General features: G+C 34.9%; 8 protein-coding genes and 1 pseudogene across 16 annotated transcripts in view; 4 read left to right on the top strand and 5 right to left on the bottom strand.

The window, feature by feature from the left end:
• The first annotated feature begins 2,824 nt into the window (after window positions 1–2,824).
• On the top strand, window positions 2,825–4,554 carry LOC110609873 (transcription factor MYB93). The gene is made up of 3 exons (XM_021749698.2): window positions 2,825–3,234; window positions 3,313–3,442; window positions 3,525–4,554. The coding sequence occupies exons 1-3, from the start codon at window positions 3,102–3,104 to the stop codon at window positions 4,291–4,293; spliced, it is 1,032 nt and encodes a 343-aa protein (XP_021605390.1). The 5' UTR covers window positions 2,825–3,101; the 3' UTR covers window positions 4,294–4,554.
• Window positions 4,555–10,105: 5,551 nt separating this feature from the next.
• Window positions 10,106–15,154, top strand: LOC110602831 (cryptochrome-1). Of its 2 annotated transcripts, none has more exons than XM_021740409.2 (5): window positions 10,106–10,257; window positions 10,415–10,843; window positions 11,350–11,568; window positions 12,169–12,875; window positions 13,659–15,154. In XM_021740409.2, the coding sequence occupies exons 2-5, from the start codon at window positions 10,534–10,536 to the stop codon at window positions 14,454–14,456; spliced, it is 2,034 nt and encodes a 677-aa protein (XP_021596101.1). In that variant the 5' UTR covers window positions 10,106–10,257; window positions 10,415–10,533; the 3' UTR covers window positions 14,457–15,154. The 2 variants fall into 2 exon arrangements, with proteins under 2 accessions (XP_021596101.1, XP_021596106.1); XM_021740414.2 differs by having other exon boundaries at window positions 10,109–10,843; window positions 13,659–14,452; window positions 14,783–15,154.
• A 389-nt stretch (window positions 15,155–15,543) lies between these two features.
• LOC110602840 (nodulin-26) lies at window positions 15,544–17,119 on the bottom strand. Its single transcript, XM_021740425.2, has 5 exons — window positions 16,905–17,119; window positions 16,597–16,815; window positions 16,313–16,519; window positions 16,149–16,210; window positions 15,544–16,055 (listed from the first exon to the last, which is right to left on the bottom strand). The coding sequence occupies exons 1-5, from the start codon at window positions 17,049–17,051 to the stop codon at window positions 15,839–15,841; spliced, it is 852 nt and encodes a 283-aa protein (XP_021596117.1). The 5' UTR covers window positions 17,052–17,119; the 3' UTR covers window positions 15,544–15,838.
• A 4,073-nt stretch (window positions 17,120–21,192) lies between these two features.
• Window positions 21,193–25,158, top strand: LOC110609811 (probable protein phosphatase 2C 9). 4 transcript variants are annotated; one of them, XM_021749631.2, is made up of 6 exons: window positions 21,193–21,557; window positions 21,698–21,836; window positions 22,437–22,676; window positions 22,789–23,065; window positions 24,381–24,535; window positions 24,679–25,158. In XM_021749631.2, exons 2-6 carry the CDS (start codon window positions 21,798–21,800, stop codon window positions 24,817–24,819), a joined length of 852 nt encoding a protein of 283 aa, XP_021605323.1. In that variant the 5' UTR covers window positions 21,193–21,557; window positions 21,698–21,797; the 3' UTR covers window positions 24,820–25,158. The 4 variants fall into 4 exon arrangements, with proteins under 4 accessions (XP_021605323.1, XP_043810357.1, XP_043810359.1 ...); XM_043954422.1 differs by lacking the exon at window positions 21,698–21,836 and having other exon boundaries at window positions 21,195–21,557; XM_043954424.1 differs by lacking the exon at window positions 21,193–21,557 and having other exon boundaries at window positions 21,699–21,836; window positions 22,444–22,676.
• Window positions 25,159–26,165: 1,007 nt separating this feature from the next.
• Window positions 26,166–30,185, bottom strand: LOC110609337 (probable protein phosphatase 2C 10). Of its 3 annotated transcripts, none has more exons than XM_021748848.2 (7): window positions 29,871–30,055; window positions 29,675–29,769; window positions 29,438–29,539; window positions 28,540–28,779; window positions 28,153–28,429; window positions 26,812–26,966; window positions 26,166–26,663 (listed from the first exon to the last, which is right to left on the bottom strand). In XM_021748848.2, the coding sequence occupies exons 3-7, from the start codon at window positions 29,474–29,476 to the stop codon at window positions 26,523–26,525; spliced, it is 852 nt and encodes a 283-aa protein (XP_021604540.1). In that variant the 5' UTR covers window positions 29,477–29,539; window positions 29,675–29,769; window positions 29,871–30,055; the 3' UTR covers window positions 26,166–26,522. The 3 variants fall into 3 exon arrangements, with proteins under 3 accessions (XP_021604540.1, XP_021604541.1, XP_021604539.1); XM_021748849.2 differs by having other exon boundaries at window positions 29,895–30,055; XM_021748847.2 differs by having other exon boundaries at window positions 29,675–30,185.
• A 1,880-nt stretch (window positions 30,186–32,065) lies between these two features.
• On the top strand, window positions 32,066–34,156 carry LOC110609153 (annotated as a pseudogene).
• Window positions 34,157–34,491: 335 nt separating this feature from the next.
• LOC110609154 (14-3-3 protein 7) lies at window positions 34,492–43,855 on the bottom strand. Its single transcript, XM_021748522.2, has 7 exons — window positions 43,667–43,855; window positions 36,613–36,919; window positions 36,081–36,168; window positions 35,872–35,981; window positions 35,558–35,706; window positions 35,290–35,324; window positions 34,492–34,847 (listed from the first exon to the last, which is right to left on the bottom strand). The coding sequence occupies exons 1-7, from the start codon at window positions 43,731–43,733 to the stop codon at window positions 34,842–34,844; spliced, it is 762 nt and encodes a 253-aa protein (XP_021604214.1). The 5' UTR covers window positions 43,734–43,855; the 3' UTR covers window positions 34,492–34,841.
• Window positions 43,856–59,267: 15,412 nt separating this feature from the next.
• Window positions 59,268–62,004, bottom strand: LOC110609814 (5'-adenylylsulfate reductase-like 4). The gene is made up of 4 exons (XM_021749634.2): window positions 61,277–62,004; window positions 60,442–60,629; window positions 60,232–60,356; window positions 59,268–59,923 (listed from the first exon to the last, which is right to left on the bottom strand). Exons 1-4 carry the CDS (start codon window positions 61,484–61,486, stop codon window positions 59,469–59,471), a joined length of 978 nt encoding a protein of 325 aa, XP_021605326.1. The 5' UTR covers window positions 61,487–62,004; the 3' UTR covers window positions 59,268–59,468.
• A 1,766-nt stretch (window positions 62,005–63,770) lies between these two features.
• Window positions 63,771–64,782, bottom strand: part of LOC110609812 (probable pectin methyltransferase QUA2) — a 6,495-nt gene continuing 5,483 nt past the window's right edge. For all 3 annotated transcript variants that reach the window (XM_021749632.2, XM_043954235.1, XM_021749633.2), the window contains exon 9: window positions 63,771–64,338. In XM_021749632.2, the coding sequence (XP_021605324.1) occupies window positions 64,180–64,338 (159 nt within the window). In that variant the 3' untranslated portion in view covers window positions 63,771–64,179. The remainder of the gene's footprint in view (window positions 64,339–64,782) is intronic.

Here is a 64,782-nt window from a genome sequence, read left to right as displayed (position 1 = left end):
TTAGGGCTCCGAGAAACAGAAATTATTTAGGATATTGAGTGTCAAACAAATAATTTTAAAAAAATAAAAAATATATATATTTAAACAAATGTTTGAATATTAAAAATATTTCTAATATTGTTTTATGATAATTCAAAATATTATTCTTGTGTAATTTGAAAATTATATTATGTAACTTGAAAATAAGTACTATTTTTTAAGAGAGTTAATGCTAATGATGGAGTAAGGATTTGAGTTGGTCTCTTTTTGTTATTTTATACTGCATCCAGATTAGCAGAGCAAGAGGATCGTTTTTTTTTTTTTTTCCTTTAATTTTTCCCGCAATATGCAAATCCACTGTGCATCATGTCGATATAATAAACGTTGAATTTGAAATATCATTGCCAAGAAATTGCACAAACGTACGAAACTGAAGATTCATCAAAAGAGAAGGATCACTGAGAAAAATTTTGCTCCGATTTAAAAACAACAAATAAATAAATGGAGAACTTGAATTTAAATAAATGAAAAATTTTGTGTTCCTCCTTGAATTTATTTATTTGGTTCTAATCTGAAACTCACAATTTATCCTCTATTTTACTCTTTTTTTTTTTTCTTTTTCTACGGAACATCGAGCAAAATTAATAGAATTTTCAGTCATATCTCTTCATTTCACTTGCAAATATGTGCGGATTTATAAGCTCATACCCACAAAAAATAAAAAAAATTTCCTGAAATCAATTAGTTGCAGCAAGATCCTGCCTATCTGATGATATTATGATTAGAAAGAATTGAAACTGGTTATATCTTGAGGCAAAATTAAAGTCAACCTAAGTTGTTTTTTTTTTTTTTTAATTAGAAAAAACCAAGGTTTTTCTTGCAATTGATTTAAGCTTTTATAGTCTTGATTAGGTAACCAACGAGAATTGCTAAACACAAGTTACTGAAGGATCAGGTAATAACGGTCCCCACTTTTATCTTCTCTACAAGTTGAGAGTGTGAGACAAGCTTAACCTAGAAGCTACCTTCCTTAACAAATAATTTAATCCTGAATACAAGGTTACTGTTTTCTGCTTCTGCCTGGGTTCCATGTCACCTCCTTTAAGCTTCCATATGTTTGTTATGGCTTTTTAGCTTCTGTTGATGGAGAATCAGTGAATCAACCATGTTATCTTCTCCTGGCAGCCGATAGTTCAGAGGAAGAGATCTTCACAAGTAGGGCTTCCCCACCAAATCGGATCCGGGTCAAGTGTTGATTACTAGGCTTGGATTTTGCTTTAGTTTATATATGTCACCCTAGTGTCTATTGTATGTCTGTTCTAGTGTAGACTGGTTCTTTCTACATAATGTAATATTTTCTATTTTTTGAAAAAAAAAAAATACAAACTAATGTGGGAAAATGATCCCCTGACACAGGCAAGAGATTTTTCTATGAGATATGTGAAGTTGTGCATGGAGATAGAGAGACATATACGTGGCCATGGCGGCCAATGAAGTAGATGGCTTTTTCAGGTATTGGTTAGAAACCCATTTAAGCAAGCAAAATCAGTTGTTTAGCTGACTCTTGAATTTGGAAACAGAAGGTTCCATCATCTGACATCACATCCCCCTCTGTTCAAAAATAGACATGGTCGGCCGACAAGGAAACTTGGTTCAAGGATCAAACTCTTGTCTTTCTTTTTTTTTTTTATGATCCGTTTACTAACTAATATGAGGTGGCAAAATGGGATTTTACAGTTTGTAATTAGTTAATCGGAAGAATATAGAAGATTTTATTTAGTAATTGAGATAATGTTCTCACTCTGGCTGGTGGAAGTTGATGTTGACACTGGATTAAGTTGACAAATTAGGTATTGGTTTTAGGTTGGAAAGGAGGTTGCTTCCTAAGAGAAGCATAATTTTTCCACATATTTCAACACTGTAGTTTAAGCCATTCGCTATATAAGGTTCATCAGCTGGCCACCATTGTCCGGCTTAATTAAAAATAGAGAGCAATTATGTAAAGGGTAACCCATTTTCCTATTGTGGTTGGTCAAATTTTGTTTAATGATTAAAAATATATCATTTACATAGTAATTATTTATATATACAGTTCTTTTTATACTGTATAATTTATTTTATTTAAAAGTTAATTTAATGTATAAATTCCCTTTACGATAAAATCGATATTATCTTCTCTCTAATTAGCTGCACTTTACCTTCAAGCTCTAATAAATCGTATTCACATAATTCCGCAGTATATGGAAACTGTATCAAAAAATTATTATATCAAAATCTGATTATCAAAAAATTCTCCTTATTAACCCATTTAGTGACTGATAAGCGGAAATAAATAATAATCCATAATTTTAATTTGGATTCCTTATTAGGTTATTTATGAAATCAAATTTGAAGCCATGCAAATAGTGACGAATGACCCTCACTTGCGTGCATGGAATGTGCGTTGCTTTGACCAATTGCGACCTTCCACGTTTTATATTATCTGATTCCTGATTCCTTGTTTTAGCCCTTATTAGTTGAATAAATTATTAACTACCACCTTTGATTAAAGGAAAAAAAAAAAAAAAACTACCACCTATTCAATCTTACATATTAATTTATATAACATGATAAGCGAATAATATTTATATATATATATAATTAGTAGTGGTAGCATATTTATTATGTCTTGTTTTATAAAGTGGGATGAATTGAAAAATTTTAATAATTCACATTGCTTTTATAAAAAATGTTAGAATATAAAAAAATTAACTCTGTTTGTCTTATGATATAAAATATATATGAGATTATATATTGACAATCTTTATCCCATTTAAGATTTTTTTAATTCATGAAGTAATTTTGATAATAAATTTACGCATAGTTTGACTAATTTATGATCTTTTAAAGTCACATAAAATCACATTTCTGTGCATATTCAAAAATACATGTGATATTACAATCTAAATTCGGGGTAGATGGGAAGATCTGTCCAAAATCCTTACAGTCAACCAAAACAACCATTTCATATTTTATTTTGTTTGAATTAAGTCCGTGTATAAATCGGAAGGAATCATTCTGCTTGGAGAAGAGGGAAGCAAAACAAATTAAGAGAAAACAGCGCATTATAGAGGAAAGTAAAGATGGGAAGGTCTCCTGGTTGTGATGAGAGTGGCCTCAAGAAAGGACCCTGGACCCCTGAAGAAGATCAAAAACTTGTTGACTATATCCAAAAACATGGCCATGGAAGTTGGCGAGCTCTCCCAAAGCTTGCAGGTTTCAAATCATAACACCTCTGATCTTTCATTGAGTTGGTGTTTGTGTTCATTAATTCCTTGGTTGCTCTTATTTCAGGTCTTAACAGATGTGGCAAGAGCTGTAGGCTAAGGTGGACAAATTACCTGAGGCCTGATATCAAGAGAGGAAAATTTTCTCAAGAAGAAGAGCAAACAATTCTGAATCTTCACTCCGTTCTTGGAAACAAGTAAGCCCACTCTTCTTTTTCCCATCAATATCAACTGTTTCGATTATCACAGTAATTTAACATTTTTTTCCCTGAATTACAGATGGTCTGCTATTGCCAGTCACCTCCCAGGCCGCACAGATAATGAAATCAAGAATTTTTGGAACACCCATTTGAAGAAGAAGCTGATACAGATGGGTTTCGATCCTATGACACACCAACCAAGAACTGACCTACTTGCGAGCTTGCCTCATCTTATGGCCTTATTGGACCTAAAAGACCTAATGAACCATCGTCTATTAGACGATCATTCCATGAGATTACAGGCAGAAGCTGTTCAATTAACTAAGCTTCAATATTTGCAGTATCTTCTCCAATCAGAAAATTCAATCGCCTCTAACTCTTATGGCCAAAATGGTATTGCAGACGTGGAGATTCTCAATTTGTTAAATCAAATTCCTGCTATCAAAGAAACCCCATTCCTAAATTCATCACAGTTTGAGAATCCAGCCTCATCATATTTCTTTGGACTGGCTACCTCTCAACCACTCCACTATTCAAATCAATTACCTCAAATGTCTGACCCACAAGTCCTTTTCAACAATCAACCATCTTTGAATAGTGAGATTGGGCAAGCTGCAACTTTAACTACAATGGTCAGCCAAGGAGATAACAATAATAATATTGACCCATCTGATTCTTTATGGGTACTTCCGTCTCCTACTTCTTCAATTCCTCCAACTTTACCAGAGACTTCAATGAGCAATCCAGGGGATGCTTTCAGCGCTGCTTCTAGCTCTGGTGGAGGAACTTATTCCCATTGGCCTGAAATCTTTCTTGACGATGATTCTATCATGCATGAAATTTCCTAGCTACTGATTAATATCTGAGAGGTTTTTGGAGTTGATCCTTGTGTTTGATTTTTTTATGCTTGGAATAACTATAGAATTTCTACACACACACACATACATACATGTATGCTTAACACACATGCATATATATGCATGTGCATGCGTGTGCATTTATGTCTTATACACAAGAAGATATACATATATATACATATCATTGTACATAGTCATCATGGAACTAGCTGCTTGAAATTCTTGTTCCATTCAATATAAGGATTGTTGCGATCCCATTGTATATATAATTAGGATTGGGAGGGGAATGGGAAGCTTCTTTGCTTTTTGTTATCACGTCGAAACTATATCGTTTTATTTGCTTTCTTATTTATAGTTTATATATTAATCATCCGATCGAATTGCTAAGAAGAAGAATATATATAAGGTGGTTGGTAGGAAATGTTGGATTCTTTCAGGAGCAGGAGCAGGAGCAGAGATAATAAAATTATGAGGCCCCAACTGGCTCAGGCAGTTGATGATTCAGGACTTGAAAATAGAAGAGAACTCTGGCATTATTTATATATCTCCATATCAATCAATAACAAAATAGGGGTACAAGTCCAATCAATGAGCTGCCTGTGGCCAATGATTTACAGTCTTGAGGCGATGTCAAGTTACGGAGAACATTAGTAATTATTTTTTATATCAAATTTCAAAAGAGAAAGAAAGATAGAAAAACACAGTTAGGTTTTTATTGAAGAGTTTTATTATCATAAAATTTTATGACATTTAAGTTTTTTTTATGTATTTAATTATAAACATGATATAACAAATCTTTATAATGTATTTTATAGGAAAAAAATGACAGTTTTTGTAAAGGTGCATTATGAAAAAAATTATTCTATATAATTATTATATTTATAATTACTGTTATAAGTTTATAATAATGATAATAAAATCTAAGCCTATGTTTGGTTATAAGTTTATAATATACTTTTTTTTATTTTCCTCCAAAATAGAGAGAAAATAATCAAGAAAAAATAAAATTTATTTTCTTCTCCTTCTCTATTTTCCTTTGAAAAATATCACATTAAAATTATTTTAACTTCTTTATTTTTTTTTGTTACTGTTTTTCCCTTACCCAAACAAAATAAATATAATACAGTATAATTAATTATTATAATAAAATCATTATATATGACATTTCTATTATAAAATTTTTTGGTGTTGGAGTTGTCCACAAGCAAAACGTCATAGAGTATATGTCCCCCGGTTTCTTTCCTAATGGTTTTTAAATCTCTGAATAATAAATGAAGGCAGGCCAATTATGTTTAGGTTTTGGTTTTTTTTTTTATGAGAAGGTTAAGATTTATCATTAAAAAGCCATGGCCTAAGAGTAATACATAAAAGACTCTAGCACCTAGATTGAAAATAACTAAATATACTGTCAAATTTTAGAAAATTAAAAAATTTGATATGAATTTTGATTCAGTAGAAAATTAAATTTAGGTAAAACAGTTATTACATAAAAAAATTCTAACAACAATAAGTTTAAAATTTCTAAAATATATATTGAAATACAATGAGAAGAAAGGCCACAATCGATTTTTAAAAAGCACCAAAAAATTATAAATTCCATAAAAATGAATACAACTCTAATCTCCATTAAATAAACTGGTATCACAAATATAAAGAAGATCTAAAAGCGTCGTGCTAAATTATTAAGGGTCATTCATAGATTGAAGAAAATACCAACAAAAGTGAACAAATTGTGTTCTTCAGCGATCTAAATAACATCTTCCAATACTTTGTTCATTGAACTATCATCATCGACAAGCGACAAACTTAAAATAAAAAAAAAAAAAAAAGAATAGTTATTGGACTCCAACCACTTTCATGCAGAAAAAAAAAAAAAACAACCTAACAATTGATGAACCTTATTTTGCAAGTCTATTTGATTCTCTTTTAACCTTTGGAGATTTTTTGGTAAATGCACTGTATCTCTTGAGCTTGTTATTTTATCATGTATATGTTGATTTCTTGTAGCTCAATGACCTTTTGTAAACATGATAGTAAGGTCGCCAAAGACTCCCTTAGTTAATTGTGAATATTAATTGTCAATGAAATTATTTCCTTGGAGAATAACTAAAAAAGGGTTTTCCAAGGACTATAATCAAATGAAAATAGGTGAGGTAGATAAGAAGAATAACCCATAAGAGGTGAAATTTCGTCAGTTTCCAATTTAGTTACTTGACGAGTAGTTAGAGGCTTGATCCCTTTTCCATCAAGGGATTGACTGTCACGCCTTCAATTAATTATTTTCCCTTTTAAAATGAAACAAAAATATCTATCAAATGGCAAATAGCACAATGGACTTGTTTCTTTTTTAGCAAGAATAAACTACATATATTAATTGATGGCTTATTATATGCCAAGGAATTAAGTAATTAAATGGGGTTTCAGAATTTATTTAGTTTAATAAAGATTTTATTCAATAATTTGGAATCATCTCACTCTCACAAACACCCAGTGCGAGAGAGAAAAACAATATCATGAAGTCTGAGACCACAACATGTCAGAGACAGGCAAATCTGCAACAGGCAGGTCATCTACTCCGGCCGCCGCAGAAATCATTTCGGCCCACACTTTCAGCCTCGAAATCTAAATTTAAATAATTGTGAGCAAGGAGATATGTGAGAATACAGAAGAAAAGCCAAAAATGGTTAAAAGGAAGTGCAGCCAAAAAGGACATCTGTTCGTGTATGTGTGAAGTGGAGGTATAATTAAAAAGGTGGTGAGGGGGTAGGGCAGGAGAAGGCGAAAAGCCAGAGTGTAGTCCTGGCAAAGTTGAATGATATGAGAAAGAGGAAGGGACCATTGCCCTTCATAATGACAATAGGCAGTGGCAGTGGGTACTTGAGTTGCAAACAAATGACTCCGACCACACACCACATGTCATGTAGTCCTCTTCTGTTCAACTTTGCCTGGATCATCCTGTCTATATATGCCCCTTGCTTTTCTTCTTCCTCTTCTCTCTCTTATGTGCATGCATTGATTTTTTATATTTGAATTGTCAATCATTAACCAGTAACCACGGTGGTGGCCGCGTATGTTTATTCATCTGGTTTATCACCTTCCAACTGGGCATTCTGTAAATTTACGTGACTTAAATTTTTTAACTAATAGTTATGGACTAAATAAGAAAGCAATTAGAAACACTTAATGGCCACTATTATTCACTAAAGAAAATCAATCACTAGTTTATACACCTGTTCAAAATCACCATAATTTTAGATTTACATAGAAAGGCAGAAAACAAATTAATAATGCAGAAAGCAAGAAAGTTTCCTTCTTTGATTAGGCACTCAATATGATTAATGAAACATAACGAAAACGTAGGCATAGCTGTAATGATCAGACAACAAAACATAAGGATGATACTTTGGTTTCCTTCTCAGAGAACAAAGTTAATAATTTTGTGGTGTGTAGACCAGTGTACTATAAGGTATGGGCAACTTATTGTTTTTTCTGAAAGGCTTCCTTCTTTCTTGCATGGTTGCAGTAGTTGAGCGAGCGTGGACTTCAAACTGTTGGGCACTAGAAAAATCTGAATGGCTACGCCACTCACCCATCGTAATCCTACATTCTTAAATCCAGCTTGTTGGTTATCTAGTGTGCATTGTGTATGGAAATATCCCACAGGGGCCATACTCCTTATCTTCAGTTTTAATTGCACGATCGGATCCAACCATTCAGATTTTATTCATCTACTCATTCTTTTTTTTTTTAATAGGCAGATTTTTTTCTTTTTAACTTCAAAAATTTTTAAAAGATTTTGATGTACGTATAGCGCCTCTATTTGAAGGTGAGGTGTCAAAGAATAATAAGGGTTTAGTAGTATGAGTATTTTCGATCTAAATTCACTTCCTTCTCATAGTAAATTTTTGTTTAAATTAAATTTATATGAATTCATAATATAAATATATAGAATTTCATGTGTATTTAATTATATATTTATACTTTGATTTTATAATTTAGTTAAATTTTGTGTTGGCTAAGTGAATTAAGAGAGAGTAGAGTAGAGCAAAGGAAGAAAGTAAGCGTGAAAAGAAGAGAGAATGATGATGAGAAAGAAATGGAAGGATGATGGGTGGTTTAATAATTTCTTCAGAAAATTCAAAGCACAAGCTTTATTTTTGTTTATTTTATTTTTTTTGTGGGGGGTGGGGGACAGATTATTAGCCAGATTGAAGGAGAATTGGAATATGCAAGGACAACAGACGCCCTGGAATTGACAGTGGGAGGGTGAATTTGTGCATTGATCCCAAATCCAATCCATCTCTGCTTGCAAGGTTTCTGTTTTGCAACCGAATTAAGTGTCCAAAATTGAATAAAAGATTTTAGGGTTTCCTTCATAAATTGATTTTTTTTTTTTTAAACTGTTAGCATGATTTATAAGAAACTCTTATATTGTGGGTTTTTTTTTATATTTTAATTTTTTTTCTTTTAAAATGAGATTATCAAAATTCAAATTGTGATTTTTCTATACTAGAAAAACAAATATTCTATTAGCGTCAAATGACTTGAGAGGTATTTGATATAGTATATAAAAATTAATTAACTTATAAATATTTACTATTTATAAATTATTTAAAATTTATAAATATTTAAAATTTTAAATAATTATATATTTAATTAAAATATTTACAACCGGCTGATAAACTGTAGAAATACCGTTAAGTATTAGCTTATAAATATATTTATTAATAAAAATACTAAAATAATATTAAAAAATTAAATAAAGATAATATAATAAATATTTGATTAAATTTGTTTTTAAGTGCACTAAAATAAAAAATTGATCCCAATTTATTTTTAAGTTTGTAACATGAATTATGTAGGCTAAAAAATATTATAAATAATACATACATTTATTTTTAAAATTTATAATTTCTGTGAATATTATCGATTAATGGAAAGATTCAAATTCAAGACTTTAAAAGTGTTGGAAGATTAATTAAATTATTGATAAATATTTTTATTTTTTAAATATAAATTATTTTTTATAAATAAATAGAATTTTTATTGTTAGGTTTTGAAAAAAAGAATATTTAGTGATATTAAAGGAAATGCTTAAGACCCGAAGCCCAGATTGAAATAGCAAATGGCACAGAAAGACAGAGGGGCCACTTGTAAAATCACTTTTAAACAGTGACCTATAATTGGAATCTGAACTTTATGGCGAGCTCCTAAAATAAAAAAGGTGCAAAGGCCCACTTCAACAGAAAAGGCCAATTCCAACTAGTCAGCAATGCCTATCTTTCCCATGCTTGCTGTCCCCTTCCAATTACTAAGCTTCCAAATACATTTGTCAAGTTGAGATAATAATATCTTCAATATTATTTCCCAAATCATGGAAAAAAAAATAAAATTAAACCAAAAATTAAGAGCATCAAGAACAAAGCAAAATTACATGACATAAATATTGAGCCCCAAGTGCTCCTAAATAAAACAAGAACATAATTTGACAGTGATTTATATGTCTTTTCCCCATGTGGGTACTCCACTCATATAATTTTTGGCCTCTAAATAACTATGAAATTGAAAATAATCCCACAATAATTCATTTTGGAAATAATTGCATCTTTCATTTTAGAAAAAAATTTTCCACCCTGTCAAGGAGAGAGGATTAGAGAAGGAACTAGAGAGGTGCGTGGGATTTGTTTCCTTGCACAGGATAATAGAAAAATAAAAGTTGTGGCTGCAAATTGCCTATCAATTCTGTTGTGTCCCCACTTCCATTAGCCAATCCTATTCACCCAGTCTCTAAACCCATCTCTCTCCCTCAATCCTTGCTCAAAGGCAGATGCCTTTTTGGTTGCAAAATAAACCAAAAAAGACCAAGCCCAAATTCATTTCACTGAAAAAGTATTTCCACCATTACATTTGGAGGAAAATAATTATCAGTGCTACATAATAGTGATTAAACAAAAGGTAATTGCAAAACCCATCACCAACCCTTCAAAATCAAAATAATGTTTTTTTAGTGGTTTACTGTTTATGGGTCTAAATTCTCTCTCATAGATTTAATGGGTATGAAGCAGAAGTAGAAAAGATAATATTGTTAATTAAATTCTCTGGTGACCTTCAGGACACAGAAAAAGAGGAAAAATAAAAGAAAGAGACAGACAGATATGGTATATAGCTGATATAAAAAGAGAGAGTGTGTGTGTGTGTGAGGAAGCTTGGTTGGTGTTTATTTGTGGGGAGATGTCTGGTGGGTGTAGCATAGTCTGGTTCAGGAGAGATCTGAGGGTAGAGGATAATCCAGCACTTGCAGCTGGTGTAAGAGCTGGTGCTGTTGTTGCAGTGTTTATATGGGCACCTGAAGAAGAAGGCCATTATTACCCTGGTAGGGTCTCAAGGTGGTGGCTCAAGCAAAGTTTGGCTCATTTAGGCTCTTCTTTGAGGAGCCTTGGAACTACCCTTGTCACCAAGAGATCTACTGATAGTGTTTCTGCTCTGCTTGAGGTTGTCAAATCTACTGGTGCTACCCAGCTCTTCTTCAACCACTTATATGGTTAGTTTATACATCTTCTTCTTTTGGGTTTTTTGTCTGTTATTCCAGCTTCCTGCATGTTAGAATCGGATTCTATTTAATTATTATTTGTTGCATGGGATTTTTTTATGAAATGAATACACTTTCGCTTGATCCAGGATTGCTTCTTTATGAGATATATTGTCTAAGGGAATAACAATTTTTAAGGGCTTGTGTGTAATTCTTTCCACTTGGATTGATCAGTTTCTATTTGTGATCTTTAAACAGCAGCTTGAGGCGGTCTGGGGTTGAGGTTGGGAGCTCAGAGAAAGTGAATAACAGTTTTTAGAAAAGCATTATTTTTAAATGTTGTCCAACAGCAATAATAAATAAAGCAGAATTAGTTCAGAAAATGGGAATTTGTTTGATTTTGTTTTATTGAAACTGAGTTGTTCTGCAGGGGATTCTTGAAATTCCTATTTTATATTTTAGGAAGAAACTACACAATCTTGAACTTCAATATTGAATGGCAGTTTACTGTTTTTCAGACCCCTTGTCACTGGTTAGGGATCACCGGGCAAAGGAGCTTTTGACTGCTCAAGGAGTAGCTGTGAGATCCTTTAATGCAGATTTGCTTTATGAACCGTGGGAAGTTAATGATGCACAGGGAAGCCCTTTCACGACTTTTGGTGAATTCTGGGAAAGATGCCTTAGCATGCCTTACGATCCAGAGGCTCCACTTCTCCCACCCAAAAGGATTATTTCAGGTCTGTTTTCTTTCAAGTCTGTTTTGAACATTTCCTGTTAGAAGATTTCCCCTGTTTTTTTGTGTGAATCAACTTAATACCTTAATAGAATAACAAAGCATCAGAACGAGGAGAATTTGAGGGGTCAAAAATCACAATCATGCATGATATCTATTATTGGTGCTATGTTCTATAAAGGGAACAATTCGATTTCATTTGCTTTTCATGAAGAAGAAAGAAAGAGAGTTATGGTTCCCATTCTTTCTAATAGTGATTGCAATTGCTGAATAAATAGGAGAAGCTTTGCAGCCCTTTGTGGATTTAATAAGAAAACTAGTGTTAAAAGACGTGTCATAACTATGATGCTTCTAAAAATTAGCATTTTCCCAACGCATTCAATGTTGAGGTAGGCATTCACTCTTCAGCATTTGCTACACTAGTTGCATCTTCATTTGATCTTCTATTATATACAATCTTAGCAGAGCTCCTTCAGATAGCATGGAGCAAATGACCATAGTTGTGCTTTTTCTTTTAGTTATTGTTTTTTAGTTTACCTAATTACTTTACTGAATGACTGATTTCATCTCCAATGTGCTTCCAATTGCTGCCTGACCTCTACAGGTGATATATCAAGATGTCCGTCTAACTTATTGATATTTGAAGATGAATCAGAGAAGGGAAGCAATGCGCTGCTTGCTCGAGCATGGTCACCTGGGTGGAGCAATGCTGATAAGGCTTTGATGACATTCATCAATGGACCACTAATTGAGTACTCTAAGAATCGTAGGAAGGCTGACAGTGCTACAACCTCCTTTCTCTCTCCCCATTTGCATTTTGGGGAGGTTAGTGTCAGAAAGGTTTTTCACCTTGTTCGCATGAAGCAGGTTCTTTGGGCAAATGATGGGAACAAGGCTGGTGAAGAGAGTGTAAACTTGTTTCTTAAGTCAATTGGTTTGAGGGAATATTCAAGATACCTGAGTTTTAACCATCCTTACAGTCATGAACGTCCTCTTCTTGGGCACCTTAAATTTTTCCCTTGGGTTGTAGATGAAGGCTATTTTAAAGCTTGGAGACAAGGAAGAACTGGTTACCCATTAGTTGATGCAGGAATGAGAGAGTTGTGGGCCACTGGCTGGCTGCATGATCGAATAAGATTAGTAGTTTCTAGTTTCTTTGTGAAGGTTCTACAGCTTCCTTGGAGGTGGGGAATGAAGTATTTCTGGGATACCCTCTTGGATGCTGATTTAGAAAGTGATGCACTTGGTTGGCAGTACATATCTGGTACTCTTCCTGATGGTCGAGAGTTTGATCGCATAGATAATCCGCAGGTACTGACTCTTACTATTTTAATGTGGTGCATAGCCACTGCCTCGCCCACACACATATTTCTTATTCATGCTGATGTGAATCATTTAGAATTTAATTATATTCTGCTTCCTGGCACTGATTATAAAAAGTATTCAGGCAAAGATTTTCTTCATGGCCTATTTTAAAAATATTTTGAAATAAACTAGCAGCAGTGCATGATTTGGCACTCCCCTCCGCCAAATAATCTAATAGTTGGCTGGAAGCCAAAGGGCGACAGCGATCACCAGTGGGTGGATAGTTATCCCCTCCATATTTTGTAGGGGAAGTTTCACTATAGGTGGAGGACAAGATTGAATATCTGGAATGGTATCTTTGGAAGTAAAATTCAGCCTAGCTATCTAATATACATTAAACTTTTGTTGTCAAGGGTTCTGATTGATTTGATATATAAATTTAGTTGGTCAGTTTGTACTTTCCAGTTTTCGATTGTTGAGATTCATTGATTGTTTGCATTCTTGGGCATAATCTCACATCCATTGTATTTGAAGCTTCATAAAATATAAAAGTGAAGACTATATGTAAATCCTGTGTTAATTGTTTCTCTTTTCTTTTCTTTTGTTCCTTTTCTGGTACTAATCCCTCTTTTCATATCTTTTCTACCTCCAAAACACAAGGAAAATTCTGCTCAAGTTTATGATTCCCATCATGGTATTTATATTATACTTCATGCATGTCACCTATTCAACCTTTTTTGGGTAGACCTCCTGAGAAAAATTTTTCATTTGATTACTATTTTTTGACAGTTTGAGGGTTACAAATTTGATCCAAATGGAGAATATGTACGAAGGTGGCTTCCAGAACTTGCCAGACTACCTACTGAATGGATACACCATCCATGGAATGCACCTGAATCTGTACTCCAAGCTGCCGGAATTGAGCTCGGATCAAATTATCCTCTCCCAGTAGTATGGATAGATGCTGCTAAAGTTAGGTTGCAAGAAGCGCTTTCAGAAATGTGGCAGCAAGAAGCGGCTTCAAGAGCTGCCATTGAGAATGGAACAGAGGAAGGGCTTGGAGACTCATCTGAATCAGCCTTAATTGCATTCCCTCAAGATATACTAATGGAAGAAAGACATGAACCTGTAAGAAATAACCTTCCTTCCACAATCCGGCGTTATGAGGATCAGATGGTCCCAAGCATCACTACTTCCTTGCTAAGAGTTGAAGAGGAAGAAACTTCTTCAGATCTTCGGAATGTAACAGAAGATACCAGAGCAGAGGTGCCAAGAAATGTAAATATCAATCAAGAACAAAGAAGAGACAACTTAAACCTGGGGGCTGCACAAACTATCCGCGAAAACAATTTGGCACATTTTAGTGTTGTCAGAAGTCTAGGTATTGAAGATTCAACAGAAGAATCTTCAAGTAGTAGTAGGAGAGAGAGAGATGGAGGCATAGTTCCAGTGTGGTCCCCTCCATCTGCTAGTTACTCAGAGCAGTTTGCTGGTGATGAAAATGGAATTGGAACAAGTCCTTATTTGCAGAGGCATCCACAGTCCCACCAGATACTGAATTGGAGGCGGCTGTCTCAGACTGGGTAAGAAGTAGAAAAGACTGGAAAGACTAAAAATGTCCAACTCCTTACTGTGATTGTCATGATTGCAGTTCATACTTTGTCCTACAGTCGGTGTTATAGTTGTCTGCAAGTTCTTTTTGCTTGATGATTGAAGGTTCAAGGTCTGAAGAAATTATACTTGACCCAGGAATTCTTACAACCTTAGATCTCACAGCCGGACTCGTAAAGAATCGCTGTCAAGTCCATGAAACAAAATATGGGGACTAATAAGTGAATCAGAGTGGAGTTGTGATAATTTCAGGATGAGTAGTATTAACTATTCCTGACTCCGAATCTTTCTCTTGTCAACAGGTAAAAAAAACATATATTCATGGCGAGACATGGTGCTAAGAGGTGAAGAATGCAATGGTGCTTATCCTGCGAGTTAGTGGGTTGATAAAACAAAATACCACTTGTATCATTACCAATCTATGTTCTTGTCACCTATTTAATCTGATCAATGGATGACCTTCGATGTGTGCCATGGTCCAAAAAGATTCAGGCAGACCATCTACCGTCCATTTTCTGTACTACTTGTACCATAATACATAGTTCTGCTGTATAGTGTTTATAAGCAAGGGATGAGAGTGATCGTCGGGATTTGTAGTTCTCTAATAAACCGAGGTTTGTGCTTTTCTATTTAGTTGATTAGGCAGATGATTTACTGTTATTCATTCTTGATTCTCTTGCAAGTTCTTTTACAGTTTTCTTTCTTAACCGGCGTAATGTCTTAACCGGGAGTTGATTGCTGCGTCTTTTTATATTACAAACTATAGAAAATTCTTTTCAGTTATAAATATACTGTAGAACCTGAAAATTGTTAGATGGACCTGGTACATTATGGATCAAGCCAATTTCTATTTTTATTTAAAATATTTCATATTTAATAAATATCATCCTACTAGCAAGATGCATATGTAAGAAATTTATTACAAAATATAGCTCAAATTAAGTGTGTTGAGTAAAAAATAAAATACATAAATGGCTCGGTACTCATTTCATTTAGTGTGCTTGTTTGGGGTGTAAATCGTAAAAGCAAAGATGATGTATTACCAAGTTTTGACGAGGAAGAATAAAATGGAGAAAGAGATAAAGATGTTTGATTCATACAAATACTTCCCTTCTTTAATACAGTACTAATATTTTTATACATGAAGTGGTAAACTGCAAAAACATGTTATTCTTTCCTTTCATTTTTCATCTTTATCTGCCATGCATGTCGGCAGCAGATTCTCTCTCTCCAATCTTTGTAAACTATTTGAGCATAGTTGCACTTGGGAATAATTCTTTGTGCTTTCAAGCATGAGCAAAGTGATTTTCCATTATCCTGTTTTACTTCACCACCTGTGGCTGTGGAAGCACACCTGTCTAAGGCTCAGCTGGCACATAAAGATGATTAAATATGTTTTTGTTATTCTCCTCAGGTTTTTCAGGCTTAGGCACCCGGAGCACGCTGTATACTAGAGTTGCAGCCAAAGCTCCAATGATAGGGGCCACAATATAGACCCAGAGTTTCTTGTAAACACCTGAGACGATTGCAGGGCCTAAGCTTCTCGCAGGGTTCATTGAAGCTCCAGTGATTGGTCTGCAGAATTGTTAAGCTTGCCATGTGAGATCATTTGAGGAATAGAGCACAGATTAAAGAAATGATTAGTGAGGGAGCAAGTTTATTAATTACCCAGCAAGCAAGGCATTAACCAGCAGCGTACCGCCAATTGCTACACCAGTAAGGTCTTTGCTCTGGTTTGTTTGATCAATCATGCACAGATTCAATTCCTCAGATTGGATAGACGCATGGTATTATAAGCAAAGTAAAATTAACTGAAGAAAATGAGATCATACTGCTCTGTGGTCTGTGGCAACAGCACAAATACTTAACATCAAAATAAATGTGATTATAAATTCCCATATGATAGCTTCAAGATCAGAGGTTGAGTCCTTGTACTGGGTCATTGTTGCTTCAATATTATGTTGGTCATGGAACAACACTTTAAGGGTCAGACTAGCGAGTGTTGCTCCCAGTACCTGAGCCAGGATATAAATTGGCACCTACACAAACATAATATGTGTATCAGATTCTGTTTTGTTTCTTCTACATGATACACATCTTAGAGAAAATGTCTCACATTTTTCCATGAAAATTTCCGAGAAGCAGCTAAGGCAATGCTAACTGCAGGATTAAAATGTGCACCAGAGATATGACCAAGTGCATAAATTAATGCCATCAGAACAAAACCCCACACAATTGCTATACCCACAATTGTAAGTTGTTGAATTTTGTCAGTGAGAGCAGACCCACAGCCCACAAATACAAGAATATATGTACCTAGCAGCTCTGCAATAACCTGATAAATCAAAGAAACAAGCATGTTTCTTAATAAAGATACTATATTTTGTCATGAAAATCAGATTTTTAACTATGAATTTTGGCCACCTTCTGAAAAATAGATGGAGAAGCATCATCAGTGAACAACCAATTCTGGGAATGACGTGCCTTGGCTTCTGCAGCTACAGAGTATTTTGTAGGCAGTTGAAGTTTAGGGGAGACTTCAGTAGTAGTGACTGAATTGGGGCTTGCCATTGCAGTTCCTTGGAAGTAGACCACACTGTGAGCAGCCTTATAGCCAGCTTAAACGTGAAAGAGATGTGATGGACAATGCTGCAGGAAAAAAAAATATCTTCCAGCTTATTATGGATGCATATGTTTAACTCCAATTGAAAATTTAGCAATATGGAATATAGTGGAAGCCGGACTGATTCAATCTCCTGATCATGTAAAGGGAATCTTTCATGGAATCCGAGGCTTCGATACTAGGATTTAACGTGGGAATAACATTTGTTGCTTAGGAAGTGTCAGCATTAGAGAGTAGAGACAACAGTTGAAACTGTCCCTTGAAAATCCATCTTGCATTCTTACATCGTTGGAGTTAAGAACTAAACGAATCATTAAAGTCCACATATGAGAAGAGAATAAGGTTTAAAAAATAGCAGCAGTTCTGTGAACACTAAACTTGATGAGGTGGTTATCTTGTCTGTCTTCTCTTGTAGTCTACAGAGCCAGAAGCATCGATTTCGGCCGACCTAGATATTACCTTTCAGAGACAGATTCTTCTTACCTCCATTCTATAGCGGTCTTTTAAACTCTTGGTATAATAAAAACTAATAAAAATGCAAAATCACATTATTTCCATACTTGTGAGCTTATGGGGATTTCACAATACTCTTGGAGCCCTAAATTTTATTGCTTTCTCCTCACACAAAAGAGATTCCAGATAAAAAAAATTAAAAAAAATTCTTGTGTTTGAGCGTGTAAATCTTTAAGTGCATGTAAATCTTTCCCATATGAAATAACCAGAGTCAATTTTTTACATAATTTATTAGAGGTGATGCGTAATAATCCCTTTGAAATGTGACAATTTCTTATGCGGTTAAAGAATTTTTTTTTTTTTTTTTTTAGGGTTTATTTAAGGAGAATTGTGTCTTTTTGGCATTGGAGACTCGCCTGATTATTCAATTACAAACTAACAAATGAAGGAATCCTGTGTTTGAGCGGAGTTATGGCATCGAGGCTCTCAATTATCAGGGAAAATCCCTGTTGGCTGTAGTTGGATTTTTGTCTCGGCCGTCCAAAATCAAGAGAATAATCATAAAGCATCAATCAGAAGAATGTGGTTTAAAATTAAATAATACTGTGATTAGGATTGCCTGGCAACTTTCCTAAATAATTATCGATAATATCTTTTGGGCTTTTTGACTTGCGCAGGCTCACTCTTTAAGCACCTTGGCTTACCAGGATGCTTCAACAATCAAATTCTAAGAGCTTCTTTGAACATATCCAAAAAAAAAAAAAAAAAACCTTATATGTATTGTAATTTTCACTATTATATATCCATGCAATTTTATTAATTTTCTTACTATTTATACCTATATAGTGCACTCTTTAGAAGGAAATAATCTCTTAATTAAAAAATGATTCTTAATGTGAATCATTATATAATATATATAATTTTAAAAAAAAGCTTTTAGTTAGTCTAATTTAATAATGGATGGGGTTTATAGGGATTATAATAAAATCTAGATATGGTAGTATCAAAATGATCCACACCCACTTCGGAATTCTGCCTGTGTCACCCACTCACTCACTCACTCTCCACGCCAACCATTATTGGGATACAAGATAATGCATGCTTGATTGATTCTTCAAATTATGAAAAAGCAAAGGGAAAATGAGCAAATGCTAATAATTATATAGTGCTTATAGGCAGGCAAGAGTCCTTTGATAAGGAATAAAATCTCAGTAGATTACCCTAAGTGTGGTTCTTCAATGTATCCTATGCATAGTCCTTTAGTGGGAGAGGGGACAGTGCCTTGATATCATAGCCCTAGCCCCTCAAAAATTTTGGTGCTGCCATACTAAGAAGCAACCGCAGACTAGGAATCATGGGTTTTTAGTTTTTATAGCTTAAAAGAAACGTTCATCACTGCTTTCTTCTTCTGCAAAGAAAAAGCACCATCATGCTACAAACTTCCAAGGGCAAAAGCATAGGATTCTATTCATCAGGACCACTTCTGTATGCAAGTCAACTCCGTTTTATACACCCAAATTAAACAAAAATAAAATTATTCCTTCTTTCACTAATTTTTCTAGAGAGAGTCATTCTCTTTTAGTTCATGTGGGCTACTCTATCATTTTTTATTGTTGTGTATAGCTTTTTCTGTTTGGAGCATTTCTTTTAATTCGGATTATGAGTTTTCTTTTTTTTTTTGGAATTAAGTAAAAATAAATATCTTTTAATTTTTTTATAGATGGATTCAATCTAAACGATAGAGAAGTTTATAGATCTATTTTTTTATTTATAGATTTATGATTATCTTGAGGATTTATTATGTAGTTTGTTATTTTTCTATGGTGATTTTTTTTTTTAAATTTTTTGTTGAATGTAGATGGAAGTTTTTCAAAATTGATGCTTTCTTTCGTTCAAATTCATCGGCAAGAAGTTGGTGATAACTCTCAAAGGCAAGCTTTGGAAGGCGCAAATAGGTCGTAAAAGAGCACAATCCCTCCTTCCTCAATGACAGTTCTTGATGTTTCTCTTGGCCTTTTATGCTATTCTTTAAAATTAATGTCTAATTTTTTTCAGCTTTGTTCTAGTGGTTTCGAAGAATCTTTTACAAATGTCTTTTCCATATTCCGGTGACGGTGGTTACTATAGCCATGTTTTATTACTGGTAAGAGTTTTTAAAAAAACAACAAATATTTTTAGTCTTTTTAATTATCACATTGATTTTATGAATCAAAATTTGAATATTTAGTATCAAACTTTGAATTTGTCTTTTCTCTTTTAGACTGCAGAAGTCATATTTTTTTTTTAATTGTGACATTGACCTTACATTTAATTTATGGTATGAATGAGTTTTATTTTTTAATAAAATGAAAATTAAAAAATAAATAAATAAAGCAACACACATGTTATTGGGTAAATGGGTTTTGAAAGAAAGGTTTAATTTTTTTATGAATTCAGAGATTGCACATTGATTCATGTTTGTGCAGTGATAAATTGAAAACTATTATGGGAAATGGAGTACAGATTAGAAAGAGATAAGCATGTACATACATGTCTGTAATAAACATTAACATGTGCACATGGAGCCCATTTTGTTTCTTTTTTTTTTTTTTTTCAGCTTTAGAGAAAGAAAAATAAAGTGTGGAGAGTTGCATTAATTTGCATGCAAAAAGGATCATTTCGAGCGGAGCATTATTGAAGACTGCGCTTCAACTGGCCCTCACATCACAAACATCTTTGCTCAGATTGTTTGTGGCTTCCAACTAATATCAATTAATGAGTTTTAATTTTTATAATTATGAAAAATTATTTAAGATTATTAAATTATTTAGGCAGTATTTCAGATTGAGATGGTCAAATGTTATAATAATCAAAGCGTTGCCCAGCCTATCTATCTATGTTTCATTATAAAGCAGCTTCTATTATTTCGGCTGCCTCGGAACTTCTTTTGCCAATTCAAAGTAGACGCCTATGGTTTTGATGAGGCCAACTCAGCTATGAGCGCAAGTGGCACGTCTACGAGATTTCTCTTTTCTAAATTTTGATAATTTTTATTATAATCAGATCAAAGTGGCAGACTAAATTGAAATATTTTGATCCAATTTAGTTTGAAAATTCCTAAACTTGAATTGGCATAGGGTAGTTTTATAAATAGAGTAGTAAATAGAGTGTAGTTTTGTAAATGTAGTTAGTAGCATGGTGGGCATAGGGTACAAATACTCGTAAATGACGGTTTGTCGGGTCATGGTGGACAATACCATTACCCAATATGAATTGTGCAATTTTGAATTAAGACACTATTAAATTATGGAAAGTAACTTAAATTTTATATGAAAATATTTTTCAGTAAAATAATTTATTTTTTATTATTTAATTTTAATAAAAATTAAAATATATTAACAAATTTATATATAAAAATATTTTTGTATAATAAAAGGAATGTTGAATAAAGAAAAATTTATATATTTCAATTTAAAATACTTTCAACTTAAACAGTTATAATATAATATTTAGTTTATGTTATTCGGTATGTAATAAAAGTAAGTGCCAGAGATGTATTTTTTAGTTAATTTTAGCAGAGATTTTAATTAAAGAATTTCAAAAAGGAAGGAAGAAACGCAAAACATGAACAGTTGAAGAAGCAAAAGTCAACAGCGAAGAAAGAAGTCTGCTTTAGTGGCAGTCTTTTCTTTATTACTAATTTTTTTTTTATAAAAAAAAAAAGAAGGAAACATCTTCGCTGCAAAGACTCCCCACCTGCAACGGTTATACAAAGCGATCAGAAAACTATTATTCGATTTCTCTGTGTATCGCCTAAATCCTTATTCTATATCAACACTGACCAAAAACTTGAAAAAGCTTCTTCTTTTTTTTTTTCAAAAAAAAAAAAGTATTTTCTTTTTTCAATTGCTTGTGCGAGCTAATAAGAAGCAGAAGGAAGAAGACGGTAATATCAGCTACCCCCAAGCAACAACCACAAAGCGAATTAATCCATTTTTAGCTCTTAATTGGATTGCTTATAGGTAATTCTTTAATACCCAGTTCTTGTTTTCATTTTGACTCTTTGTTAGTGTTACTCTCTGAGGTTTTACAAATTCTATATAATAGGGTTTATGTGCCTATTTTTCCTGTGTTCAATCGAAATTGGCTTTTGATGTTGCAGATTGTTTAAGGAGGTTGCTTTGGTCTCGAATTTGGACTGGTGGTGGATGGGGGGGCTTTAATTAAAACAAGTTGGGGATATTTTTCGTAGTTTTGATCCTATGGACAGGTTATGCTGTTTTAGTGGTTCCTACTCTCAGGTAAATCTGCAATATTCTATTCCTTTTGGGGTTTAATTGTCGCGATTCTAGTGGATAGAATTTAGATTACCTATTGAGGATTGAGGAATCATTCACATCGAGTGTTGGATTTAAGGGATGAGTGATGCTCTAGTGACCTTATGAAGCTTCTTAGACTTGGATCTGTTTGGTGTATTTCAGTGCTTTTAGAGTGTTTACACTTTCGGCTGGTTATCTTGTCAACGACTGCAAAGCCCTATGCTTAAAAAATTAAAAATTATCTGCTAGAATTTGCAAGGTATATGTAATGTCATGATATCATACCAAAAATGCTTTGAAGGTTATTGGTGCGCAGAGGTTTACATTGTTTAGTTGTTGTATGCAACTGTCCTAATACTCGTAAAGAAAATATGGTTGCTAGTTTCCTCATCTTCTTTCATGATCAATCCAGTAACTTATATACCTCATTTGCATGGAAATTGGAACTATATGCCTCTTTATGCTGCCATTTTTTCTGCATCATCTTATTACTTTAGTTCTTGGAAATCATTATTGCTTATTTTCATATTCCTATGTACCTCTGAGCTGTGTCAAATATAAATTGAGACTATTTCAATGTAGCTTGTAGGAGGACGTTCTTCATCAAGCTCTGGTAAGGGAAAAAGCCACGAGGGTCTAGTCAAGTATGGTTTCAGCCTAATAAAAGGGAAAGCTAATCATCCCATGGAGGATTATCATGTTGCCAAGTTTGTGCAGATTCAGGGACATGAATTAGGGCTTTTTGCTATTTATGATGGCCATTTGGGAGATAGTGTGCCTTCATACCTACAGAAGCATTTGTTTTCCAATATCCTAAAAGAGGTGCAGCATTGTTCTGAACTTACAATAGCCATCCAAACATTTTGGTTTAAGTTAGTTACATACTAAGTTGGGAAGTTATGTACTCTAACACTTGCTCATTTCATCATTCTAGGAAGAGTTCTGGGTTGACACCAACAGATCTATCTCAAAAGCCTATGAGAGAACTGACCAGGCAATTCTCTCTCAAGGTTCTGACTTGGGGCGAGGTGGATCTACAGCTGTGACTGCAATTTTGTTAAATGGTCAAAAATTATGGGTAGCTAATGTTGGGGATTCGAGAGCTGTCCTTTCAAGAGGGGGTCAGGCAATTCAAATGAGTACAGACCATGAACCTAACACTGAAAGAGGCAGCATAGAGCACAGGGGTGGCTTTGTCTCCAACATGCCAGGTTTTTTTCACATTAACCATTACTAGTGGCAAATATGTTTTGATTTCTGCTGATGTGAAATTTACATGAATGGTATTCTTAAAAAATATTTAAATTGTCACGAGCTGCCCCTCATCATTTTCATGGGGGATCCTGGAAGTCCCCAGTTCTTGAGTTGGTTTATAGTTTATTATCCATTCAAGCGTTGGATTTGTTTGTTGTTTATCTTGAAATTTTCAAGCAATGGATGTGTTATCTTCCAATGCCTGGTTAGATATTATAAGAGTGAATTTTGCTTTGTTCCTCAAGCAAGAGATTGTAAAAACTTATGTAAATATTGTTCAAAATTTTTGTTTGGAGCAATCAGCTTCCTGCCTCCCTTTTAAATTGAGCTCTAGAGGAGTGCGTAGGTTTTTCTCAATCACTTATACTAAGGATGCTTGATAAGTGCATTAAGAACAAGCATAATTTTTCTTTTATGATGATCCTTTTGTCTTTTTTTCTTGGGGCATCGGTGGCTAAAATCTTTGAACACATTTTCATGTCTCTTAGTTTAAGGGTATTGGATTAGGATTTATCTCCATGAATAAGAAGAGAAGATGCTTTGGAACTACTGCAGTTACTTTGACTGTTGGCACTAAGTATAGCTCTACCTGATATTCCAACTTAACTATTGTGAAAGATTTCTGAGGGACATCTTATCTGATTGGCTGATGCTTCATTTTAAATTCTAAAAAAGCATTATGATATTTTAAACTGATAAGCATTGTGAATAATTTGTCCTCTTCTATGATTTTAAAACCTACTGTTACTTAATGGCCAGAACGACTGTTACTATTGTGGGCAGATAAGAGGAAGCTTTTTCTCAGTAGTCTCTCATCTCTATTGAAATTCCTTCTTTACAAATTCTTGATTTCTTAAGCTAAGAACACAAATACCCCAGGTTTTATTTGAAGTTGTGATCATGATTTAAAACTATGTGCTCTTTCCTTTGAGGAGCTGTTACTTGTCCAAAATGAGTCATGTTTTTGCTCCCAAATAATTCAGGCAGTTGGAATTTGGAAGGGTGTAATTTGTTTGTTTTTTGGCTGGTTTCCATCTTCAAGTGGAATTTGGAAGTGCCTTATTTTGTAATTTTCTAAGGGATATTCCTAAGGTTTCTATGACCAGCTGTTTCTTTTTACAGAAAAGAAGATTCCTTATTATGTTGTGCACAATGTAGAACATCTGTAATTGTGATTGATAGGAATGTTGCTATCATTTTTTCTTCATATGAAAAATGATCTGATACTAAGATAAAATCTTTACTGGACTTCCTTTCACAACTTATTTTCAGGAGATGTCCCTAGAGTTAATGGCCAGCTGGCAGTTTCTCGTGCTTTTGGAGACAAGAGCCTTAAATCACACCTGCGATCAGACCCTGACATACAAGAGACCATCATAGATAACAATATAGATATCTTAATCCTTGCAAGTGATGGCCTTTGGAAGGTGAATTATTTGAGATAATTTTCTTCTACTAGTACTAGCAGTCATTCCTTAGAAAATTTGATAGATTGCAGTATCATGCCTGCATTGGAAAAATGTTGACAAATTCTCCTTTTTTTTCTCTTTTTTGTTTTGCAAATAATCAGGTGCTCACAAATCAAGAGGCTGTTGATATTGCAAGAGAGATTAAAGACCCACTGAAAGCAGCTAAGCAGTTAACAGCTGAGGCATTGAAAAGAGAAAGTAAAGATGATATATCTTGTGTTGTTGTTAGGTTCAGGGGGTAAAGCCTATCGAACACCATCTTTCTCATGGTGCTGCGTGTATACCTACTGCGAGAGTTCCTTGACACAGGTTGCGAATATGTGAATTAGACAAACGACAATTACATACTTGGTTGGGTTATTGAGAGGTTCAGCAGGAGTTCGTAATTGCCAAAGGGAGAAAAGGGCGAAAGGGTTCCCCAGCCTCTGTAAATTTATTTTATTGATAAGGTTCTGGTGTTTGAAATTGTTTGAATTTTTTCTGAAATTGAATTAGAAGCCTAATGTACATCGTCTTATAATCTGCAAAGAAAAACATGGATCTTTATATAGATATATGAAGAATATGGTTCTGATTGCTCATGTGGGGAACAATCAAGCATGCTCAAGCAGTTCAGAATTGTTCCCTTAGATTCTATGAGATTTTCATATCAAAACATTTATCAGAATTGTTTTTTTTTTTTTTTTTTAATGTGGAAAATCTGATTACATGATAAGTGATGCGTTTTGAGGATTTTCAGTTTTTCAATGTGCACACATTAAGTTTTTTAAACATGACTTCAATTTGACAAAAAAGGAAAAAAAAAACATTTAATTACTACTTAGAACCCATTTTACTTTGATGGATCTTAGGATTACGGTTATATGGGGCTTTCTTGTATCTTGTTTTTTCGTTTTGTTGCTAATTTTACATCACTGTTGTGTTCTATTTGTTTGCAAAAATAACCTATTCATGAAAGTTTTTTCATGCAAAACATTTTTTCAAATATTGAAAATATTTTTGAAAAAAAGGTATTTTCTAATATTAATTTGTTATATTAAAAAATGAATAATATTTCTAAAATTGTAAGTAGAAAATGTAATAGTGTTGAAAAAAAATTATCAAATTCTTAAAAAAAAAAAGGACTTGTTTTTGAAAAGGAGAAATAATTTTCCTTAAGGATAGCTTAATTTTCTATCCATTAACGTATTTGAAAGTTAAAAAAAGTGAAATATTATCGTATCCGACCGTCAGTATTTTCTTATCAATCCTAATCAAAATTTTTAGAAGGAATCATAAAGTCCATAGAAAGAATAGCTTCCACGGTAAACAAAGCAAATTATAAAAGACATCGGATTGATAATTGCAGACACCATCAGACATAGAAGACACGCCACTCACAGCAAGTCTGTTGGCTTATAAGATACGAAAGCATTCACCATTAACTTCCACGGGTTTTCAAATCGGTCCATAAAATCGTTTCACAAAATTCATCTTCTTTAGACCGATTGGTTAATCGGTGAATCCGATGGACGGGCTCCCGAAACGCAAAATTTCGTGGATTTGCCCTCATTCGTTCAAGCCAGAAATAAAAATCTTCAGCTGAAAAAGAGTCACAAAGGGGATGCCCTTCACTATACCATACTTCATTAATCTGGAAAGACCCTCCAAGCACAATCAAAGCCATAATCTTTGTAAAGAGAAAAAAGGATACATGATCTCCCGTGCAGATTATAAGACAATGTGCACTAGATTTCTAATTCAATTTCATAAAGAAATCAAACAATTTCAAAAACCAGAACCTAATCAATAAAATAAATTTACAGAGGCTGTGGCTGAGGACCTTACGGTTACCACAACCATGCAGTTGTCATTTGTCTCATCCACAAATTCGCAACCCGTGTAAAGGAACTTTCATGATATGTATATACGCAGACACCAGCAGAACAATAGCTTTCAATAGCCTTTACCTCCTAAACCTAACAACCACACAAGATATATCATCTTTACTGTCTCTTTTCAATGCCTCGGCTGTTAACTGCTTAGCTGCTTTCAATGGATCCTTAATCCTTCTTGCGATATCAACAGCCTCTTGATTTGACATCACCTGGATTATTTGCAAAACAAAGGGAGGGAAAATGAAATTATGGACATCTTTCTAATACAAACATAAAAGAGCACAATCTAGCAAATTCTCTAAAGAATGGCTAGTTCTAACTCAGCCAAGAGAATAAAATTAACATGAAATAATTCACCTTCCAAAGGCCATCACTTGCAAGGATTAAGATATCTACATTATTGTCTATAACGGTGTCTTGTATGTCAGGGTCTGATCGCAGATGTGATTTGAGGTTCCTGTCTCCAAAAGCACGAGAAACTGCCAGCTGCCCATTAACCCTAGGAACATCTCCTGAAAATAAGTTATGAAATAAATTCCAATAAATATGATATAAAATTAGCCTGACTGCCAACTGAGTTTCATTAAAGCCAAAGAGGAGCATTTGACAAGTAATAAAAAGAACAATCAAGAACTTATTTCCTGTCTATATAGCTTTAATGATGTGATTTCATGCTGCAATCAATGAGATGCAAAATAGAAAAGCAATGTACAGATTTTATCCTAGGATCATGGACATTTTCAAATGCTGAACAGTTGAAAGCAAAGTTACAGAAGTTCCACAACGTTTCAGGAAAAGTCAAACAAAGCAACATTTTTCTTGCTAATAGAAACAACAGGCTGTAGAAAGTTTAGAAATTGTCCCTACATAGATGGAAACTAACCATAAAACAAACAAATGACACCTTCCAAATTCCAACCGACCCTGAACCATAAGAGAGCAAAGTCAAGTCTCAATTTGGACAAGTGACAAAGTTCTTCCAAAAAAAGGAAGAGAAGGAACTATTTACAATTATCATAAAGCTTTCAAAGATTAATGATGGATTAGAAATCAGAGGATAGGTCCCTCAGAGATCTTTCACAATAATTAAGATATGGTTAGAAGTTAGAATATCACATAGTTAATGCCAACAGTTAAAGGAAACCCTTAGCCTAATTAACATGAAAATGCCTCCAAAGCTTCAGCCTTCAAGGCCCTGAGCTAACAAGTGCACAAAGACATGAAAGACTATGGTTTCTCCTAATGCTCTTTCCAGTGTCCACAACAGAGATGATAAAAGGAAAAATATGCATGTAAGTCAATGTAAAAGGGAACCAGGAGCTGAGCACTTTTGTGGAACATTCAGCTCTGCTACTTGTGAACTAAGGCAAATGATTTTATTTTTTGCTATCTTGTTGTCTATTTTGTCTAGAAGTACTCTTCAGTATCTGATGCGTACCAAGATTAACTTGCAGGTACATATATTATAATACGAATGAGGCACAAATCTCAAGGTAGCAAATAATATATCTAAAGGTGTTAAAATGAATCATAACAAACAAAACCATTCATGCAGTAGAAGTTTCCAGCTTCCCATGAAATGGAAGCTTAGTTAATAGTGAGGAGTTAAATCTTTCTTAAGGATATCATTTATGTAAACTTCAGATTAGCACATGTCAAAACAAATTCATTTTCTAATAATGGGTAATGTGGAAAAACCTGGCATGTTTGAGACAAAGCCACCCCTGTGCTCTATGCTTCCTCGTTCAGTGTTAGGTTCATGGTCCGTACTCATTTGAATTGCCTGACCCCCTCTTGACAGCACAGCTCTAGAATCCCCAACATTTGCTACCCATAATCTTTGCCCATTTATCAAAATTGCAGTAACAGCTGTGGACCCACCACGCCCCAAGTCAGAACCATGAGAGAGAATTGCCTGGTCAGTCCTCTCATAGGCTTTTGAGATAGATCTGTTGGGGTCAACCCAGAACTCTTCCTAGAATGATAAACTGAAATTGTTAAGAGTATGCCCCTCCAAACTTATTGTGCAACTAACTTACACCAAAATGTTTGGATGGCCACTAGAAGTTTAAAATAATGCCACACCTCCTTTAGGATATTGGAAAACAAATGCTTCTGTAGGTATGCAGGCACACCATCTCCCAAATGGCCATCGTAAATGGCAAAAAGCCCCAATTCATGTCTTTGAATCTGCACAAACTTAGCAACATGATAATCCTCCATGGGATGATTAGCCTTCCCTTTTATTAGGCTAAAACCATACTTGATTGAACCCTCATGGCTTTTTCCCTTACCAGCGCTTGATGATGAACGGCCTCCTACAAGCTATACGGAAAACAATCTCAGTTATGTTTGAGGAAAGCTCAGAGGCATACAGCAATGAGTTCCAAGTCCATACACAAAGAAAAAATAGCTCCTCATAGTTCCAATTTCCATGCAAATGAGGCACATAAGTTTCTGGATCAATAACTAAAGTAGGTGAGGAAGCTAGAAGCCATATCTTCTTTTTGTGCTTTTGCGAAGAAATTGCATAGCACGATTTAATAATGTAAACCTATATATTACAAATAACCTTTAGGACAAGTTTTTGTACGACAGCATGAAAGCACTTACACCCTGCAATTAGGGGGCAGTTCTAATATTTGAAGCATAGGAAAACTTACAATAAGGTTGAACACTCCAAAGCCCTGAAATACATCAAATAACTAAAGTCTATGAATCCAGATAAAATCCCAGAGCGTTACTCATCCCATCAAAAGCAACACTCTTCGACAAAAAAAGAAAAAAAAAAAAAAAAAAAAAAAAAGCAACACTCGATATGATGATTACCTCAATCCCCAAGCAGGTAAACTAACGTCAATCCACTAGAATCCCACAATTGACCCCCCAAAAGAACAGAATTCTGCACTAACTTTCCTATCCCCTTATTCGCAAAATTTTTAACGCCGTAATTCCATACCAGAGAGGAAATTAATATCTTTACCCGAGAGTAGGAAGCACCAAAACAGCACAACTTATTCATAGGATCAAAACTGCGAAACCACCTTGAACTTGCTCAATTAAATCCCCAGAATCAGCCTACAATCTGCACAATCAAAATTCCGACTCATGATACCAAGAAATCATAGGCACAAAAAAACCCTACAAAGAAAAATTCCCAAAAACCTCTGAGAATCAAAGAAAAAAAAATGAAAACAAAGAACTGGGTATTAAGAATTACCTGTAAGCGATCCAATTACAAGCTAAAAAAGGTTAATTTCGCTTGTAGTTGTAGTTTGGTAGCAGGTGTTATAGTTGTTCTCTTCCTTAAGCTTCCTATTAGTTGGCACAAGCAATTGAATAAAGAAATGGTCATAGAGAAATGAAGTGGAGAACCTATAAAAGGATACAAGCGAGATAGAAAGGAATCAAAGTACAGTTATGTGATCGATTTGTACAACCATTTTAGATGCAGAGTCTTTACAGCAAAAGAGAAGAAAGAAAGAAAAAGGCTGCCACTAAAGCAGACTTCTTTCCTGTTGACTTTGCCGCTTCCCCTGTTTAATCTGTTTGTACTACCCTCCCTTGCCTTGTAGTGCACAGTACATCTTGTTCTTCCACACGCCAGCCTCCACATTACATGATCAATTAAAATATTAAATTTGACTAAATCTACAGTATAAGTAATAGACTTATAGGATTAATGATAAACATGACTAGCTCTTTAATTTAATTTGTACATATTGCCAATAATTTTAATTATTAAATGGCAAACAAGACTTTATATTAGTTCCAAATTTAATTCAATTTTAAATCTCAATAATTATATATATAAAAAAGGGATTGTGGAAGTGATCAATTGGGCAGTCGTTGTCGTTGGTTGGTTTCCATCATTCAATTGTGTCACCCCCTTATTTTCCTTTGTTATTTACTGTTCTTTACTTTCCTCATATTTTTTGGTGGGTTTTCTCTAGGCGGTAAGTATATGGGGCATTAACCTTATACGAGACTGCCTATCTTTGATTAGTGAAAGGTCTACTTAATATGGAAAGTATTGCTTGCAGAGAATCTCTTAAGCTTGCAGTCAATCACGGATTCTCCAAAGTTTGGGTGGGAGTCAAAGGGCCACAATTGTCCTATTTTATTTCCCGGAATTGTGCATGATTTCCAAGAACTAGACTAGGGTTTTGGAGAACGTTGGTTTTTTGGCGGTGCGTAGATTGAACAATCAAGCTGCTCACACTTGGGCTGCAAAGTTCAATCAATGATTTTTTTTTTTAAGATGTAATATGTCTCAGGAGATGAAATTTGCGTACCATTCCTTGCCACCTTGATGGTTAGGAGCTCTCTCTGTTTCATGACTATGAAAAGGAAAAAGAAAGATATATTATTCGCCTATTTGATTCTAAATTTGAATTTTCAAAGTTTATTAATAAATTACTAAATTAGTGCTTAGGGGAGTCTTTATCCTTTTTAACTTCATACACAATCCAGTTTAAATTAAATTCGAGATTAAGCAAGTTAATTTAATTCTATTACCAGAAGTTTCAAAATTAAGAAAAAAAAATATTCTCATTAACAAGGAGATAAATTCAAAATCAGCAAAAGATAATATAAATCTAGAAGATTTTAAGATAGATTTTAGGATAAAAGATAGACTTCAAGATAATGTAGGAGTTTAAAATTTGATCTCAAACTTAAAACCGTTAACAAAATCTCCTCTATTTTTTCACAAATTAATATCCTCCCATATCTTTTTTTCAATAAATTACTCGTTCAAAGCTAAAACATAAGAAAAATGTCAGTGTCTTTAGAAGCTTTAGCAATGGCTGGTGAAAATTATTTAGACTATGGCATGGATTCTCTAATGTGGGAGAGGAATGACGAGTACGAAACGCCCCCACATTTATTGGCTGAGAACTACGAGGACATTTGCTCCAAGTGCTTCTCTGCTTACCGATCTAAACAAACAGAATGTTCAAGAAATCATAAGAGAAAGAGCAGCTTGAAATCCATGGGAATGTCAATGGTGGAATCAATAAAAAGGCTTCTTATGGTGGTTAAATTGGTTATATCAATGAAGTAGATGAGCACAGATCGGTAGAACTAATATTGACTTGTCGTGGGTGTTTCTAGTCTCGTTTTCTATCGTTTTTGTTCTTACTTTTATCACTGACTATGCAAGTAGATTTGTTTTTGCTAATAATTTGTTGATGTAATTGATAATTGCAATTTGTCTCCTATTGGAATTAGCATTCACTGCGAGTAATAGAGAGATCTAGATCTATTATATTTCATTTTTTAATTTTTTTTTTTTTTTTTTTTTGTTCTTCTCATCATCAATATATCAAATTTGCAAACAAAACATGAAAGGTGATGTATGAGAAAACATTTGGGTTGTAAATCCATTCTCTCAAATTGGAACAAAACAAAATCTTATGAGTCATAGCTTGAGAATCCTATTGAACCCAGAAAAGCCACAAAAATATTTAAGCTGATAATGCGTTAAGGTACACGTGTCCATTGAGAGTGTTTGATAGAGTATCCCACCAGGTGGTGGACTCGTGGTCCAGATAAAGGAATCATGGTCCCAGCTGCGTGGCTCTGTAGCTTCTACCATTCTTCGCGATTTCAGTTATCCTCCATACAATCTAAACATGATTCATCTTCTTTGTTGGTTATCTGTTCCCCAAATTTTAGCTTTACCAAAAAAACATAATTCATTTTCATTTTGTGCTCCATGTTTATTCCCCCACTTCTCCTTCTGGGGAAGCAATTTTCTCTAGTAAATTACATTACATGTGCTTCTTTTTAAGACCCAGCTAGATGCAAGCTGCAGTTGTAAGAAAGGCAGTTCCCATAATTCAGTAGTATTATTAATTGGGACACGTGAACTGAATGGTGCACGACTTTGTTTTGGTTTTGGGATTGGGATCAAGAATTATAAGGGCGATTTCCCCAATGGTCTCATCTCTGCAACTCTTCTCCTACCTTCCTCCTTTTTTTATTCTGTTTTGAAGTCCAGAATCTAATCAAATCAGAAAATTTTGTATTTTTAATCCTATTTTTATACCAAACCCATCACATCAATGCTCAACTAATTGATCATTCCCAGTTAGTTCATTAACGCAGACCTGTCCAGCTGTTTCCATTTTTAAAAATTCTGCTCTACTTCTTTCTGGAAAAATGACAAGGTGTTTTAGCTTCTCAGAGGCTATGAACTGGTACCATAGATCCACTTTCGTCAAACTGGGGCTTCGATCCACCATCACGGACCTCAATGACGGCACCGTTATGCACTGTTGGGTCCCCGACGCTCCAGCTGCCACCAAACCCAATCTCCTTCTCATTCATGGCTTAGGCTCCAACGCATTGTGGCAGTGGGGTGATGTCATCGCCCATTTCACTCCTTGCTTCAATGTCTACGTTCCTGATTTAGTTTTCTTCGGCGAGTCCTTCACCAGTCGGCCTGAGCGGACTGAGTCGTTCCAAGCACAGTGCGTGATGCGAGTCATGGAAGCCCACTCGGTGGAGAAATTTAGTTTGATTGGTCTTAGCTACGGTGGGTTCGTTGGCTATAGTATAGCGGCGCAGTACAGGGACGCTGTGGAGAGGGTGGTGGTGTGCTGTTCCGGGATTTGTATGGAAGAGAAGGATATAAGGGAAGGGCTTTTTCCTCTTTCGGATTTGGAAGAGGCTGCGAGTATTTTGGTGCCGCTGAAGCCAGATAAGCTGAGAAAGTTGGTGGATTACACGTTTTTTAGGCCGCCTCCTGTGCGATTGATCCCTGATTGCGCCCTCATTGATTTCATTGATGTAAGTGCTCTGAATTACTAAATTATCTCATAATACGTCATCTATTTATTTGAAAAAAAGTAAATTAATCACAGAACATGGAAATTATGTTCTTGTATTCGGTTGTTCAATGCGTTAATCATTCAATTAATTGATGAGATTAGTATGATTACATTACCCAGCATATACTTGAAACTAAATTATGGACTATTCATGGACAGTCAATGTGCAGAGATTATGTGGAAGAGAAGAAAGAACTGATTCGAGCCATTCCTAAAGACAGGAAGCTTTCGGACATTCCCAAGATCACCCAGGTCGTACCTATTTTGTTAAATTTTTCCATTGATTCTAGGGGCAAAGTTAGTTCAGATGAATTAATCAACTGCTTTCATTTGTCTTGCAGCCAGTGTTAATAATCTGGGGAGAAAATGATCGAATTTTTCCATTGGAATTGGGTCACAGATTAAAAAGGTCAGTACCTGTTCCACCACATAAACAAATGTGTATTGTTTCTGCTCTGCAGAATTTATTGTGAATTGGATGGTAATAACTTGTAACATTAGGCACCTTGGGAACAATGCATGTCTGGCAGTCATCAAGAATGCATCGCACGCCTGTAATGTAGAGAAGCCAAAGGAGTTCGTCAAGGTTCTAAAATCATTCCTTATGGATAGGCAACTTCCTCCAGCGACAACCCGACTTCAAATTTTCGGAACATGTGATTTAACACAAGAAAGAGATGATAAGGGGAGAGGCCCGTAAAAGCGAATGGGTTCAGAACACGAAAAACAACCACGCTATTTTTTTTTTTGCGCTTCCACTACATTATATGCATCCTCGTTCAAAGAGGCATTTTCCAGTGACTTAGTGAACGGATGAAAAGCTTGTCATGTTCTTGCCCGAATAATATTTGAATTTTTTTTCCACACGATGCACAATTAAAGATTGAAGTCTCGTATCTTCAATTAATCTTCAACATCGCACCGACTCCGAGCAAAACATGACATTCACGCACGTGCAGTCTCTCTATGACTATGACATTATTAGTTCAGCACTGTTCATCTGGTTATTGATCCAATATAATAACAAATAACAGAACTGAGGCCCCACTACGGGCTTGCAGTACAGATTCCTGCCTTTGTCGCAACTCAGAAGGTAGGCAAAATACAACCCCCCCCCCCCCTCCCAAGCTCTCTTTCATATGATTATGTGGTGGCATACATTAGAATTCATAGGAAACGATCAACGCCAAAATCTCCAAACTCATCTTGTGAGACCAAAACTTTCTTTAGTGAGAAAAAGGGGGAGGGGGAGCTAAACTGGCATCCCCTTTCATTTTTTTTTTTTTTTTGAGGAATAATGTGGCATGGTTGCGTAGGCATACCAGTGGTTAAGGCAATGGATTTAAAAGAGTGTACAACACAAACATGCAAGTAGCGAAGTTCAGTTGTGTTCTAAAGCAAAGAAGACATCAATAGTCTCGGAGAATCTGCTCGAAGCGAATAGATACAAGACCAATGGTCCACCAATCCCTGTATTACCTACTAAAATGGCCACTCTGCCACCTTTTCCTCTCCGATGAACCCAGTCTGAAAGTATCGATCGCTTCCCAACTAATTCTGCAAGTTCAATGCCACTAAGTGGTCAATAGAAGAAGAAAATAATAAATGTAATCAATAGCAATACCACCAAGGAAAAACTCTCAACATGCTAAAGTGAAGGCAGCCAAACAATAACTTTAATGGAGACAACAATCTATCCCATCCTCACTCTAAAGCACTTTTAGGTCAACAACTTGTTTCCCATCGTATAAACCCTATTAATTTTTGTTGTTCAAAATTCAAATCCTATATATACACTCGGTAATAAAATTTGGCCACAAGGTAAGTAGCGCATTGTATTTAGAAAATGCTTCGAAGCCAATGTATTTCACCTATACATTCCAACATATTCTTGACTTTCACTCGACTTAGTCTCCCTAATAGAACTACTTCACATGATATAGCATATTCACACACTTCCTCGCACATAGAACATTCATAAAGTTCTAGTTTGGCTTACCTCAGCTTGAGGTTCATCACCTTTAGATTGCTCACCTGCCAAATTAAGTTGCATTCAGACCAAAAAACGAAGGTAAAAAGAATGAGTTAGCTTCTGAAGAAAACTGAAAACTTAGCTTAGCAAATATTAGGCATGCTCGTTAGGACTTGACCCCCAAAAAAATCCTTATAATTATAAATATGAACAGAAAAATTCACAAAGATAACTTTCAAATCATTAGTTCAGCGGAAGGCTCATTGCCCCAAAGAGATAAAGAGATTGTTTTTACCTCCCTCCTCTGGCAGATCTGAGGTCCACAAAGTGAGATTATCCCTCAGAAGCTGCATGATAAGTGTGCTGTCCTTGTAAGATTCTTCATTGAGGCTATCAAGTTCTGCTATTGCTTCATCAAATGCTTGTTTGGCCAGGTGGCAGGCCCTGAACAATACCAATGGAAGTTCAAAATACACTATAAATATCATAGCAGTTAGAGCAACACAATATATAGAGAGTTCAACATGTTAACAGGCCTAAACATGCAACAAAAAGTTTTGAGCACAATTTGAAGAAGAGATTGCAAAAAAGAGAGAGGTGCTTATTAACCTTTCAGGGGAGTTCAAAATCTCATAGTAGAAAACAGAAAAGTTCAGAGCCAGGCCAAGTCTGATTGGATGAGTAGGGGGTAAGTCTGAGGTTGCAGTAGAAGTAGCAGCCTATAAATAGATGCAGTAATCTTAGGAAATGATCAGTTAGATACTCTAAAATGACAGAACGATATAGAAGACAAAGTCAAACAGGAGAATGGCAAACACCTCATAAGCCTTAAGGGACTGATCTGCAGCTTCTTTGCGATCTTCACTGGCTTTAAACTCAGCTAAATAGCGATAGTAATCTCCTTTCCTAACCCCAAGAAAGAAAACAAAAGGAATTCACAAATGCATCATGAGTGATTAGATTAATATTTAAATCCAAAATAAGAGATGCAAACTCCACATCCAGATTCTAAGCCAATAAATATACACTGGAAGAAGCAAAATGCATCTACAACCAAATGGACAGTAACAAACTCATAGTAATGCAGTTTTTAGACCTTAATCCCCTTCATGTCCATGATTGTTTCATCCAATAATAAAGATGTTATAAAAACTCCCGATGCTTCCCAATGCTTATTATACATAAATGAATTTGGGTCCACTGATCCATAGCAAAGACCAAGCTATCTAACTTAAAGCTACATTTTTATGACCTTCTATACTCTATCCTTCTAAAATTTCTAAGCCCAGAGTCATTTTCCCCCATCTTAAAATGACTTGAATGTCAAACCACAAGAAATGAAAATCTCACATCTTATAGTAAAAAACTGTTGATTCGCCTGTGGTGGAGGAGGGTAGAAGGTGTTGATCAATCACTGTTAATATGTCATTGCAGATCTTTGCGAGCTCATCTTCAACCCTCTGCCGGTACTCCTTTATTCTTTTCACATTTTGCTCATTTCCCTTTGCCTCCTCCTTTTGTTCAATGGAGGACAATATCCGCCAAGATGCCCTTCTTGCTCCAATGACATTTTTGTAACCTACAGACAGTAGATTCCTCTCCTCCACTGTCAATTCTATATCCAACTTTGCAACTTTCTTCATTGCTTCAACCATCTCTACAAGTGAAGAAATAAAACAACAACATCAAGCAAAATGGCTATACAAAAGGTCTTCATATTCCTTTAGATTACATAAGCAAATAAATAGGGAAGTGCATAGAAAATCCAAAGTAATGATTCGACTAACACCAGATTGCCATTGAAAATTTGAAACTCCCATACAATATGAACCAACCAATGAAAAAATGGTACAAAGATGAAACATACACAAGTGTTCTTTTCATTTGATGTTTTATGGTATTGCCTCATTTCAACTGGTGAGTAGACCACAGCCATTAGAAATGCATTACATTAAGTGTATTTGTTATTTTTAACTCCACTCGACTAGAACTCAATCCCAACTTCCCAATCTAATGTGATTCGACTATATATATAGTTTAATTGCAGGTCACTAATGCAAACCTCCTTAAGCTGGGTGAATGCTTTCTACCCTAAGAGACACTTTCCCTTGGTGTTCAATTCAATGGCAATGACAGATACGAGATCAAAAGCTAACATGCGACCATCCTCTGCTGCAGGTATAACTTAACCAGGGCTCAAATCAGACTTCACCAAGCAATGATGAATTTAGGACCTCCATACATAAACTTGCTATTGAAACAATATATTCAAGATATTCTTAAGTTAACATGTCATGGTTCACACAACCAAACTGATAGTGAGAGGCAATGCTATCATGTGCCTCAACTGTCATGTTAATCTTGGAGCAGCAGTGAAGTATCTTTCATTCCAGTAATCTCTTGTTTGGAATCAAGAATTTTATAAACAATCAATTCAATTGATATCCTTTTTGCTAATTCTCTTGTTTGAAATAAAAAATTTCAATTCTTTTCAACTTTAAAAAAAACTTCCATTTTAAAATAAATTGAAATTATGCATTGTTTGTGTAATAATTTATTTGAATTATTTTCTTGTACAATAAATTGTTCAAATAAATCTACATATATTGTAGTTTAAGTTTAGGGCTATATTTATAGAAAAGTCTAAGACTGCTTAATTGTTATTCACCACTTTACCCCATATTATTTTAGGTCTCCCTATCATCTTCTTGTCTCCTATGATTTCAATATGCTCAAATCTTCAAGCTTTTTTAGGCATAATCAATTCCTTCACTAAAAGAACCAGAGAGTAAAAACATAACAGAAAAATGTTCTCCACAACGGAAAAATATTCTCCACAGTCAACATGGGAAACCATCTCTTAGTTCATCTAGAGGAGGGGAATTTTAACGATAGACGTTTCTTCTCCTTGCTGCTTAGACTTTCACTATACGACAATGTCAAGCGAAAAAAATTCAAATTTTATATGAATTCCAGCACTCCCTTTGGCCACTGGTCTTATTCAGTTGTCATTGCAGAAATGATAAACAGACACTCGGAGACCGTAATAAGCAAATAAGCATTCAAAAACCATGTGTACCAGTAAAGTAGAGTGTAAATAAACCCAGCTATTTATGAGCTATTCATGATTTGGCTAGATAAAAGCTCGACTAGAAAAAGAGCCAAGCTCAAGCTCAATTGATTGTTTAATAAACGAGCTGAATTGCGAGCTCAACTCATTTTCAAGTTCATGAATAAACTCAAGAGCCAGCTCATTGACCAGGCTCACTAACAAGCTCATGAGTTGCCTTGTGAACAAGCTCATTTATAAGGCTCACAAATAGATTCAATGATAGACTCATTTATAAACTCATTAAATATGTTCATGAGTTATAGCATTTGTAGTTCACCTAAATATTTTAATTTTTTTATATTTATAAATGCATATTTATATTTACCTTAATATTACTTTTTTCTAAAGATAATTTACTATTTAAAATTATAGTGTAATTATTAAAAAATATTTGAACAAATATAATAATTTATAATTTATTTTAAATTTGTAATAAAAAAAAGTTAATGCTATCACAATATATAGGAATTAATTTAATATATTAGATATAAATATGTTTTTAATGTAAATAATAAATACTAGATAATAAATATTAAGTAATATTTCTTAAAAAAAAAGTAACATTACAAATATTCTTTGATAGTAAAAAGTTATAAATACTATAATAATGATGATACAAATGTTATTAAGGCAAAAGGCGGACACTAGGGCAATAGGGGATGATACCAATGTTATTAAGGCAAAAGGCGACACTAAGACGACAGGATCTTCTATCGCTCTAGGCGAGAGGCAAAAAGTAGGGCTGAGCATCTGTCGGTTCGGTTCACTACTGAACCAAACCATCCAAAACCAAATCGAACTAAACTAGTGAAGGAACCAAATTGAATTGAACAGCAAGTTTTCAGTTCGATTCAAGTCAAAAATCAGTTTGATATCAAGTTCATATTCATCTAAAAATACAAATTTTTTAACTGCTTCTTTTATTCTTTGAGTAATTTCATCGAACAGAACTAATGCATCGACTATTCAATCACATTTCTATATGTCAATCAAAAGTTGCACACAAATCAATTTAAAATTCAATGAAAAATATAAATATACCCATGCTTCCATTGAGGAAATTCATCAAACAAGATTCAAACATCAATTAATCATTCACACTTGTCCATATCATCGATCAAAGTTGTATACAAATAATATTCAAAACCAAAAAACAAGAGCTTATTCATAAGCAACACTTATTTTCAGAAATCTAATCCACTCCATCTCCTAAGAATGAGCTGAGAGAGAGAAAAAAAAAAGCATGCCATCAACTTCATCTCCTATGGCATCACACCTTCGACGGCTTTGTTTGTAAAGGAAAGGTCAAGGCTTCATCAAACCATCGACGACTGCAGACTATCAGCTTCATCTTAGAAGGAAGTAATCAGTTGTGGTCCTGGTTGAAGAGAGAAGAGCAAGGTTTCTCGAAAAGAAGGAAAGGAGAAAATGAAGAGGCAAGGATAACAAATGAGCAGAAGAAAATTAAAAAAAAAAAAGAGAATTAATACTTAGTCCGTATAGTATGGAGAGATTCACTAGTTGGTCCCTCAATTTTAAAATATATATTAAAACGTTCCTGATGTTTTAAAAAGACTACTAATTAGTCACTTTGTTAATTTTACCTGTTAAACATTGCAAAAAAGTCTGAAATCTCTCTGATATTGAGGGACTGATTAGTAAATTTTTAAAAATCTGAAGAACCAACTAATAAATTTTTCAAAATTATAAGGACTAAATAGTAAAATACTTATCGAAAAAATTAATGGAGAAACTAACTAGCATACTTTTTAAAACGTTATTCAAAATCAAGGAAATAACCGGTGAATTTCTCCGTACCTTAAGAACTCAGTAGTAATTTAAAAAAAAGAGAGAGAAAAAAAAGGCCATAGAGGAGAAATGGAGAAGAAGGCGGTAAAAGAGGAAGGAGAAGAATAGGGGCTGTAGGGTTTTGGTAAAGAAAAAGAATGAATATATAAGAGGAAAAGAATGGTTGAGATTCATTGAGAACAGACAGTTGATATTATTTGTTACAAAAAAGGCAAGGGGAAAAAAAAGGAGAAAAAGGCAGTGCTAAGAACAGAAATCGTGACCTACACAAAAAAGTGGCAGCCTTACATGCAGCTTCTCAAACCACCAGGCTACACATCAACACTTGTAATATAGTTATAAAATATTATTATATCAATCGGTTCGGTTTCTCCGAATTTTTCTTAACGAAAACCGAACTGAACCAAATAAACCAAAGACTTTTTATCTTAAAATCAAATCGCACCAATTTATTATAGAAGACGAACTGAATTATCAATTTCAATTGGTTTGGTCCTCCTCCTCCTCAGGCATCCAAAATAAATAAACAAAAATTATAATTTTAAAACTCAAATTAAAAACAATAGAATGACACTCATTTATAATAAATAAGAAAGTAACCTATATTTTCTAAAAGTATTCAATTATAAGCAATAAAACAAAATAAATACATAACCTAAAATTGCAGAAGAAAAACAAAAGAAAAAAATTGTTGTGTGTAGCATACTTGGATAGAGAATAGAAGATATTGGATTATGGAAGATGCCAAAAGCATTTACTATGTCTCCTCCTCCTCCTCCTCTGATAAACTTTTCCCATCCTTCTTCTTCTTCTCTTCTTTCATTTGCTGCTCCACTTTGCACTCGTTAAAAAATAAATTAGTCTATATAAATGAGGCAGCGCCTGGCGCCTCCCTTCACTGAGGCGAGCGCCTCAGTGAAGGTGCCTCACCTTGCCTGGCACCTTAACAACACTGGATGATACAAGTGATATTATCTTAAATTCACTCTTAAGTTATAATATTTATTCCTCGTCCTCCTCTAATAAACTTTTCCCATCCTTCTTCTTCTTCTTCTCTTCTTTCATTTGCTGCTCCACTTTGCACTCATTAAAAAATAAATTAGTCTATATAAAAGAGGCAGCGCCTGGCGCCTCCCTTCACTGAGGCGCTTGCCTCAGTGAAGGTGCCTCATAACAACACTGGATGATACAAGTGATATTATCTTAAATTCACTCTTAATTTATAATATTTATTTCTATTATTTTTCTCTCTCTTAATTTTTAAACTCTTACAATATTAAATAATACTAAATTTTACAATCATAGATATTGAGGCGCTTGCCTCAGTGAAGGTGCCTCACCTTGCCTAGCACCTTGACAACACTGGATGATACAAGTGATATTATCTTAAATTCACTCTTAATTTATAATATTTATTTCTATTATTTTTCTCTCTCTTAATTTTTAAACTCTTACAAGATTAAATAATACTAAATTTTACAATCATAGATATTGTTACGTTTAATATCTCTCTCTCTAAATGAATAAATATACTATTAGTTTATACATTTCTCTCCCAATGTATGTCTCTTTAAGTAGACACTCTCTTTATACCTTCTAAAAGGTATATCTTGCAAGTCTTTTTTAATCAGCCATTGTTAGGAATTAAGAGACAATATATTAATAACTCTTAGTACTAGCAGCAAAACTATATAGTTTTAGTTAAAACTATATAATTTAAATATACTCTCTCTCTCCCTCAATTAGATAGAATATTTACATATAGATTTAAATATCATTTTATATACTTTAATTGATTTTGCATAAAACTTCATAAATATTTGATCAAATGATTATTGATCTCACTATTATATGATGTTAAACTTATTCTAGATACATTTTTATATAATTAATTAAATGTTTTATAATTAGTATTAGGGTCAATTAAATATTAATATTTGAAGTTATAAATAATAAGAAATAATAATGAAACTTTAAAATATTTAAATATTTAATCTACTATAATGTAATAATTTTAGCTAAGAAAATTAAAAGAAAAAAATTTTCAATAATTTTTATATGACTAGGAATAGAACCCAGGGTAAGAAAGAAATGCATTGCTTGTTGCACCACTGCGCGAGGAGTCCAAATTTGAAACTAAATTCACATAGCAATAAATATAGTGTGCGAGCGCCAGTGCTGACTATTACCTCCTGAATCTCATATCGAAAATTTATGAGAGAAGTGGAGTATAGCTTCTCTATAAAAGCACAACCACTTTTCAGAGTTTTATATTGTTCAAACCAAATTTTTGGTTTCAAGAGACTTTAATGAAACTTTAAATAAAAAAGTAAATTTTATTTTAAGTCTCTTAGTGTTTCAGTACTATAAAATTTATTTGAAATTTAAAAAGTTAAGCTCAAATGAAGCTTTGTTGTAATTTTAACAAGCTTGAATTTGAGTTGGATTTATTTATTTAACTGAGCTTGAACTCGAGCTTTTTGAGCGTGTAAATGAGCTAAGCTCGATTTAGCTCATCAAGGTGATAAATGATCTCCTTGTGAATCGAGCTCGAACGGAGCTCAAGTTTAATAATTTTTTCACAGGTTGGGCTCGAGCTCAAGCCCAAGCTCTCAAACTAACTTTTCTGCTAATAGAGACTGAACTTTTCAAAACATTTTTATTAAACCTCTACATCAAAGACTTGCGGATACAAGACAAAACCAAATCAAGCATAAAAGCAAACGACAAATTAAGAAGCAAATTACATATTAACTTATAGTTGTAACTGGTAGCCTAAGTTAAATTTAATACTGCCTGATAGTTAACCCAGAAAAGAGTAAAGAAAAAGAAGACTGGTAATGCTAATCTGATAGGGGCCTGATGGTTAACCCAGAATAAAATAAAATAAAATAAACCAAACCCATTGTTTGGCAATACTAACCCACAAATTCGAGAACTATACTCACAAATTTTCTATTTCGAGCGTGCAATTTAACAAAAAAAAAAATAAGCACAGGCCAAGTGCACATCTAACCCTATTGTAACTAGTCATATCTTTGGATCCTTAATCGTACAAGAGAATTGGAGAGAAATTAAAGAGAGGAAGATGAAGAGGAGAAAAAAGAAAATAATTTTTATTTACTTTATTTTGTTTGGATAAATGAGTAGTTTAGAGGAGAAACCAAAATTTCTCATTTAAAAGAAGGGCATTTTACCTATTTCTCTCCATTCCTCATTAATTTAGAGAGAGATATTTTGGTACCTTTGTAACAAATTGGGAAAAATATAATTTTCTCTCTTTTCCTCTCCTTCCTCTTCATTTCCCCCCTCAATTCATGTCCAAACTAGAGAAATTTTAAAAAATTCATTTATTTTCCTTTCTCATCTCTCCATTTTCCTCAAACCAAACAAAGCATAATGGAACAGCGAAAAGAATAGATAATGAGAGATCCAAAAAGGGTCTCAGCTACAGACTATCAAAGAACCGGAAATAAGGCATACCATCGTATCTCTCGGCTTGCTCTGCAAGTCTCGCCAAGTAAATCTGCAGCTCTCTCTCACTCTCCATCCTCTCTCTCTATCTCTTTCTCTCTCGCTCCCTCACTCTGTCTGGGCGTGCGTATGTCTGCGTGCGCGAGATATTCACTTTGAGCGGTTTCTGGTGGCTGGGCATCAGTAATGAGGACTTTGCGAATGCACCGTTGGATTATGATACGGCGTAGGATCGACGATCATGAATGTGTTGTGGACACTAGGGGTCTGATGGGAAAATGTGATCCGCTTGTGTTAAGATTGGGAGAAATCTGACCGTTGGATGGGGATATAGGTGGGATGGATGATTTGATGTTGACTATAAAGACGACAGACCGGCGGTTAAATTGACGAAGAGTAGTAGCTCATATGGTAGTTTGTAGAGCCCTTTTTGCTGTATGTTTGGTTGCTTTGCTTTTCTGCGAAATTTCCTACTCCCTCCACCTGTTTATTCTTTCACATAATTAAAAATATATATAATTAATATAATTATATTCGTAATTTTTATATTATATTTTAATATGTTCTCAACTTATATTATTCAATTATTAAATTATTTTTTAATAAGTAATTTATATTATTATTAATAAGTCAATACATGTATTTCTATAAATTTATTAAAACGTACTTAACTTTAATTTTTTTATCATTTTTTTTCATTAAAAATAGATAAAATATGAGGTAAAAAATTTTTAAAATTTAATTTTATTCTTAAATAAAATATTTTATTAGTCATTGAATATTGCTATTATTAACAAGTCAATTTCTATATTTTAAATAATATATTAAAACGTCCTTATCTTTTTTCATATCTATTAAAACGTTCTTATTGTTTCTTTTCGTCAACGAAATAGTCCCTCTTTCTCCTCCTCCTCCACCTCCTTAAAAAAGAAGAAGAAGATGATGATGATGATGAAGGAGAAGAAGAAGAAAAAGAAGAAAAAAGAAGAAGAAAAAGAAGAAGAAGATGATGATGAAGAAAAAAAAAAGAAGAAGAAGAAGAAAAATCTCCTCCTCTTCCTCCTTAAAGAAGAAGAATAAAAAAAAATTGAAGAATAATCAAAGAAGAAGAAGAATCGAAGAATCGAAGAAGAAGAATCGAAGAAGAAAAGGAAGAGGAAAAGAAGGGGGTAATTTAGTTTTTTACTATATTTTTAAAAGCAGAAATAGATGGAAGTAATATTTTATTGATGGAAAAAAAAGATAAGGATGTTTTAATAGATTTTTGAAAATGCAGGGACTGATTTGATAATAATGATAATACCCAACGATTAAATTGTAAATCTCCCTTTTTTAATTAATAAATTTTGTTTTTAATGCACATTAAATAAGATATATTAAAAATTTAATAAATAAGTCATGTTGCTCTGAATTTATCTATGAGTATAAGTTGCCAAATCATTTACAAAATAAGATAGTAAGAGTGATTGATTGTGAACAATATCTGCGATACTTAAATCAATAATATATCTCAAATAGATACTTTGAAAAGTGATTTAACTCAATAAATATTTAGAGTGTACTTTTATAGATTCTGAATTAGTGGTGTCCTACTGGGATTAGAATTTTTTTTTCTATTGAAATCCATCTTAGTATGAGTTTTTAGAAGTCTCCTTCTTACCTTGAGGACATTTCAACAGTGTAAGATTTGAAAATCTTAATTGAATAGTTCTAATATGATCGGAGCGGTTCACCATAAGGTCAAAGGATAGTGTTTAAAGGGTTTTGGTCTAAGGAGACCGATTTTCAAATCTCCTAAGTGGGGATTCAGTGTCTAAGGCTGAATCTCTCCTTGTGGGATTCAATCTTCAAAATCGAATTTTCCAAGTAATGGTTTAGTCTTGCAAACCGAATCTATCATATGTTGATTTGTTCTATAAATATCAAATGGCCCAATGCAAATTGGTCTTTAAGGCCTAATGTGAGTTTTGTTTAATCTTTGAATACTAAATTTTAAAGAGTATTGTATCATTAGTCCTTCCCTTTTATTGTGAATCTTTAGGCTTGCTTTGAAAAAGTTTAATATGGTTCGATTAGATTTTGCATAAAAAATTCATTTCATTTGACTCATTAAATGTTGTGGATGAGGTATCATTTATCGTGTGTGCATATACATATAAGGTGACTGGGTTTGCGACTTTTATTGTCGGATCCCTCTTTTTCTAAATGATGATGATCATTGCCTTTTGCGAACAAAAGCACAATGAATTTGGCATATATTGTTGCATCTTCTCAGTAATTCGGCATTTATTTCGAATCTCCTCTCCCTTTTTTCAGAAAGAAATGAATACTTGCCTTTAGTCAATAATGGCAATAGAAATTCGGCATTTATTCCTAAATCTTCACAGGAATTCGACAATTATTGTCAAATTCCTTTTTCTCAAATGAATGCTTGCCTTTTTTAATAAAGAAAACATGATTTCGGTATTTATTGTCAAATCTTTCTTTTTCTTTTTTTTTTGAACTCTCAGAACCTTTATTTTAAAGTTTTAGTTGTTTATGTCGAGATCCTTTGACCTACAAAGGCTTGGGGGTTTTGGATTGCTTATTCTAAAGCCGTATTTTGAATTTCAAAATTAAATTTTGACATCACAGGTGATGATTAATGGGTCTTGAACCGTCAAGGCCTGCTACAGCCTAAATTAAAAGGGGGCCTGGGATAATTCGATACAGGCCCACAGCGCATTGTATGAGATGAAGCTCAAACCTCTGAGGTCTGAGCCCACATACCAGATAAAGTTCAAAGGAGATCAACGAAGACAAGCCCGACTGATTACCAATAACCGCATTGGGACAAAGCCCGCAATAATAAGGATCGTGTCTAAATGGGGTTAAGAAGAATTAAATACCTACTTGACGAAAATCAGTACCTCATACTCATAACAGACTACCCGCATGAAGGTGGCAGGTAGGTAAGGACATAGGACAGAGAGGGCATGCTAGAAAAGGACAAAAAAAGGGATTGAAATAAAAAAGGGGAAGGAAATACAAAGACTAAGCTCACCAAAACGCACCTGATCCTAAACCCATTTTTGGATCTCAATCATCAATTGGCGTTGTCTGTGGGAATGAAGGGATCTTAATATCATTAGAGTTATCATTCAACCACTGAAATCCACATGGCTAACTTGGCGAAAACCACAAAGGGCTCACTCAAAATGACCTAAGCTCCACGCAAGAAAGCCCATTGTTCTCATTCTTTAATCCGCCAACTCCAGTAAACCCATCACCTACATTACTAAATCACTCTCCAAACTCAACCGTAGCCATGCCCCACAGCCTGCTGTCAAATCAGGAACTCCAAAATATGGCCTTACAACTTCATAACACCGTCAAGTGCCTAAGTCAAATTTTACAGCAAAGAGGTCTTAGTGCTCCTCTGAATAGGCTAAGTATGATGGAGGGTGTAACAGCCCGGAAACCAATACCCCTCTGTAACGGCTCCAAACTGCTCGGCGCTAGGATCCAGATCGGCTTAAGGCCGCCTAGACCCGTAGCAAGCCTGCTACTGAACTCTGGATACCTGCTCAATCCCATACATGAGCCAACTAAACACTAGCTTTGAAAACCTTTTCTGTAAAACTACCAGGCTTAACCTTAAAATCACAGCCGTCAAGGCCTACACCAGTGATCTACTACTAAACTGAAAACATAGACCCCATCCTCGTAGGGTCAGCATATTACAGGCTAGCCTTGATGTCTGTTTTGGGTCAAGGGATTTACCCTTTCTTCCCTCTCAGATGGGTCAAGGGATTTTATACCCTTTCTTCCCTGATCACTGGCGTTTTAGAAACACATCATATGTTAAGCCTAGCTTGACACATTTCTCATCAAGAAATGGAAAACAGGACACATGCATACACTAGGGATTCAGCACACACTGGGCAAAGCACAACTCTAGACATTAGCTCATTATACTCTATCTCTTTACCACAAGCTCTTTCCATGCATAACCTGTATACACATCATGTTCATACATCATGTCCACAACTATACTATACAACAATACATAACATAACATAACATCCTTTAATCTTTACATATCTTGCATCAACAGATACACTAAGTTTCTTTCATACATATACATGCAACTCTATCACAACCTAGCTATGCTATTACAGCCAAACACGGCAACCCATGCTTCAATTTTGCTCTCCCATAGCTCACTCTGCTAAACTCTGGCCCTGCAAAACTGGGGTTAAGGGAATGGGGTGAGCTACAAGAGCCCAGTGAGTAGAAACCATAAAACAGTTCATTCATTACATGCTTTCATGGAATGTGTCACAGCACAAACATCTCACATCTCGGATTAGACATGATCCCAGAACTCCCTCTGTCGGTGCCCGGTCCCTATGGACTCCCAGGTCACTACATGTACTAGAGCCCGGCCCCTAACTACGGAGCTCCTAAAGGTCTTATCTAGCCATAACAGGTAGCGAGCTACTGAGATCGCCTTGGTCCATCCCATCAACAATAATAATGCAATGCAACATATTCGTGATCTCTAATGCAATACAACCTAGTATCACATGCCATCCATGATGCGTGTCTCATGCTCATACTGTAACTATCTTAACCATTAGCTTTAACACATGCATCGTGAGTTCTACTCACCTGAAGCCAAGCTGTGACTAACTATGGGCCAACTCTCACACTGGAGCTAAACACCTTGCCTCAGGTCCAATCCTACACAGGTGGACTCACATGAGGTGCCAAACAACTCTAACATAACTCTAAAACATCTCCTACACAGCTCCCCAAAACCCCCTAAAAGACCCTAGAACAATCACACAAAGCATGCAAAAGAAGGCTGGGCAGGACACATTTGGCGGCAGGTTCGGCGGCCGAATGTCCTCTCCAGAGATGAAACTCGCCTACTTTCGGCGGCCGAAGCTCCTCTTTCGGCGGCCGAAGCTCCTCTTTCGGCGGCCAAAGCCTTCGGGGGCAAGGTTCGGGGGCCAAAACACACTCCAGAGACGAAAGTCTCAACCTTCGGCGGCATCTTCGGCGGCCGAACCTCCCCTCCAGAGACGAAAGTCCAATCCTTCGGGGGCAGGTTGAGGCAGCCGAAACCACCTCCTCACCACGTTCGGCGGCCGAACCCTCCTTCGGCGGCCGAAACTGGGTTCTCCAGTTAGGCAGAACCTAGCTCACCTCATGCTCAACTTCCCCCAAACCTCACTCAACATGCATCCCAACACACATAGCAAGCATATACTCAAATAGATGCACAAAGGGGTCCAAAACTACCTAAAAACCCCAACAAACAACACCCATAACACATAAACATACTCATGCATAAAAACCCTCAAAAACATCCTTTTACCCCTAACCATGCAACTCTACCCTTTCCCTCCATAAAACTTGCTTAAAACACTAGAAAACATAAGGATCAACACTTACCTCTTCTAGAACAAAGGCTGGTGTGATCCTAGCTTCAAAACAAGCTTCAAGAACTTCAAACTCCACAACTTCCTCTTTTTACTCAAAACCTTCAACACCAAGTGAAAACTCATGAAAACCTTACAAGATTTGAGGAAAACACCATGAAAACATCCAAGGAGAGCATAACCTCACCTTTGACTACCAAGAGAGCTTCCAACACCCTCCATGGCCGGTCAAAGGGGCTTAAATAGGTGGCCAACCGCCTTTCCTTCGGCTGCCGAAACTGCATGCAAAACCATGCAACATTCGGCGGCCTAACGTGAAGTTTCGGAAGCCGAACCTATAGCACTTTCGGCGGCCGAACATTACCTTCGGCGGCCGAACCTGCATTTTGCCTCCTTAGTCTTTTCTCTTCAAAACTCATTTCCTTTCTTTTCAAAACCATAAAACACGTAAAAACATGTTAGAAAACCTTGTAGAAAACTTCAGTTTACCCTTGCAATACCCCTCCAAAACGAATCCGACATCCGAGATTCCACTGAACGGTAGGAATTTCGATGCCTGACCGAGCCGGGTATTACAGAGGGGCTCAACAATAGCGAGCCTCAGCCTACTCTAAGCTGTTAAGATCCCCAATAGAGTAGCAAAAAGACAGGAGAGAAGAGCGAAGAGACGAGACAAAAAAATCAACCAATGGCATGATCTCAGAGCAGGGTGGTAAAAGACCTCATAGAAAATGATGTGGAAGAAAGTTTTTCATCCGAGCCCGAGGAAGGGTCAGAAAGTGAGGAATTAGGAGGAAGTCACCGCCGCCAGGAGAAGAGGCCCAGAAATGATGATGCAGAGGTTGATCAAAAGTTAGAAAGACTAAAGGAGCAGTTGTTGATGGAGCTTGGAGCCAAAGATAATATCGGTCTGATGTTGTTGACCTTATCGCCATTTGTCAAGAGGATCCAGCTTAAGACTATACCGAAGAAATTCATGATGCCGACATTGGCCACGTATAAGAAACCCACAGGAGCACGTGTTGAACTATAAGGCCTTTATGAAATTGCAAAGTCACTCTGATGCTCTAATGTGCAAAGTCTTTCCTACAACCTTGACAGGACCAACTCAAGCATGGTTCAATAGTCTAGAACTAAAAAGCGTCACGAACTTTGTTGATCTAACCAATGTATTCATCAATAGGTTTATTGCTGGAGTCCCAGTAGGAAGGAAGACAAGTTACCTGAAAACAGTCAAACAAATGAGGAATGAGTCCTTGAGAGAGTATGTAGCCAGATTCAACTTGGAGGCTTTGCAGATACCTGAGTTAGACAAAGCAAGAGCAGTAGAGGCCTTACAGAAGGGCACAACCTCTCCAAAATTATTCGAGTCCTTGTAGAAGAGCTGATGAAGAGGGCCAAAAAATATATAAAGCAAGACAATGCCTTGACCACCAGCCGATTTGCATAAGAAGATAAGGAGAGGGGCAAAGGCATTGATGACAAGAGGAAAGCTATTCTGGAGAGAAGAATGGATAGGGGCCTAGAGGCATTGAACAAGCATAGATGGGAGAAGAAAGACCAACGGCTATATCAAACCCACGTGCCAATGGAGGTTACATTGTTGAATGTATCACGAGCGAGGTGCTCATGGTTATCCAGGATAAAGACTAAATACAATGGCCTAAGCCTCTGAAAGTCGATCCAAAAAGAAGGGACCCAAACAAGTATTGTCAATTTCACAAGACTCATGGGCACAACAAAAACAATTGCTACCAATTGATATATGAGATTAAGAGGTTGATCAAGAGAGGTCATCTTCAAAACTTCATGAAAAAAATGGAAGGACAGAGGCCACAACTGAGAGAGACCGAATGTAACGACCCGGAAACCGGACCGCTACCGGCACTAGGATCTAGATCGGCTTAAGGCCGCTGGGACCCGTAGCAAGCCTATCCTGAACTCTGTGTACCTGATAAATCCCATACATGATCAAACATAAACATAAAAAACTGAAAATCTTTTCTTCTAGTTACCAAGCTTAACCTGCATGCACTATGTCTGTAAACATAGAACCCACTCTCATAGGGTCAGCATATCACAAGTTAGCCTTAGTTCAACACATTTCTCATCAAGAAACGTAAAACAGGATCCATGTACAAAGGGATTATCCATATACCAGGGCAAAGCACCACTCTATCCATACACACATTAACGTACAATCTATGACATAACTATACATCATTTTACATTACATCACTTTGAATTACATCATGTCCATCCTGATCTCTAAGCATGACTACCCTGCCTCTGCTATCTCAGGCAGTACTATGAGCAGCTAGCCAATCCACCCCTAGAATGACATCAAACTGTCACTCTAGAACCACTCGGTCAGCTGGAAGGCACCTACTCACAACAAACACTGACCTCTACTGGCAGACTGACTCTACCACTGATGGATCAAACTTGGGTCCGCTGACCCAAAGAGGACACTCTAATCCCAGAAGCTATCAAATCCATACTCTCTACGGCTCGCAAAGCACTAAGGAAAGAGAAACATCAGGGTTCATAAAAGCAGGCACATCAAAACATAAGGGAGTGAAAATTACCTGTCACTGCCATGTTCGATGTGTCAGCCTCCTGCTGTATCAAGGTGAAGATTCGTGCTGAAGCTGATGGATCTTCAGTTGGGGAACCTGCGGAAGAAGGAGCTATCCCTCTCCTTCTGCCCTGCGCCATGGCTAGAGCTCCTGGCTGAGCCACTCTGTTTGAAGCTGTCTGCTGGGACTGTGTCATCAAGGTCGCGGTGGGACACTCACGTGCCATATGTCCCTCCTGTCCGCACCTAAAACATGCCGTTGTCCCAACCAGACAGACTCCCTTGTGCGGCCTACCGCACCTCGGACATCTAGAGTCGTCCAAACTAGAGCTCGAACCATCACCTATTCCCAGACCAGACTTTATCTGATTCCAGAACTTGCTCTTCTTTGATCTTCTGAGGCCTCTGCCTCCCTTACCGAAGAAAGAGCAAGGAGACAGATTGAAGCACCCATAAACGATGGCTCTGGTGGCATGATCAATATGATAGTGGGAGCAACTCGAGGCCAGATGAGTCGAAGAGGAAAAAAAAAGCTAAAGGAATGGAAATTAGAACAACATGGAAGTCATGCAGATCGCAGAGCACACTCCTTTCTCCTCGGGGAATGCACAGGGAATACAAATGCCTCTATGATAATGCCCTAGTTATTGACACAGTGATCCATAATTTCAGAGTTCAAAAGGTGTTGGTGGATAATGGCTGTAAGGTGAATTTGCTCCTGTACCGAGTATTCCAGCAGATGAAAACACTAGAAGAGCAATTAGTGAAAGACCAAGCCCCAGTTAAGGGAATAGGAGGCACCCCTATGGCGATAGAGGGGAAGTCAACCCGAACTCGTGTTGCTTGAGAAAAAAAACCAAATTGCGCTCCTTGTTGGGTGTCTACAAAACCTAGGGGCGATTGATCATAAAAGACTATTATCTTATTGCTCAGGGGCACCCTAATCCTAAAGATTTCAGTGTCTATTTGGCTGCAGGGAAGATGTTGAAGTAAAGAGGATGGAGAGACAGAAGAAGCTAGATCGTCCATTACTAGCATTTCAATAGGAGCCATAAGAAGAGCACTAACGTAACTTTAAATGAAGAATCGAGATAGCAGAAGGAGGGAGATCGAATTAGCAGAGATGATGCAAGAACAAGAGTAACGAGAGAAAAGTGAAATTCAAAATTAGGAAAGAAGAGAGAAATGACACTTATCAAAACCTCTTCCTCGAGCCGAGTAAAAGTAATGGAGGCTTCGAAATTTACTCCCACACTAATCATGAAATAATTAATAAGGGAGTAAAGGGGCACTTGATGATTAATGGGCATCTGACCGCCAAGGCCTATTAAGACCAAATTAAAAAGGAGCCTGGGACAATCCGATATAGGCCCGCAATGTGTTGTATGAGATGAAGCTCAAACCTCTGAGGTCTGACCACACAGACCGAATAAAGTTCAAAGGAGATCAATGTAGATGAGCTCGACCGATTACCAATAATCGCATGAGGACAAAATCCACAATAATAGGGATCGTGTTCAAATAGGGTCAAGAGAAATTAAATAGCCACTTGATGAGAATTACTATCTCGTACTCATGATAGGCTGCCCGCATGAGGTGGCAAATAGGTAAGGATATAGGACAAAAAGGGTTCGCCACAAAAGGACAAAAAAAGGGATTGAAATAAAAATGGGGAAGGAAATAGACTAAGCTCACCAAAACACACCTGATCCTAGATCCACTTTTTTTTTTCTCAATCATCAATAGGATTCAAAGGGATTTTTTAGATAATGGAGCAAAAATTTGTAATATGTTTCAAGTTTTAGTCCCTGAAACCAGTTTGGGCATAGCTCTTTTTAAGCTTTTAAATTGTTGCTTTGATATTTTCTTGGTTGTTAATTTCTTTGGACTTTCTCTCCTTATCAATGTATTGCACTTGAATTTTTCCTCTTAACGAACTTTGGATTTTAGCAACAAGTTGCCATTTGAATTTTTTTTCCTTGGGATTTTGGCGAGGAATTGTCTTAGCTTTCCTTAAATGATCTTATTGTATTATAGAATTCTAGCAACAAAATGCCTTTAATTATTTTCTTGATGATCTTGTCATCTTATGGGATTCTTAGTAATAAATCGCCTAATGGTTCCTTTTAATAAACTTATCGCCTTGTGGATTCTTGGTGATGAATAGCCTAGTAGTTCCATTTAACAAACTTATTACCTTGTGAGGATTCTTGGCGATGAATTACCTTAGTAATTCCCTTTGGTGAACTTATCGCCTTATAATATTCTTAATGATGGATCTCTTTGCTACTTCAATCAATGCTTGAAGGATTATACTCAAGGTTTTAAATAAACATCAACAATTAAGATTTTATATATACAATACTGATAAAATATCCTTAAGTAGGAAATGTTCCAAGTACTATGCTTTGTTTATCCTATCCCCTTATCTTTCTCAATAGAGGTTTCTCCTCTTTTTTTTTAGGCTAAACTTTCTCCTTCTTCCTTTCAGATTATAAGGATCGACTCTCATTATCTAACCTGATATTTTGTGTCTTTTCTATCAATTTAAAATAATCTCCTGTTGAATTTTTAATTAAGAATTCTATGAATTTGGTATTCCAGCATTTCTTCTTTATTGCTTCCCAAGCAGACTCAATATTCAGGTTATCAACATGAATGGCTTCGGTATTGAATTGTCAATGTAATTGCATAGAGACTCATGTTCATCCTGTCTGACTTTCTGCAAATCTGAAGACAACTTCTTTGGAAGAATACATGTGTTGAATCATTGTTTAAAATTTTGAGCGAACTGCTTGAAATCATGGATTGAATGAGGAGAGAGGTATTGGCACCACTTTTGACCCAAGCTTGTTAAAGTGGAAGGAAAAACGTATAACAAGATCAGGTCATTGACATCTTAAAATAACATTGTTATATTCGAAAAGGTGACTTCTAGGATCAGATTTTTTGTCACACTTGTTCAGGTTTGAGAGATTGAATTTAGACGAGAATGGTTCAGCTAATATTTCAACTAAAAGGAGAGAAGCATCACCAATGCCAAAATATCATCTTGGTACTCCTTTTATATCCTTCTGATTGCATTTAAAAGTTTGGGATTTAATTGGGCATGTCCTTCAGTAGTGAAGGGATGCCCGAGAGTTAACCATATACTTTCTGCTAAGTTTTTAGTGTGCTTTTCGCTTGCAACCTCCTTATTTTCCTTTAAATTCTGGCTTCCTAGAGGATTTCTTGAATGTTGGTGCTTTATGAGTTTAACTTGCATCAATTTCAATTTTTCTAAGAGTTGCTCTTTAATCAAGGAATCTTCAAGATGCATGTTCTTCCAAATTTCCTCCTTGAGTGGTGAACTTTTGAGTGATGGTTGTTTGGTTATCATTGGCTTGGTTCAAGTTGTTGGCAACCACGTTAATAGGATCAGATGCCATGAGAGAAGAAAAACATATCAACAATCATGAATTTATTTTCTCGTGAGATATCTTGAGAAAGTTTCCATATATCGCATCAATAATCCTACTCTAAATTTCTACTCAAGTATAGATCTCGAATATGAATCTGCAAAATAATCAGATAATTAATTGTAAGTAATATCTCCGATACTTAAGTCAATAATGAATCTCTAATAGATACTTTGAAAAGTGATTCAACTTAATAGCATATGTAGGGTGCACTTTTATATATCTAAATTGTTTGTATTTTATTAGGGTTATGATTCATTTCTTTATTGAAATCCATCTTAGTCTTGGCTCATAAAGCTATTAAAAGTTGCCTTTTTACTTTGAGGATATTTTAATCGTGTAAAAATTGAATATCTTAGTTGATTAGTTTTGACATGATTGCGGTGGTTTGCTTAAAGATCAAAAGACTATATTTAAGGGATTTTAATTTAAAATACCGATTCTCAAATCTCTGAAGTGGGGATTTGGTGTCCAAGGTCGAATCTCCCTACGGGAATTCAATTTTCAAGGTTGAATTTTTCAAGTGTGATTCGGACTTAAAGACCGAATCTTTCATATATTAATTCAGTCTATAACCGAATATTCTAATGGGGATTTATTTTTAGGCCGAATGTGAATTTTGGTTCAGCATTTGAATATCAAATTTTAAAGAGTATTATATCAATAAACTATCTAATTAAAAGGAAAATTGGCTTATAATTTAAAATAGATAAAAAAGAAACTAAAGCCTATACTTATATAATAGATAGAATATGTAGTAATTGTGATATAGTAAAACTAATTAATTAGTTTTTTTATTTTTAAACACATATTAATTTGTTTCTATTAGGTCAACTGATTTGCATCTTAATCTAATTCTTTTAATTTTGGTTTAATTAGTTTAACCTTTATATTTTGGTACAATTTTAATCTATCTTTAAATTTTTAAATTTAATAATTTAGCTGACATGTCATATATTATTATTATTATTATTATTTAATTAATCAATTGATTAAAAAAGGCCTAATGTTTGTATCATTTTATATTTTAATATAAATATTTAAATTTTAGATAAATTGACTCAACTTTTATATTTGGGTGTAATTTTAATTAATTTTTAAAATCAAAATTAAAAATAAGCAATTTAATTATTAAATATGCACTTCACACATCTTTAATAGTGAGAAATTTTATTTTACAATAATAATTATGAATATTTTATAGCAGACATGTTATTTAATTTAAAATAGCCGTATATATAAAATAATTAAAAATAATACATTTATTATAAAATTTTTATAATTATTAATGCAAAATAAAATCTATTTTACTATAAATTATATATTTAATTGCTAGATTACTATTGTTTTTTAAATTAAATATATCGTTTATAGTTAAGTATGAGTTAATATTATTTTCATATATATAATTATTTTATATATAAAAAATAATAAAGTATTACATTTTACATAATTCTATTGAGCTATTATATTTTAATTTTTAAAAATTAATTAAAATTATAGTTAAATGTAAATTTATCTAAAATTTAAAATTTAAATAGTTTTATATTACACATTAAAATTAAATGATAATATTATTACAATATTATAAGTTGAAAGATAAGAATAGAAATTTATCTATTCTTATTTCATGTATATATTATACTTTCGACCTTTGATGTTTAGTTGTTTGACTAGCAATTCCATAAGACTTGCCTTTCATAATTTGTTATTGATCTCATATATACCAAACACATTTTCATTATCCATTCCTTCGTTTAGAGAATAGAACCTAAATATTTGAATGCTTATCTTTTAAGCATCAAAATTTTATCGTATGTTTTTTGAAAATATATTTTATTTTTTAAATTAAAAATTAAATAATTAAAAATATTTTACTTTGTTAAAGATACTGAAAAATATTTTACAAATACAAATTATTTTTTTTTTTGTAAACAAACATAGCCTCAATCAATCTCACCTTTATTTACTTTTTTGAGAAACCTTTAATTATTACTTGGAGGTTCAAGCTCTGGCAATTGAGATTATGATGCATTGCATGTGTTACTGATGCCAAATCCCATGTTCTCATCAGTCAACTTCCTGCTGATTCTGACCAAAAGAAAAAAAAAATTCCTGCTGATGGCATGACAACTGTCCTGTTATTGGAAACATCAAAGTTTTAAGAGTATGAGATGGAATGCATTGTGAGAATACGGTGGTTTGTGCAGATATTTTGCAGAAGTTAATGGCTCTGAAGGTCATACTTTGGTTTATGAGGTTGGTGAAAGAGCTTTAAATGTCCCCGTCAATGGTGGAACTGATAAAGAGTAGATTGAGATCATCACTTGAATATGAGCTTGACACCTCAACGTTTCTTCCATGTTTTATGGTGCCACTGCCACATTGTACTCCTTTCTACTGAAGGATCAGCAAATACTGCCACAAAGTAGAACAGGTTCGATGTTTCTGCAGAAAATAACTTGCCTATGAAAAGTATTATATATATATATATATATTTTGAGAAAAATATTTCCAAAATGAATCGAGCATGTGCAATTCCTTCCTGATTTCTGGTATTGATATGATGCTTTATTAATTAGGATGACATGGGAAAAATTGAAATCGTTGGCAGGTTGTGAAAAAGGAAGTTGACTAGTTAGGGAACACTCTAGCAACCCACAATTCCATCTTATCAAATGACTTTGTGGGATGCTCACTCTCACTCATACATCACCTTTGTATGCCTTCTGCACAAGTTTGCTTCTCAATGGGGAAGCCATTCAGCCTACGCAAGGACGACAGAAGCAATTATTTTCAACTTTCTCTTTGGCTTTTTTTTTTCAAAGGTAAAGGAAACTCATTAAAAAAAGGCAAGAAAGCCCATGAACACCCAAGTACAACTCAGCTATATAGGAAAACTGCTAAGCCCGAGGAAACAAAACGACAAACCCTTAAAGGAGCCCAAACCCAAGATTTACAGCCCAAACAGATAAGAAGCACAAGGCTCATAAGATGTATGGATAAGAGAGCACGAAGACCCAAAACTAAGGTAAAAAGATAGACTTCGAAGTCCAAACAAATTATAAGCTAACACAACATAAAAACCCAACCCTCGGCCTAAAATTTCAAATAAACTCACCCAAATCCATCAGAAAAACCTAGCTTGCAAAGAAGACAAAACAATCTAAAACCATCGTTGTTGGAACATAGTGTGCCTTAACGAGTCCAAAAGGACACTCTAGCATAGAGAAATCACCTGAGCCACAACGCAACCATTGCATCCAACCAGTGAAAATAAACCCGAAGAAACTTAAGGACCATTGAAGCCAAGAATAGGGGAATCTGACCATTCTTCATCAAGTCAAGTAAGAGAATGTAGAGAAAAACTTGTTCACCATCTTCGTGCCTAAGGATCGATCGCCCAACAGCAAGTTGACAGTGAAACATCTCCGAAGATCTCAACATTAGAAATAAAAATGATACTCTTTACATAGCTAAAGCAGATTTGATCCCTACTGAAAAACAAATATGGAGTTGAAGATCTCTAAGAAAGCCTAATGAAGGAGACCATAATTCTCAGTGCATGCAGGTTAGATACACTAATCAAAATCGCCTAGTGAAGGAGACCCATAGCTCTCGTGCATGCAGGTTAGATACGCTAATCAAAATCAACCTGCATGTAGAAAAATTCAGATCTTTAGGAAAGAAATATTCTGGGCAGGAGAGAACGAACCAGCCATTCTCTACCCGAAAGAGACACAGGACAGCTGCACAAAGCAGCAGGTAAGAAAACCAAGGGAAAGATGGTAGGTTAAGATTATCTAACCACTTTATTCTGTAGCTGATTAAGAATTTGTATAATTTTCTGACCCTAAAGTTTAAATTGATATTTCATCCAAATCATAAAGATCACCTAATTTCAACTAAAGTATCCAGTAATAAATCACCAGCAGCAAATGTAGTGGTTCTTGAGTTGAGTGTAGATTAGAATAAATGCAAAAAACTGTTGATGCTCATCCGTTTATCCAATAGATGCATCAAGCTTGATTTACTGTGATATTACAAAATTGAGAAAGTGCCTCTCTTTATCAACTTTGTGGTCATAAGAGACTCCATATGGAAGGAATAAGAAATAGCTCAACAAGAATTCAAGACAAGGAAGATAACAAGACAAAGACTTGGTATCATATCTACACAAATTAGATTTCAATTACTGCTTCTTAAATGGCAAAATAAAATAATATGGACAAATGAGAAAAGAAATGGATACTACAATGTCAACATATTTCACATTGTTACAAACACTGGACCTGAAACTAAACTCTAACCAGGAACTTCAATAGAACTCTTCAACTAGAGAAAAATCAGCGGCATTCACTTAATGGTGCACCCCTGCTGGTGCTTGCATCCCCTATTGATACTGTAGCCAGGGACTTTGAAGCCCATGCCCTTGCATTCATCGCTCCTTCTTGTAGATTACTTTTCCTGCAAGGCTCTTTCAGAGAATTGAATAGTTGCATTATTCCATTTAGATAGGTCCGAGGATGCTCCAAGAAGATCCCCAATCTCAAGTTCTGGATATGCCTTCGCCAAGCAAATTGAGCAAATACAAGCAGAGTAGGGAAGAATATATAAATCAGTCTCAAAAACACAAAAGCAGTTGCCAAAGCCAAATAAGTCTCTTGTCTAAACAGATTCTCTGGAGATTTTGCCCATGAGAATGGACAGCTCTCCTGGTCATTGCTACTACGCTTTTCATGGTTTGATGGACGTAAAATTTTGTCCAGGGATCCTTTATTTAATGATGCAGCCTTGACACCTGCAACAAAGGTGACATTATGCCTTATTAGATCCCAGTGGAAAAATATTCTTCAAGCAATGGTGTATAATGCCAGAACATATTTAAAGATGCTATACCATGCAGATGCAGAATAATAAAAAAGAAATATTAAAAATTATTCTTTGTCAATAATGGAAAAAAAGATGCTTTCATATAGATGTTCAAACATATTTGCAATGTAAAATCACCAATTAACTAGGAGGAGAAAGCAATATGCTTTCAACTGTTCTCATAGTCATGGAAAGAAACAATTACAGTAACAGCTAAGCCTAGGAGAAAAGCCTTACCTGTAACCTCAGCATAGAAAGCAACAAGAGAACCCAAAGACCGGGTTCCGCGGTACTGGTCACGCATAGTAGAATTTAGAAGGAATAAAGTTGGAAATCCATGGACTCCATACTTTGAGAGTATGCTGCAGAAACCAATAGTTTTATAGTCAACAAACAAACAAAACACATTCACAAAACTTTTATAACAATGGTCTTTCATTCACAAACCTTGGCCTAATGGATGATTCTTCAATTGCAAAATGGGGGATGGAAGGAAACAAAGAGGAAAGAAGGGAGAAGCTTGGTTTAAAAGTCCTAGAGAATGGGCACCATGATGCATGGAAGAGCACAGCTACATACTGGTGACTGTTCTTGTAAACCATACTCAATGCCTTTTGCAAGGAAACCTCATCGCCCTTCACAGGAAGGCACAAATTTCATTCAATATATACAACAAAACTATAGAAAAAGAAAGTAACCTTGCAAAGGCACATCGCCTTGCCAACATTTTCACCATTAGTACTAGTTGTAAATAAATAAATCATCTCTGCCATCCAGTAAGTTCCTACAATCACCTTCAAAATCCCTATTTTCATTCTTCAATTCTATACCATCCATCCAACTTACTTACTGAATGCTGAAACTTAGTAAAGGCAAAAGCAGTAGTTATAGTCTTGAAAGTTATATATATATATATATATATATAGTGAAAAAAGCTGTTTGCTTCAGAAGTCAATTGCTTCTAGCATGTGAAATGCATTTTTAATATTTTTTTTGGTTCAAGAGTACCCATGTGAAATATTTACCATGAGAAGCAGGAAATTGCTAACTGAACTTGCCTAATAGGTTTATTCAAACCCAACCCAAAATCACTAGCAAAGAGACAAAAATGAAGATAACCCAAAATCAAAGATTCCATACCATGTGTAAACATGATGCTTAATTACAAGATCAAGCTCCAACATCAACAAGCTCATATGCATATTAAAACCAAAAAAGAAAACGAAAACATACCAAACCCATAAAAGAGAAAAATAAAAATAAAAACTAAAATTTCAAATACCTCGGTGACCCCAACGAAATCAGGAGATTCAACACTCCCATATCCGACACAGCCCCGATCTAGAAATCCAAAGATCAAATCTACAACGGACTCTCTAGGACACATCGAAACCCTACTACTAGGGTCGGCGGCGGCGGAACTTAAGCTCCCCCAAATCATCACCATCACGCAGAGGGTCACGATCCGCCTTGGCCAAACCCTAGCTCCCATAACCGAAACGCTAAAAAGAACAGGACACAAAAAAAACCACCTAGGAAAACTCAAGGGCACTTGCTAAAAATCAGGTTGGTCAAGAAAATAGTAGCAGAAGAAGGGAGGTAGATGAAGGAAACCGGAACATTTTAGCGGTCAGGACACTTTTGTACAGAAGGAGCCAGACAATATAAAAAATGATTCTTAAAACAATCGAGTCAGATAGGAGCGAGCGAGAGAGAGAGAGAGAGAGAGAGAGAGAGAGACCATACACAGATAGACTAGTTTTTTTTTTAAGAAAAATAAAGGAATTATTTATCGATGCAAGTCTGGCTTTGGAAGGAAGAGGATGAGGAAGAGGAAGAGGAAGAGGAAGATAACAGAGGAGAGGAAACAGTAGCGCTTTGGTAGGGAGAGGGTGGGTGGGCCAGCAACCGAATCAGTCTCATAACTCATATCGTACAGTTCAATTACAAGTCCAAAGGTTCCTGACGCGGTCCAAAAAGGAGCCAAGCAATTTTTCTTTTAAATAAACAAATCATATGGCCAGATTAAATGACACGGTTTTTATAAAACTCGGTTTGAATTTTTTTTTTTTTTTTTTTTTTTTGTTGAAGATTAAGTCTCATTAAGATGAAATATGGCCAAGCCCAACAGAAAATGAAGGCCAAGCCTTTCTACACATAAGTTTAAGACCACTCCAATAAGGCCCAAAGTAGTAGAGAGCTTTAGGGTCCAAAAGAAAACAATCTAAGAGGAAAACTGAAACCTTAGGATTCATCAGTTTGACCCAAATGAAACACCCTCGATCCAATAGAGCTCTATGTCAGTCCGGTCCTTGTTTCTAGAAGATTTAACAATTAAGCTAGGTGGAAGCCGGCGAAAGGACTCCTTTAACAATTTGCCAAAAAACTTTTAAAACCCTCACACTTTAGAACCAAAAAAATAAGGAAAATATCAAAATCTTCCAAGATCATGCACCATGGGATCGCATATGCAAAAGACTAGAAGGAGGCTGTTGAGTTTTTTAGAGTATTAGCTCTACCAACTATTGCCAAGCATCTCTTGCTATTAAAAATAACTTTTTTCTTTATTTACATGATTCTTTTCAGAGGTGGAGAATAAATCCATATTTTAAGAGAAAAAAAGAGTTCTGTGCCAGAAGAACAAAGAACGGCCACACAAAATAATGCAAAAGCAATGACTAGCCACAGATGAAGAAAGGAAAAAAAAAAAAAAGAAAAAAGAGAGAGCTTCCCTCTAACAAAACTGAGAGAAAGGTCATTTTTAAATAGTTTGAAATGACTTTTCTATAGAAAAAGTTGCTTTCCGATTTGTATAAAAATAAATTAAATTTAATATTAGTAATATTAACTATTCTTCTTAAGATATATTTATAATATTTGATATTTAATAGTAATTTATTATAAAATTTAATTTAATATTGTTATAGTTATTTTTATATTAATTCAAAATTATAATGGCCAAACTCATGTGATCCACCGTCTTGGATTCAATTTGTTATTAGCCAAAATATAGTAGGTTAATTGTAAAAAGAACAAATAGGGACCTTATCGGCTCACAATTTGTGCATAGACGACCCATTGCACGGGGAATTGAAGTGGGCTTGCAGGCTGCAGACGTAAAATCCATTTAGCCCACTTGTGCTTCAGACTCTAGAGCCTCATACTGAAACTCATTTCTGCACCAGACACAAAAACTCACTTAAGTGAGCAACTAAAAAATGAAATTATCTAAAAAAAAAAAAAAAACATGTACGATAAGAAGTAAAATTTGGAAGGTCTTTTAATTAATATTATTATTTTACTTTGTAATCAATGGATATATGTTAAATAAATTTAACATAAATATTTAGCATTTTAACATGTAAAGTTGAAAGCTTATGAAGAAATCAATTTATTGTTTTTAATTTAAAACAAGTTACATGAATAACATTCAATAATTTGATATTTCTAATAAATTAATAATTTAAATAAAAAATATAATTAACATTTTTAATAAATTTCGTGTGCTAGAGATAACTCACTCTCTTTTAATTCCACATTTATAGTGAAAAATGCTATAAGTGTAGTGCTATAATCAGACATGAAATTTCACTAGTTTGGGCATGGGTGCTAAAATCAATCACTGATTCATTCTTGCTAGGGCACAAGTCCTCAAACCTTGGCTCCTCCTGATCATTGTCATTCAAAATCCTATCCAAATTACCTTCAACATTCCAAACTTGATCACTGTTAGAGAGACAAAGTGAAAGGCATAAATAAATCAACAATCCTTCACATAAAACAAACTGCCAAGCATTTATATACTACATAAAATACCACTAGCTTATTCTGTAATCATCTTCACAATCTTAAATCATGTGGTTGTATAGTTGAAATTTGACATTGCACAGAAAATTGATAATTAAATTAAATCTGATCTATACTTTTCGTTTTGCTTGGCACCTCAACTGAGTAATTAGTAATTACATGGCCCTATGTAAACCTTACGGCTTCACAGGATTTGTGGGGGATCCACTGAAAGGTTGTTTGGTTCCTCTCCTCTGTGTTTTGCTTTCCTCTTTCTGTCTGTTCAAAAATTTTTGAATCCTCCATTCTGTGATGGAGCCTTATGATCATCAATAACATTGCAAAATGAATACCAATAGAATGATTTAACTTCTCGGTCTCCTTTTGAAAAACTCAAAATCAGCTTGTTTGTCTTTTAAAGAAAGGTTTCTGGCAGATAAGGAGCCTCTCATCATTGTTGCTTTCTATTTCTACGACTCTTGCATCCCACTTCAGCCTCGTAGCTAGTGTTCTTGCTAATTCAATGAGCGGAACCGTGTCATGTATTATCACCCAACCCTGCATCAAACACATACACTGTTAACATACAACAGTAAAGAGATGTTTACAACCAAATCATAATAGATCTACCCTGTTCTACAGCATACACGTGAATTAAGCTACTTCTGAAATATTTATGCCAATTCGAAATAAATTTTATGCAGTTGGTTGTTTTTCTACTTAATTGCATATTACCAGTAAAAGAAACTGAAGCTGCCAAGGTATGCAACATATTTTCAAGCACAAACTCTATGGAAAACTGAAGAATTCCAACAGACTCAATCTCAGTCAACTGCAAGATAGCTATATTCGTTATTGTTTAGCATAAGCAGCAAGAATGCTCTTCTTTACATCGCAGGAATCTTTGGTTTAGTATCAATGCATCAGGGGTTCGACTATGCATATAACCTGTGAAATATAAGACATAATTTGTTCCTCTTTGACCAATGAGTTGTAATAAAC

The sequence above is a fragment of the Manihot esculenta genome, chromosome 2, assembly GCF_001659605.2.
Source record: "Manihot esculenta cultivar AM560-2 chromosome 2, M.esculenta_v8, whole genome shotgun sequence".
NCBI lineage: Eukaryota > Viridiplantae > Streptophyta > Magnoliopsida > Malpighiales > Euphorbiaceae > Manihot > Manihot esculenta.
Note: the sequence above shows the minus strand (reverse complement) of the source record. Positions and strands in the feature narration are given on the sequence as shown.

Bases quoted from the DNA above. Each gene is read 5' to 3' on its own strand.
- LOC110609873 (XM_021749698.2), top strand. From the start codon at position 3,102: ATGGGAAGGTCTCCTGGTTGTGATGAGAGTGGCCTCAAGAAAGGACCC. The intron at 3,235-3,312 runs GTTTCAAATCAT...CTCTTATTTCAG, and splicing joins AGCTCTCCCAAAGCTTGCAG to GTCTTAACAGATGTGGCAAG. The intron at 3,443-3,524 runs GTAAGCCCACTC...CCTGAATTACAG, and splicing joins CACTCCGTTCTTGGAAACAA to ATGGTCTGCTATTGCCAGTC.
- LOC110609811 (XM_021749631.2), top strand. From the start codon at position 21,798: ATGGACAGGTTATGCTGTTTTAGTGGTTCCTACTCTCAG. The intron at 23,066-24,380 runs GTTTTTTTCACA...ACTTATTTTCAG, and splicing joins CTTTGTCTCCAACATGCCAG to GAGATGTCCCTAGAGTTAAT. The intron at 24,536-24,678 runs GTGAATTATTTG...GCAAATAATCAG, and splicing joins CAAGTGATGGCCTTTGGAAG to GTGCTCACAAATCAAGAGGC.
- LOC110609337 (XM_021748847.2), bottom strand. From the start codon at position 29,476: ATGAATAAGTTGTGCTGTTTTGGTGCTTCCTACTCTCGG. The intron at 28,430-28,539 runs GTGTGGCATTAT...TTATCATTCTAG, and splicing joins TTTCCAATATCCTAAAGGAG to GAAGAGTTCTGGGTTGACCC. The intron at 26,664-26,811 runs GTGAATTATTTC...CAAATAATCCAG, and splicing joins CAAGTGATGGCCTTTGGAAG to GTGATGTCAAATCAAGAGGC.
- LOC110602840 (XM_021740425.2), bottom strand. From the start codon at position 17,051: ATGGCAAGCCCCAATTCAGTCACTACTACTGAAGTCTCCCCTAAACTT. The intron at 16,816-16,904 runs GTGGCCAAAATT...TTGATTTATCAG, and splicing joins CTCCATCTATTTTTCAGAAG to GTTATTGCAGAGCTGCTAGG. The intron at 16,520-16,596 runs GTGAGACATTTT...ATGTTTGTGTAG, and splicing joins GGAAATTTTCATGGAAAAAT to GTGCCAATTTATATCCTGGC.
- LOC110602831 (XM_021740409.2), top strand. From the start codon at position 10,534: ATGTCTGGTGGGTGTAGCATAGTCTGGTTCAGGAGAGATCTGAGGGTA. The intron at 10,844-11,349 runs GTTAGTTTATAC...ACTGTTTTTCAG, and splicing joins CTTCTTCAACCACTTATATG to ACCCCTTGTCACTGGTTAGG. The intron at 11,569-12,168 runs GTCTGTTTTCTT...TGACCTCTACAG, and splicing joins ACCCAAAAGGATTATTTCAG to GTGATATATCAAGATGTCCG.
- LOC110609154 (XM_021748522.2), bottom strand. From the start codon at position 43,733: ATGGAGAGTGAGAGAGAGCTGCAGATTTACTTGGCGAGACTTGCAGAG. The intron at 35,982-36,080 runs GTGTTTGCCATT...ATCTATTTATAG, and splicing joins AGTCCCTTAAGGCTTATGAG to GCTGCTACTTCTACTGCAAC. The intron at 35,325-35,557 runs GTAAAAACAATC...TTAATTTGGCAG, and splicing joins AGATCTGCCAGAGGAGGGAG to GTGAGCAATCTAAAGGTGAT.
- LOC110609814 (XM_021749634.2), bottom strand. From the start codon at position 61,486: ATGGGAGCTAGGGTTTGGCCAAGGCGGATCGTGACCCTCTGCGTGATG. The intron at 60,630-61,276 runs GTATTTGAAATT...CTTCCTGTGAAG, and splicing joins ATTTCGTTGGGGTCACCGAG to GGCGATGAGGTTTCCTTGCA. The intron at 60,357-60,441 runs GTTTGTGAATGA...TGGTTTCTGCAG, and splicing joins GAATCATCCATTAGGCCAAG to CATACTCTCAAAGTATGGAG.